This window comes from Strongylocentrotus purpuratus, unplaced genomic scaffold (assembly GCF_000002235.5).
Source record: "Strongylocentrotus purpuratus isolate Spur 01 unplaced genomic scaffold, Spur_5.0 spur5_scaffold_6, whole genome shotgun sequence".
Lineage (NCBI taxonomy): Eukaryota > Metazoa > Echinodermata > Echinoidea > Camarodonta > Strongylocentrotidae > Strongylocentrotus > Strongylocentrotus purpuratus.
In genome coordinates, this window is record NW_022145612.1 from 18,403,508 (window position 1) to 18,475,596 (window position 72,089).

Below are 72,089 nucleotides of genomic sequence, written 5' to 3' on the forward strand. Positions count from 1 at the left end.
AATTTTGAAATAGATTGGGAAAGAGAAATGAACCTAGAAAGGGCTCGTACTTAATAAACCTCCATTGATAAAAATATAGGTGGCATGCGGAATGTTTAGGAAATTGAATTCCTGTTAGCTTTTCTTTTCTTTGAATGGAATTTTATATATGAAAAAATACGTTTTGCCCCCCCCCCCCCCACTTCCGGCGCCTATGGTAATGTCCATAATGCTCTAAATTAGAAAGAAAAATTGAATGGTCAAGTGTGTCAAATGCTTTGCTAAGATCCATAAATACACCAATGACATCATAACATTTCAGTAGCGCAAGATCTGTAGAATGAGACCGCCGAAATCCAAACGGATCAGGATTCAATGATTCCAATTTATCTAAAAAACTGTAGAGCCTGTTATAAACAATTAGTTCTAAAACTTTAGAAAAGCTAGGCAGTATTGAGATCGGCCTATAGTTAGAAACGACCATCACGTCATCTTTTTTAATGAGCTCATGTATTTGAACTTATGTTGGTAGCAAGGGTGGATCCAGCCTGCGGCGAGGGAAGGGGCCTAATTCGTGAGAAAATATTTAGCGGCGACTCATCCGACCGGCCAAAAGGGCGGGGGTATGCACTTTTAATTTTTTTCGTGAAAAAAAATCTTTAGCGGCGGCACAGCAAGCCGGCCGAATAAAAGTGGGGGGGGGGGGGGGGGGGGGGGGGGGGGGGGGGGTGGAGCTCTATTTTTTGTTACTCAACACCCCCCCCCCCCTTCTTCTTCTTTTTGGGTTGAGCAAAACAGAACAAATTATCTTTTTTGTTTTTGTGGGCAGAGGGGCCCGTCTATTTTTTCTTTAAGGTAAAATTAACGATAAAAACCGTGTCGATGTGCTATAGTGCCCTTTTGTGAGGCATTAATCCTCATTACTGTCAGTTATGACTTAAGGACGTAGGTCCCCTAGTTGATACGCATAGTAGCACACACATGCTTTAGCAGTCATGCAAAACAAACACTGGCAAATTATTATTCGACGAAATCTGAGAATGTATACTATTATCTAGATCTATCAGGAATAAATCATTGTCAAAATCATTCCTATTCAAGTATACAGAGGTTGAATGTCACTCCAGTTTAATAAAACATTCACTTTGAAAATAATGAAAGGCTATATGAAATTAGTAAATATTGTTTTGGTTAATCGACCTTTCACATCATCCACTTGTGCAGGAAGGGGGTGAGAGAGTTGCCTCTCACACAAACAGAATTTATTGTTAATACAACAATATTTGTATAAAAGGGAACGCTCCATCCGTTGGTTATTGAATTTTTAGTTTGTATTACTAAACAATTAAATTGCTACCTTACTATCTGTTTACGATACCACTGTCCTTCATAATGAAAAGGCTTCTAATCAAAAGAGACACATGCAAACGTCAATAATTTGACGGGAAATTCATTGATCAGGATTTTACCATACATGAAGTGCCAAGAGTTTGCGGTACGGTATAAATGTACAAGGAAGTAATTGGTGGTAAAGGAATAGTGGGATATACCATTCAACAAATTCAAAAAACAGATTTACAGGTCAACATAAAAAATGTAACTTTGTGATTACTAGTATCATACTTTTTATTTATTTGTAGAAAAAAATTGAGTTTCTGTTTTATATTTTCCTGCTATTTCCCCATTTCATCATCCATAATGGATGTTAGATAGATAGATAGATAAATGGTATTTATTGATTCATTTCCATGTATCGCAGTTACAAGTAACTGAATTGTGCATGAATAAAACATTGATGGTGAAGACAATTATACATTTCAAGAGATATCATAGTAAAAAGTAACTAAATTGCACATGAGTAAATTGCTGAAAAAGCAAGTATACATTTCAAGATGTCACCCTACAATCTACATAATTATGAAGAGCGTGTATATACTATATACCATTAATCTTATACAATATTTCAATTTAAAAATTTGAGTTAAAAAAGAAAGAGAGATGGGAAAGCAGAAGAGAGAGAATGAAAGAGAGAGAAAGAGAGAGAGAGAAAGAGAAAGAGAGAGAGAGAGAGAGAGAGAGGAGAAAGGGGACAGATGGACAGAGAGGGAAAACAATTATGTACATGCTGATAAAATACAAAGATACATTGCAAGACAAATATGAATATTATAAGGTGAACATTAGAGATATTAAAATATAAATATGGATATGCATCGCATTCTTCATGTCATAAAAAATACATAGACTAACTTGGTAAAAAATCAGACCTCAAATTTATGAATTAATTATATACTAAGGAATATGAAATTGTAATTTGACATTCAATTTGTTTCAAAGTATATTAAATACAATCATAAAAAACGTTTGTTATACAAACGGATCAAATCTGGGATTGTGCTATTCTGCATACGTTTAGTTTTGCACCTGGGTTCAGGGATCTTGTTAGTACTTCGCAAAGTTCTATTGTGTGCTCTTTGGGGGTATAAATTGTTTGAACTGGTCTGTGCATGATAGAGTTTTTTAAAGAAGGTAACACATAAGTCATTTCGACGACTTTCCAATGTTTGTAATTTCGATTTAGTAAGAGCGTTTGCGTAACTATGGTAATCCTTTCCAAAGATAATCCTCAATGCACGTTTTGTAATCTTTCTATGCGTTGTTGTTCTTGTGCACTATAGTGAGGCCTCCGCTCCAAACTTGAGGAGCATATTCAAGGATTGGGCGAATATAGCCAATAAAAATAGTAATCAGATCTTGTGAAAGACTGAACTTCCCTAAAGAACGTAGCATATATAGTTTCGCATTCGCTCTTTTTTCAATATCTCTGACATGGGCTTCCCACTTTAAATCGTTTTGTATCGTGACACCAAGTAATTTCACCTGTGAAACAGTTGAAAGAACACAATTTTCGAGAATGATGGAAGACTGATTGACTGGTACTCTAGAAAAGCAAATGTCCATTTTGATACACTTCGCAGGATTCAGTTACATTTTATTAATATCAGCCCACAAAGATAGACATTCTACAGCTTCTTGCATGTTTGAAATTTGGTTTGTTTTACGACACTCAACTAGGGTTAGATCATCGACATATTTAAACATAATTATGTATGCTTTCAAAAGATTTGAAATCATTTATCATCACAAGAAAAATTAGGGGCCCAAGTTTCGTACCCTGGGGCACACCTGCATTTATTTGACACCATTCTGAGAGATCGCTGTGATAGCGAACTCTTTGTTTACGTTCAGAAAGAAAATCAGATATCCAGTAAACTGTCGCTGGTCGTACACCGATTTCAGAAATGGAAATGTGAATGAAAGATATAATACTGGAAGACATAGAGATTATTCACATGTGTCCGTTTGAATTTAAAATGCAACTTTTTATATTGACTCTAAAAGGGCAAGGGTACGTATTCCCTCCAAGCCTGTGTAAATGTTGACCGCCTTCTAGACTATAAAAACTGGTGACCCCCCCCCCCACCCCCTCCCACATGGACTGAGGAACATGCTTATAGCCACTGAATAAACCTGTTACCTTTTAGGTCATATATTATTATATAAATAAGAAAAAATAAACAAAAAATGTGACTCTCCTCCTTCATGGAATGTTTAACTGACAAAGGTGCCATTCAATATCCGATGTAAACAATTAATAAAAGCAAATCATTTTTTTCATACCAATTATTTTTCCAAAGTAGAGTACTGTACTGAACGGTGGCATATTTAGGTAGTACCCCCTCCCTTCAGGCAAACATAAATTTTCCCCGGCCCTCCTTCGTTTACGTAACATAATTATTGACGTATAGCTGTAAAACCGAGTCGAAAGTGAAAGAGTGGTTGATTTTGCATTTTTATTCATGAAAACGCGATTGAGCATTAACCACGGGCATTATCGTTGGGCATATTGTCGTGGGAGGGGATGAGTCCTTCCTATCGAATCCTATGTAAAGGACGACAAAACAGGCTTTCATCTTGGTAAAATATTAATTCGTCATCAAAATACTTCATAAGATATATACCCAAAAAAAATTCCGGGCACCTCGCTTCATAACGCCCGCATATTGGAACATTAAAAATGACCTGCCTTCAAACAGCATTTTCGAATTTCGAACATTGATGGAAGTTGTCTTCTATTCACTTCTTCCTCAATATGGGATGCTAAGCCTGATTAACGAACGGGGGGAATGAAGTTGGGAAATTAGCAATTAGGTTTATACGTTGAACCTTCCATGCATTGTTGTATACACTCCAGTAATATAGGGAGCACGCTACGCAACGTAAATTATATCTTACACTGTTCGTATGCGGGGAAGCAATATAATTTTTGGGGGACTATTTCTGATGCACGTTACCATGTGTATTGGTGGTCCATGAAATCCGGGATGTAATCAGTACGGATAATATCTATTCCCTTTTTTACTCCCCTAATTTCTCTTTCTTTCATTTGCATTTTGGTGTTGCACTGGGCCCGTCTCTTTGTGTAATAAATATTGTTATATTCCTCCCCCCCCCCTCCGGCCCCTCCCTCCCGTTCAAGTTTCATCTGGGGCACTGAAGCCCCCTGTACTATAGGCTAGCTACGCCACTGTCTCCTGCATGCGTTCCTTTTGCTGCTTCTCCTTCATTTCTTCTTTCTCCGAGTCCTCCTGTTTTTCTTCTTCTTCTTTTTCTTCTTCTTATTTCTTCTTCTTTGCCCCTCTTCCTCCCAGATCAGTTTTCTCCTTCTTTCCCCCCGTCCCCTGGGACTGGGCCCTCTAAGTTCCTCCTTCCTCTTCTTCTTTTTCTTTTTTCTTAGGTTCGATCTTCAGATTTGTCTTCTTCATTTTTTCTGCTCTTCTCTGCTCCCCCCTCTCTCTCTCTCTCTCTCTCTCTCTCTCTCTCTCCCTCCCCCTCTCTCTCTCTCTCTCTCTCTCTCTCTCTCTCTCTCTCTCTCTCTCCGGCCTCTTTCTTTATATTGTGTTCGTGCTTAGTCTGCTGTAGATTTCTGTAGATATCTTTCATTTGTCATTCAGAATTTTACCCCCCAAAACTAAATTGTTTTGTTTTGCTTTGATTTGATTTATTTCTGATCTGTTTTTGTTTTGTTTTGTTTTGTTTGTTTGTATTTATATATTCATTTCCACGGAATTGTCCAGAATTTATGGGTGTTTTTTCGGTACCGGTAATGGCCTATAAATACTAGCTACATGTAGCTCATCATATATTTTGCATCGGAGATCCTACATTAGTATGTTAGATCTATAGAAGCGAGGCATTTTGTCATAGCGCCATCTCTCAAGCTATTCAACTTTAGTAATTCCGTCTCGACCCTTGAAGCGCAACATCATCACATATGCAGACGTGTTCACTCTACTAAATCAAGACCAGCTGGTTAAATTACTTTTCTTTTTTCATTCCGGATATCAATAGTATATAACAGATATAGCCTAGGTCTCAATGGGATTGCATCAGAGATAGACGAAACAAAAGTCAGAAAACCTTCCTTTAAACAAAAAATTGTTTTCCTTAGTCCCATGAATTGACTTTTCAAAATGCGATCGTCGAAGTTGGTGTTTGTTGGACTGGCAATAATTATTGTCGTTATTATGTCCATGTATTTGATGTTGGATCAAACCGGATTTCCTCAAGAATTTCCAGGGCAGGCAAGAATGTCAGAGGTGAGTCATCCCTGTTATGGCAGTCAAAATTTCACAAAACATGCAAAATGATAACTTCGCCTTCGGGCCGGGAAGCGTTATTTTTTTCGGCGGCACAGATTGGGGTTAGGTGCGTGTTGAAGTCTTGAAGTCTTCGATAGGAAAAGGGGGTGATTTTTTGTCCTACCCCGACGATTCTTCCATGTTGTTTCGTCGATTCAACCGGCGAAGAGAAAGTACACTAAGTATGCATGCGCTGTAGTGTGTACTTTCTCTTCACCGGTTGAAACAACGAAACAACATTGGAAGAATCATCGGGGTAGGACGAAGAATCACCCCCTTTTCCCATCGAAGACTTCTTCAAATTATAATTTCAAGTTGATGGATAGTTGGCACTATGCTGAGTGTGCGTCACTTATGTGTGAAGTGCATCACCTGTTTAAAGCATGACATGTCAGTGCGTTGTGTAATGTTACGTATTGGCATTGCACGTTATAGAACTTTTGTGTGGGGGCCCTCATTTAAATATGAAACAGCTCGAGCGGCTCCGTCAATCTCATTGGAGAAAGAGAGAGCGAGTGATAGATCATGATCTTAGTGCGCAGCGCTAAATGCGGAAAGTTCTACATGGGGGAAGGGGGGCACACATCAAAGTAGACCGAAAGCTTCAGTCTCTGATATCGACGGTTGTTCCGCTGAGATTACATCTAGACTGAAGTACTTCCTATGCTATGGGCATGGCCCTGGGAAGCTGGGGGTGCTCACACATAGGAGCATCACTATCCTGGCTGTGTAGTAAAAGCTGTGCCTTTGATTCTCAACATTTCAAACACCACTGTACAAAACTCAACTAATTTCACTAAAAATCGGTACTTTAGTGACAATTGATGACAACTAAATAGCAGTAAAATACTTTTTTTTTAACTTACTGATGTTAAAAAGAATAATTTAAAAATTCAAATTGTAAGTCTAGTGTCAATCTTTGCTTACAGCTGCATCAACATAATTGTGTACAGTCTATGCGATTTTGTGTGGTGTGTATATTTGTGTATGGGTATAATAATACCTGTCTCACAGCAAGCATGCAGTGCTAGAGGTCAACACGCATTAGCAATTGACTCTCTATGCTTTGCTGGAGTGGGGGTGCTGGGGGTGCTGCAGCACCACCGGAATTTTTCCAGGGGGGGCATAGCACCCCCTGCAAATTTTTTTGGTATGATATATTTAATGTATATCATTACATGCTTCGTTTACAAAATTGTCACCCAACCGACAGCCACAAATGATGATTAGAATGAAAAAAATTATGTTACTTTCAAACCCTCAAAGAGATTTTTTAATTTGTTTTTAATTTTTAAATATAGGGGTCTAGTCTAATTAAAAAAAATTAAAAAAAATTAAAAAAATGGTGGTTATTGGTGACCCAAAATGACAGACCTTACCCCCCCCAATACCGATCAACCCCCCCCCCCAAAAAAATATGCTCTCTTACCCCCCCCCCCCCCTCCCCCGCTTATTCAGTGGCTAGCTGAGTCGTTGCGAAATTATTGGGACCCCCCCCCCCCCCAAAAAAAAAGGTTCTCTTACCTCCCCCGCTTTATCAATGGCTAGCTCAGTTGTTCGCAAAATTTTTGGGACCAAAAAATCCCCCCCCCCCCCTGCTTATTTAATGGCTGGCTGAGTTGTTCCCAGGGCCCTGGCTATGGAGAATGTGAGGAAGAGATCGTTTGGTTCGGCCGGACCATGATTAATGAGATATGCAACATGTCTTTCACTCTTTACGTCTTCATATATATACTTTGGCTGCAATATTACACTGAATCTTGTTAAAAATAACACAGAAATATTTACTTTGACTTACAATAGCTTGCTCATTTAGATCCTAAATTATAAAGCATGATTTAATGCCAGCCATCTTGGTTAGAGTTGATGAATATTCATTTTTTCTTTTCAAACGTCCATTAGCTACATGTACATGTACGTACGAGTCAGCCCAGCTTGACCCAGTAATATAGGAATGTTCATAAACCTAATATTAAACGAGTGCTCTGATTGGCCATTGGCTATGTTTTGGTAAGTTGACTCGGAAATATATATCGGCCAGGTCATGTCATAGATTACCAGTACGAATGCATGAACGTACCGTTTTTAGGGTTCTGAGATAAATTTGGAAAATTTGTAATTTCGTATTTGGAAATAGGTAATTAATACAAACTTTGATAACTGTACATATGATGTAGGAGAAAAATATACATATTTTTTTTCTATCTGATATATAAATCAGAAAATTAGATCGAAATAAAGAAAATCGGGGGAGAAAAAAGTAGTACATGAGATTGAGATTCACCTGATCAGAATAATAGTATTTCAATAGGCAATAGAATCCAAACTGCAACATTAGTCGTTGCCAGGTTGGACAAACATTATGGATTGCCCTACCTAGCAACACTTCATTTATGCAGTTTGCATTCTGACTGTTGAAAAAATGTTATTCTTATCAGGTGAATGAAATAGTTTGTATTGAGGCACTTCACAACGACGTATGCATAAAATTTGATTACATTACAAATCTATGTTGTGAGGACCCCACGTCACAAAAAAAATGCATTTTGGGGGAGAACCGGCTCGACCATCTAATTTTTATTTGCCCACTAAACAAAATTTTAAAAATGAGTCTGAGCACCATTTTCCAAAACCAAGTTATATTTGGGCTTTTTAGATTTTTGTCTATCTAATCAGCTCAATGTTTCAGTGGAGTGGAGTTGTAAAGGTTAATCCAACCCTAATTTCCAACTGCTCTAAAAGAAAGCAGGCTGGTGCAAGTTTGAATGAAATCGGATGTAAAATATTAAAGAAAGTTATGAAATTTGAAAAATGTTAATCATCAAATGTACATGTATGGGCTCTTCAAAATGGTTGAATTAGTAATGTCAATATAACAAAGTGCTGGACTACTTCACCATTTGTTATTTTGTTCCAAAACACAATATGACTGTATGATGCTGGAGTGTCTTTTCTTTAAATATTAAATCTTTGCATTCCACATTATATTTCCCATAGTGCCCCAAGGGAGAAGACGCTTTTAAAGAGAAAAACTGATATTTATGGTAATTTTGTACACAACGTCAACAATCCGTAGAGTCATCTGCTATGTATGTCACAATCCAATGCAGATCTTAGATTAGCATAGATTTAGTGATCTCATATTTTAAACATTCATAACTCTCTTATCATTGGTTGGACTCAATTTCAAACTTTCTTGGTTCTATTTCTCCTATTTTTCTGCTTTCATACAAATAAATTATTACAAATGTTGGATTGCCTTTCAAGTCGACTTGTTGAATTCTTTTTATGTTTTATCTTATGTCCATGTACATGCACTAAATACTTGTGGGTGATAAACCATTCATTTCAGTGCAATTACCCCACTCATGGTATTCAGTACATAAGACATCTTATGTGCACAGACAGCAAAATGCACAGACAGCCATAAAAGTATCATATGCCACATTCAAATGAATTCCTATGTACCATGCCATTGATGTAGGCCTATGTAGATTCCACAGTTCTACTTGTGTTATGCCCTTATTATGCATATGCTGTATGTCAAGTTGTTTTACACAGGTTTCATAACAAAAAGTCTTTGCTATTCCAGGCATGCTTTTAATAACAGAAAGGTTGTGAGGTGCTTCTTTTGTCTGAAAACTGATTTGTCACTCTTCAGCTATTGTCCGCTTTACAATAGGCACACAGTGTGATATTGAATATGGTCCTGAAAGCAACTATTAAATTAAACGTGCTTTAAAAGACCTGGGGTGTTTCACAAAGATCTTAAGTCAAACTTAACTCTAAGTTGGACTTTACATTATTGAGAGCCATTTGTAGCCTCAAAATAAAATATATTCAAAAGCAAAAATTAAATTATTTAGACTTATCATAAATTCCACATCAAGAACATGAAAGCTCCTTGATAATTGAAAATATGAATGATTTGAATCAACATTTTATACCTTTTAAAATAACTTTTACAAAATATTTTCAAAGATAATATTACGGCTTTCCATAATTGTTAAGTCCAACTTAGAGATAAGTTCAACTTAGGATCTTTGCGAAACAGGCCCCCTGATAAGATAAGAGAGTAAATATACATGATTTCCACTCAAAATTCGCACAGTTTGGTTGCTTCAAGGCCTTTTTAATTCAGGACATCCTTTCATAGGTCAGTGCACCCCCACCCACAAACATACATATATAGGGGTGGTACAGTACACATTTCAATGATTTTGACACTATTCATGCTCACTGTAGGACTAGGTAGTCCATGGTTGTATACTTGTATTAGTACATGTAATTCAATGAGAATCAAACAAATGACAAAATAAGACCTCATTGTTTGAAAAATATATGTAAAAGAATATTAAAATTGTTGTACAGGTGTACCAGTACTTAGTAATGTTCGCTCACAAAGTAATACATGTAGGACTACATTATTTACTCCATATAGATCATTTTATTAATGCATACAAATTTAGGACGTTATTGTCTAGTCCCAGTGTAGACTGACATGCATGTCACATTATTGTTGCTAGGTCAGACAAATATCAAATAAGCTTTGAAGCTTGTTAAGTTGTTCTAAAGTAATTATAGAAAGACATGTACCGGTACATGTAAATGAAAAAAGGAGATAATTAGGATTAGGATGAATTGCATTGTGGAAGGCCAAGACAGAAAATGCATTGATATGATAGTTATGACTCCACAGATATTTGATCCATCATTCAATTCATTTTCATCATTTCAAGATAAAACGGAATAAAGCTATGTATAACCTGGAAGAAAATTTTGACCTGTAAGTTCAAGTACATGTATAATACCTGTGGCCTGTTGTCTGAAGTTGTTTGCTTTATGAAGAAAAAATACCTGTTTTAATAAACTTCAATCAAATTGTGTGAGCTTTGAACCCATAAATTGGTGCAAGATTACTGTACAGTTTATATAGCAAGTTCAAATAGTTAAAAACAGGTACAATTTTTTTTTTAAAGCAAACAGCTGCATTCCAATTTTTTTAAAAACTAATAATTGACAATGGTCATTGATTTTTTATTACTATTTTCAATCCATTCCTGCCAACCAAAGTCAAGTTTACCAAAGATTAAAATTTCATTTTACTCTCTATAACTACTACACATAAACTAAGTACACTGTAATCAAATATTACAAGCATGCTAATATCTGACTAATGATTTCAAGCAATTTATATGCACTGCAGCCTTCATTTACACTAGTCACAAGTTCAGAATGCACTCTGGGTGTTTGACATTTGAGAGGGGATATCCATGCCTGCATGACACATACACGTAGGTCTAGACCATGGGACTCTGCACGTTCAATTAAGTAAGCACTTATTAAAGTGTAGTGTATAATACGTGTATGAATGGATAATTATACTACACAAATCCTGATAAAAGTAGTTTATCTCACTTTTTTATTCCACAGTACCAGGGCCGGTACATGCACTTCATCCTCTCATTATCAATATCACATATCAAATCACTCCTATTACATAGGTACATGTACATAATGATAAAACTGGTTGGAAAACAATACAAAGTACATTGTATTTATGTTGAACCATTTTCTTGGGTTCTCACAGGAATGTTGACACTATTCAGATATTTATTCAATAGGCCTATTTACACATCCCAAACACCATTTTTTTTAATTATTAATTTTTTGGACTACGTACCATTTACACTATTAGTAAAACCCATAAAAACTGTTGAATTTTATTGATCCTGATTATTTTTGCGATTAGTGCGCGTGTGCCACTCGTCGGTGCCCTGCATGTGTCAGCACGGAAGCGCAGACAGTTACATGAGCAAAAAATCAGTATCTTTCCCTATTGCATTTACACTGGAAAAATCTGTGAAACTTCGGCAGGCTTTAAAAAAAAAAACACTTCAGAGGTGGATTTTTTATTGATTGTTTTGCCAGTAGTTGCTATGCAACTGCAACTACTGGCGAAAAAAAGGCATTCCTGTCAACGCAACAACAAAATAGCATTTGAAGGCAAAAGGGGATATCTGTCAATCCTCTTGTCAACTTGCTTGCTGGCAATAGTGTACATGACTAGTCCGGTTAATAATAGCACGTAATGATTTTATTATTTGACACAATACAGTACTTCACATTATCCTATCGATAAGCGTAACAATTTGCTTTAGTATCATATAACAAATATAACAAATGACAAGTATGGTTTTCCTGAAAATTGCATTACCTGTACAATGTATATATATATTCATTATTATGGAAAATGTTGTATAATATACAACAATGGGCAAATAATAAGTTTGTTTCCAGACCAAAGATTTGAGTGAGAAGAACTTACGAGTGATGTTATCGAACAACTTAACAATATCAGTCTTCTATCCTCCTAAATAAACCTGGGAAACTTGAAAATTGCATTACAATGTAAATTCATCATTAGTGAAAATGTAATACAATATACAACAATGGGCAAATAATTGTTTCCAGACCAATAATTTGAGTGAGAAGAACTTGCATTTTATATTGAAACTGTGGCCGTTTGTACATGTATATGTACACACTATGAATATGGCAGACAAAGAAAGCGGACAAAATATACAGTTCCTCAGGTAGACAAAGGAACATCCCTTCACTGCTATTATGTAAAAAATGTGTAGAACAGGTGAATATGCATGTGACACCTGTTCCACACACTTCTACATAATAGCAGGGAAAGGATGTTCCTTTGTCTACCTGAGGAACTGTATATTTTGTCCGCTTTCATTGTCCGTCATGTTAATAGTGACATGAACTTAAAATAATAAGTAGCCTTGAAAGTGTCGCAATATATCATGTATGAGTGAGCTTGAAGTTTAATGGTGTAGGTTTGATTGAGACTGTATAGGCTAGCCTTTACACTGTTTCATTAATGAGACATATCTTCAATCAAATCAGACTGAGTTATGTAAATCCAACAACTTCCCAGTATTAAATTTCCATTTTCCTAAATAAACCATTACACATAATGATATTATTACCGGTAAATATGGTACCTGGCTGGATGGGATCGCACTCTGTTCAAAGACCGGTAGTGGTACAATTGCGGTTCAAGGATTTTGGGTGTAAAATATCCATTAAATATTGTTTAAATATTGCCTTCAGAGGTTTCGATGGCAATACTTCAACCTAAATTCACAAAAAAGCAGACATATGCCCAAATGTGCAATGTTGAAGTGCATTCGCGATATCTATCCAGGCCGGATCGATAATGATAATTTACCATATATACATGTATATCAAATAATAGGCGGTTTCCCAGCAAAATTTGTATCATCACATAATAGTCAAAACATATTCTTTCACAGGATTAGTAATAAGAGCTTCCATTTCATTTTTTGAGAAGGGGTGTTTCCAAAACTGGTCTATACCTTTAATAAGTTCTCTCAGCTTTGTGAATAACACATTATTATTAAAATATGGTAATCTGTACTGTAGGTTCCTCACTGTAGCTTTTGTATTAGTAACAATGTCTTGTCTTCTCATGTCTAGATAATTTGAAATTCCAAGAATCCAACCAATGGAGACAAGATAGATACATGTGTACATACCGTACCTTTTTCCTAAATGCCAAATCACTATCTGGTTTTATCTTTCAATTACAAAAAAAATAATAACAGACATTCCATACTGTTGTACTTCATTTCACTAAAATGGTCATGGATCTCTTTTCACTACCGTATGTACAATACACAAACTACATGTATGCCTTTTTGCATTTCGCAGGCAGAAAACTATTGATGCATGATGTGACAAAAAGCCTAGAGCTGTATAGGAATGATCCATCTAGTCTTCATCCATCTACCCGCTATCACATGCATAATGTATGTTTGATTAGGTAGGATGACAGTAAAGAGTTACACTTCTATCCCCATCAATCTTTCCACTCTTTCATATTGAGGATGAGGAGGAGGAAAGTAGTTGCATGATACCTTTGAAATGCTTCATTTACATTAGCAAAATGATTGTATAACCGTACCTGAACTGTAAGAAAACAGTACAAGTGGATGTGGCTTATCATAAGGGCGGGCTGTTATAATCTGTCCCATTCTAACTTCAATGTACAGTATGTGGGAAATAACACATTCATTCCTGGTTATCTATAACCTTAAAGGGATAGTTGAGTTCTGTTACACAAAATAATTTTTTGTGAGATAATGAAAAACAGAGTGTCAAATATACAATTTAAATGACAAAATCATCTTTGTTTGATCAAAATCGGTTCAGAGACGGCTGAAATATCCATAAATATAACAATTTATAATACTTGTGTACCACCACAAATATTAGATAATTTGAAAAAGCCATTGAAATATTGAAATAGCACCTTTTACGTTGTATTTCAGCCAATGCTGATGTTGGCTTTGTTGTTGGCATTTTCGTGTTGGTTATATTACGCACAACCAACCAGCCCGTGTATTGTTATTTTTAATTAAATAATGAATTAAAGGTCAACGTATTTTTTTGAAAGTGGAACTGAATTAGTATGATCGTATTGGCTAAATTTCATACATTTTGGGGTCTAAAATTAAAATTATCTTCATAGCAATTTTAGTTTCTAAAAGGGCACTAGGAATGTCATAGATAAGAATAAAAGCAATAACCATGCACTTTGAAGGCACTGAAGGCAACTATCCCTTTAAAAAAAGTTTTATCGTTTCTTCTGCCGCCAGTCATGTGAAAAGGAAGGATGGCTCAACATTATTACATTTTTTTTCTTATGCAATTTCTTCATAGCTCTCTGTGCATTGCAGGATGTAAACCTTGAATTTTTTCCTCCTTTCTGTTTGTCATTGAGCATTGTAGCTAGAATTTCATCAGTGGGTTCTTTGAACATTGTTTCATTGGGGGGATGACCAGATAATGTCTATGATTTGAGGTGTTTGATTTCATGCTGATATACTGTGAGAGTATCTAGACACCTAGTGAGAAAAAAAATGTTTGACGTTGGATGTTTTTCACTTTATTGTGAGGGGAAACACAGTATATTTGGGGGTTCATAATCAATGGAGGGAAGCATACGTAGTACATGGCTCTACTAGTATCTTGGTTGTCCTGGGTGCCATAGTGTTTACAAATTCATCAATTAAATTAAGGGCTTAATGGCATTACTGTACTGTACAGTATGTAATGGATGTGAATCCAGGATAATGCAATTTAATTACCGGTACTAGTGATGTGAGTATTTGTCTTAATAGAGCAAATTTCTATTTTATTCAAACATTTTTTAATATTCACCTCCAAAGAGGATTTAGTCTGGACTCAGTTTGGACGCTGTCTGGATCGAACAATCAAAATAAATGTTACATGAATGGTATTTGCAGTGCTTTGCTTTACACTCATTGCCAAGTTTAAGAGGGTCGTTCAAAGGAAATATAATACTCAATGAATATTATAAATATTTCCTTGGAAATGGTATGTAGTAGTGGGAACAAGGAACAACCCTTGTCTGTAATCCTTGGAATTTATTAGCACCGAGTTTGTATGTCACATTTTGTAGTTTTGTAGTGGTACATCGTACATGTATGTTCGAAATTCAAAACTGAGCTCTAAGTTTTAGGAAGTGGTATTCTCCAACTAGTGTGTAATGTGAGGTACAGTTTTACATGTACATGAAGAAACAAAATATTCCATCTATAGTTATACTCTTGATATTCATGTGCTGGAAGATGTTTCAGAAATACTTCAAACGATAATTTCTGGTCATTGAAAGAATTTTTTTTTTGTACATAGGTAGTCTAATAACAATTGCCCTTCCCTCTTTATATTCCTATTCACAGCAAGACATCGCTCTCTTAGAAAGCAAGGTGACGGCTCTAGAAGGAGACCTGTCTAAGAACCACATGGTGATTAGTCAGCTCCGAGATGCAGTCCGTTCCTTAGCCAAGGGTCAGGTACCATCCAACCTGGATGCCCTCGTCAAACCCATTGATTCGGCCCACCATGTCCAGGAACAGGAAGGCTGGTTTGGGTTCGGCAAGAAGAAGGGTCCTGGACCAGGACTGCCCATGGGTGGGGATCCGGCTGCAGGAGGCGTGGCTAATCACAAGGACCAGTTTGTTGTGGCAGAGGGTCAGGTCCATGTGGAGCCAGGGGAGTGTAAATTTGCTAACACGCCCTCCGGAAATACCACAGATGTACAGGTAAAGTTTTTATGTGTTTTTTTATGAATCTGTTACGAAGTAGCCTTGTTAGGTTGTCCGTCCGTCTGTACGTCCCGTTCTTGTGATCGCGTTACCTCAAGAACCGATTGATGGATTACTGCCAAACTTAGATCTTGAAGAGCCAATGGATTGATTGGATTTTGGGGTCATGAGGTCAAAGGTTACAGGGCTCATCATGCAAAAATAGCTTGTGATCGCATTATTATTAACACCGATGGACAGATTACCATCAAACGCAGGACCTTGCTTAGCCAATGAACAGATGAGATTTGGGGGTCATGAGGTCAAAGATGAAAGGGTCACACATGTATATGAAAAACAGCTTGTAATCACGATATTCTGAGAACCTGTTTAAAGGTAAAGACCAGTATTGGAAACGCCCCAATTTCAAAAAATGAAATGGAAGCTCTTTATTACCAATCATGTGAAAGAATATGTTTTGACTAATACATGATGATACAAATTTTGCTGGGAAACCGCCTACTAATTGATATATTTGGTAAATTAGTTTATCTATTGGACTGTGAGAGATAAACGCACATGTCCCGCACGTGTGCATATTCCCATATACATCTTTCTGTGTACAGTGCTTGTAACTTTACGAAGACTGGGCCAAATTTCTTATCATTTTGATGATTCCAGAACCTTGCAGTACACACCAATACTTATATGCTAGATGATCAACCTTTTCTGATAGATTCCACAACGTTTCTTTAATAATGGATTACAATTAAACTTGAATTTCAAAAATTGCTTCTGTTTGGGTTTGTGAAATTGCTCTATGGCGTAGGCATCATTTTCGACTGTGCGCAGTCAAAGTTCCATCTAGATTGTTTGTTTTGTATGTTTGTTTTTCTTAAACGGAAGGTAGGGGATCGATGAAAATAGTCAGAAATTGCCCTCACAGAAATCTCATTCTTGTAGTATATGGAAAAAAAGAGCTCTTAAAAAACCCAGAATGTTTATGCTTCTTGTTACAAAATTAAGATACCAAAGTTTATGAGAGAAGATAAACGATAAAATCAAACATTCTATTAACTTTGATCCTATGATAGCTTAAACGTAACATTCCAAAATGCAGTGAGAATGGACCAGATGTATTGTTAAGTGTTCTGTTCAGGAAACAAATAACCTGTTTCAAAAGAGTATTGATTATTAAACCTTGTATTTTCAAACACGTGCCTTTACATGTTCCAAATATGTTATACACGTACGTGTACATATAGATATTAATCTCAACTCAACATAATGGAAAGGTGTGTTTTTACTTTCCTGATGGAACTATAGCAATTTGATGTTTATTTAGAACAGAAATGTTACACTTTCTAGATAACTTTGGCAAACAGGTGTGTCTGTCTGTGTGTGTGTTTTTCTTTTGTTTTGTTCTGTTTCATTTCCATATAGTGATTGAATTGAGTCTGAATTTTGCCTTTCTTTGATGAAAGGATTCTGCTTACAAACTATTAATTATTAACGTTACGTTTACTGTATTAATACACTTGTCGTGTGTTGATGATCGATTTCTTTATTGAAGCAGTATTGCTGGTAGCATTCTTTTCAGCTTTGAGTGCAGAGTCTGTCGAGGCCTCCACTTTCAGCTGGAGTCTGTGGAAAATGCTTTTTATACCAATATCAATTTTTATCCCAAGTTCATTGAGTCGAGGGAAATGCTTGAACAAAAACAAATGAAGACTGGAGTGTAAGACAATATATTGGGTACCTGGGTAAACCTGCTAGAACATTGATTTAGAATTTAGAATATTGATTTTAAGTAAAGTAATACAATATATGGTGAAGCTGATTGTATGGATTTTAGGGCACTATCATTTTGCTTGTACAGGTGTATGTACAGAATCTACAGGTTTACTTCTTTCCCTGTACACAGTAATATCATTTCTCAGTTATTTTTAATGAAGGGTCAGGCTTGAGCTTGACTAGGTTTTGTACCAATCTAACCAATGTTTTTCTTTTATATGTAAATGTATTTTACTCAACTGCCTTTCTTTTTTCTTTTTTCTTTTTTCTTCCTTCTTCCTGGTTTGGTAATTGTAGTAAATCTTATAGCCTCTTACCATCCTTGTGTGTAATTCTTTTTTTTTTATAAATATTTATTTTTATTTTTTAGATGATGCAAGTTTATGAGAAGCTTCGTTTTGACAATGCGAATGGTGGCGTGTGGAAGCAAGGCTTTGACATCAGCTATGACCATAATAAATGGAACGAGGATCCTCTCAAGATCTTCGTTGTTCCACATTCCCATAATGATCCAGGTACGATGTAATTGGTCTCCAGAATGTCCTGAATTTGAAGAATCATCAAGGATTCTATCATCTGAATGCAATGAAGTGGATGCCTTTTTTTGCTAACTAGCACAAAGGAAAACAATTCAGTTTTATTCTGTGTTTTTTCTTCTTCAAAGTTCAAGTTCATTTGCCGCATAACATTGAAAAGATAACATTGACAAGGCATGAAACATCATACACTTGCAAATAAAAAACAGAATATGTACTGCTCAAATGTAGTAATGTGAGAATGTATTGAAGTAATAAAAGTCCATTTTTTTATTCCATTTATGAATAAGCAAGAAATGTGTGCTATGGATATGGGGATCTCAGTCTCTAAAATAAGAGTTTGAGCATGCTGTACACTGGCTGCACATTGCAGAAAAAATATACTTTGGAGGGTTTCAATTATCATTTAAACAATATTTCATTTTCATATCATTTTTTAAAAGATAGTGAAAGAATACTGTAAATAAATTTTTATTTATTTAACATTAATCTATATATCTATAGCTGATGGATGAGGGTATTCCATAACAGTTTGTGAACTGAACATAAATGTCTTGAATTCATTTATTTTTCCAGGTTGGATCAAGACTTTTACCAAGTATTTTACGGACCAGACCTCAAAAATCTTAGATACTATGGTGAAGAAGATGGAAGAGCATCCGAAGATGACATTCATCTGGGCGGAGATCTCGTATCTCTCCATGTGGTGGGAAAAGGCTGATAATAACAAGAGACAAATTGTGAAAAAGTAAGGAGATGCACTTTTTACAATCATTGTTTTCTTTATCTTTATTGTCTTCAGCATCATCATCACCATCCTTCTCCTCAATGTAATAAGTAACACCACCACCATCACCATGGTTATTAGAATCATTATCATTACCATCAATAGAATTATTATCATCATCAAAACAACAACACCATTATCATCAACATCATCATCAGAACTGCTACATGTATTAACAATGCCATGATCAGAATCAAATGAAAATAATAGATGTTATTCACATTCATCATCAAGAACAGCACCGTCATCATCATCATCAACATCATCGTCGTCATCATTAGCATCGTCATTTAGAAATTGGAACCCCAGCTAATTACTGAATATATTGCATTTTCTTTTTCAATAAAAAATAATAATTTGTAATTGTCCTTATAGGTTAGTACAGAGTGGGCGGCTTGAGATTGTGACAGGAGGATGGGTGATGAGCGATGAGGCAAACACTAACTACTTTGCTATGGTGGATCAGATGATAGAAGGCCATGAATGGCTGGATGCATTCTTGCCAGGTATGCATCCTCATTTATAACATGATCATTTTCATTTATCTGAATCAGCAACCTATTCTTTCAAAACATGTTGGGATTCCTATGCTGTTTTACACAGTGAAAATGCAGATCTTGACAAATTTTTAAACATGAAATTTGATTTGGGTATTTTACTTTTCTGTCAACATGCAAAAGAGCTCCTTTAACACAGAGAGGAAAAGAGAGAGGGAATAAGAGAATAAAAGGGGGAGTATCTTGCTTGGACATCTTGCTCCATATTGAAATGAGCATCTGTTTCATTTGAGAACTGATGTTGAATACAAATGTGTAAGACTTTGATTAAATTTGCACTTTTGACATTCACATATGGCCAAGATGAAATCTGTCATATCCAAGATTTGAAACTGAAAAGGAAAAGTTAAGCCCCATTCAGATATGATGTAGTAAATTGCACTGTTTTTATTCATGATGACGTATGAAGTGTATAGGAGGTATTAAGCGGTTTACCACTTCATATCCGAAGGAGCCTTTAGTGGTCTGCTCCTTTGTATGTTCAGCGAAATGGGTAGATTTTAATTCACTTTGAGCTCATGTCATTAACATATGGCCAAGGTAATGTCTGCCATAACCTAGATTGAAACTCACAAGAAATTGTGCTTACATTTCTAGGAGTGAAGCCTAAGAGTGGATGGGCGATCGATCCGTTTGGTATGTCTCCCACCATGGCTTATGTTCTACAGAGGATGGGCTTGGAAGCCATGATTATCCAGAGGGTTCATTATGAAATCAAGAAGTATTTCGCTCAGCAGAAGACGTTGGAATTCATGTGGAGGCAAAACTGGGGTGAGTTCAAAATCTGTTCATACAGCTATTCTTTTTGGGGGGTGTGAATATGTTTCTGCTATTATTGTAACATGTTCAATACATATGACACTGTTAAAGTAAAGTTTGTGTCATAAAATTAATTGTGACTAGAGCATGAACAATCATGGAAACTTTAGAGAAAATTTCTTTTCATTGACTTTTACAAATGGATCATTCTAATGTAAACTGTGAAGGTGAAATGTGACATTTAACAGCAATTGCAACAGCCCACTACTCACCATTTGTTTTGTATATGAATGACTATTGTAATGTTATGCAGACCTGCCAACCAGTACGATTTAGTCGTATTTAGTACGATTTTTAGAAACAAATACGACAGTACGATTTTCCTCAATAAAATATGATTTTCAAAAAAAAAAAAAAAAAGATTTTTTTTTAAAATAATTTTTGTTGTTGTTGGGTATTTTGTATGTGTGTGTGCCATTTTCAATGGCAAAATGCCCATTCTGTCCTATAAAGCATCTCACATCGGCAATTTGGGGATGTTCATTGGTTCATCGAACACACCAGTCGTGACAAAATCATGCATATATTCAACCAATGATCCATAAAAAAATTCTTCCTGTATGTAGGAACTGTAAGAGGCATTGATCCGCGTAACAGTCCGTGTTTATTTTTAAGAATACAACTTTTGTCAGCAAAATACAACTTTTGGTATTAAAGAATACAGTTTTTGAACTCAGAGGTTGGCAGGTCTGGTTATGTTAGATAAAAATAGTGAATATGAGTGTAGCGAATTGGCCTTTAAATAAAAGTTATGTAACATTATTCATTCATGCACATTCAGTGCACTCCATGATACACAGGTGGAAGTATTCTTTGAAAAGGGGAAACAAAGGCTACTTATATAGCACCTCCACCGCTGTAGGAGTGATTATTTCAAAATGTACAAAGTGGGACCTCTTCATGTTTTTAAGATCTGTGGATATTCGGGGTCATTGCAGTAATGTGCTAACCGTGAACTGGTCTACTGTTCATGTTTGTCCACAGATCATGGGACAAGCACAGATATGTTCTGTCACATGATGCCTTTCTACAGCTATGATGTACCTCATACCTGTGGACCAGACCCTAAGGTCTGTTGTCAGTTTGACTTCAAGAGACTGCCAGGAGGGCGGATCAACTGCCCTTGGAAGATTGCTCCCGTACCCATCACTGATGCTAACGTGGCAAGCAAGTGAGTAGTCAAACCTAGTTAACCGAGTTAAAGATGAGTATGTGGGAAGGATTTGTTTGGTAATATACGGAACAAAAGTTAATAGAAGTACCATCTATCCATTTGTTTACCTCAAAGAGATCATTCTCATTATATCCTGTATTAGAGAAAAACATTTTTGTTTTGTTTAGACCACCTGTATGAAAACTCCTTTTCTGGGTTCCCATGAACAGTCTTTTTATCCTAAATGGACTAATTTTCAACACCTATTGTAAGCACTCCTCTATGGAACTATGTGTGCAGTATAAACACTATCTAAAGTTATTGAATTTGATCACAACAGGCACTGGAGTTAAAAAGGTGAATTAACCACCCCCGCCCCTATCTCACTGAAACAAAAATTATGTTGTGGTGATGTGTTCATAAGGTGATTTTAGCAATTTTGACCAGCCAATGAGTTAAGTGTAGGTAAATGCTATAGAAATGTTGAGTGTAAGTGATTTACTGACTGGTAATTATCAAATCAGTAAAGTGATTGAATTCTATATGGTATCTAAGGGGCCTCCAAACAGACATATAGATGTGAATCCACCCTGTATTATGATTCACAATACATCAAATGTAATTGAGTTCTCTTGTGTTCATCTGCCTTTCAGGGCTGAAATTCTTTTGGACCAGTACAGAAAGAAGTCCGAGCTGTACAAGAGCAACGTTCTGTTGATCCAGCTGGGAGATGATTTTAGGTATGACAAACCGGAAGAATGGGACAACCAGTATAAGAACTACATGAAGCTCTTTGAGTACATGAACAAGAGAACCGACTGGCACGTACAGGTAAGATTGGCAGAATTCTGAATACCGCAATTAACGGTGTATAAACCGCCCTCGTGTATTAACCGCACCCCTCTTTTTCGCCCTCTGTCGGCAGCAAGCCAGGTCCGTGTTAAAAAACCCACGCGGGAAGGCCTTTCATTTAAATGCGAGGTGCAGCTGAATGTGTAAGATCATTAATGTAAATTTAAAAAACAGAAGAGGACCTAGGATAGAACCTTGTGGTACGCCGTGTAATAGAAGAAAAATTGGAGGAATTATTATTATAAACTGCATATTGAGATCTATCAGAAAGATTACTTTCAAACCAAGACGGCAGACAAATTTGAGTATTGTTCTAGTTTCCGAGTGGTGAGTCAACATACCGATTACTGAGCTGGGAGAAATTGCCAGGCATAGCGCCAGGTGGAGGGGAATAAAGTGAAACTTTAGAAAATATTTTTTTTCGGCGGCAAAAAGGTGCGGATTATACACCGTTAATTACGGTAGTAAGATGAGAAATTTTCATGTTACGTTCTTGATCAGTTGGTGTGACAAATGTTTCAAGCTGTTCCTGTCATGGTACATGTACTACAAACCATATGAGAGAAGTATGTATGCTTCAGGTACTAACTGTATTATTGCTATGCAGGTACAGTAAAACCTGTCCATAAAGACCACCCAAGGGAGACAAGAAAAGTGGCCTTTATAGGCAGGTGGTATTTACGAACAGGTTCCTTTAGTACATGTATCAATGAGAAACCATTTTCAAGGGAAACAAAAAATGTGGTCTTTGTAGACAGGTGATCTTTCTATACAGGTGGTCGCTAAAGCAGGTTTGACTGCACTAATTGTATCGCTATATTAGGTGTTTAGAGTTACTTACGCTCACTCTGGTATTTCTGTGCTATATGATACAAAATGGCGTCCACTACAACACAGGTGAACGAGGCTATATATATGCCGATCACCGCTAAAAGCACCAACATGCAATAATAAATGCAAATAATTGATGTGCTAATATTTACCCTAGCCAAATTTTTCACTTTTACAGTCCGCTGTAAAGTGTTGACATAGTGGAGCACATACTACAAGTAGGCCTTTTATTCTGTACATGTGAACTGACTATCGTTCTATTGACTTATAGTATTCCACTCTACCCTTCACTTGTGAGTGATGGGACAGGGGCCAGGGTTATATACCGGAATGGGATTTATAACCTTGTAGAAAACTACCCTTGAAACATGTGTCTTCTCCTTCCCATTCTCTTGCCTATGACTACACTATATACATGTAGCAAGGGGGCACTCTTTCAGTGTGAGTGGGATTTCTGTATTTTTGTAATATATTTTTTAAATCTAGGGGTACCTGCTTGCCAGGAAGTCAACCACCTATGCCTTCAGTGCTTTTCTTGATGTTTTATCCATACAATTATGTGCATCCCTAGGCCCAGTTTGGCACTCTGACTGACTACTTCACCTCCCTGTGGCAGCATACCAACACAATGGCCGGCCAGCAACCTGAGGGCTACCCTACCCTCAGCGGAGACTTCTTTACCTACACTGACCGGGATGACCACTACTGGAGTGGCTACTACACCTCCAGACCGTTCTATAAGAACATGGATAGGGCCCTGGAGGGTCAACTCAGGTACACCCTCTCGTAGCTATCATTATGGACTAGGACTTTTTTCATGGAGGTCTGGGTTATTCAATATGAACACGTCTATTCATTTTACTTTTTTCTAGAAATATTGTTTTGGTTATTAAAGTGTGCAAATAGAAATATGTTCTAGTGGATATTGACAAAGGGACAGTTTGGTGTATATTGTCATAGATGTATATTAATTTTGAATCAGTTACACCACCAAACCGACTCCAGCCAACTCCAAATCAACCGATTCTTGGCCATTCAGGCAGGCCAGGGTAATGTAGTTTTTTCATTGGTCTGTTTTGGGTCAGGTGTTGGTCTCTTTGGTGTGATTAAGGTATAAGGGACAAAGAAGAAAGAAATAATGCCTTCCCCAATGATATGAACTCAAAAACATGTTTTATTTCTTTGTCTCAATTAGACCTAGCCCTCTGTTCTTACTGCTGAATTACATGTATTTTACTTCTAAGCAATGTATTATTACCAAAGGTTACATTACATGACCAATTTTTATGCGTTTAATTTGCAGGGCTGCAGAGATAATGTTCACATATACCAATGCCCAAGCAAAGCAGAGCGGAACCACTAGTTACCCCTCTGAGAGTCTGGTTGGAATGTTAACCAATGCCAGGAGACAGCTAGGATTGTTCCAACATCACGATGGAATCACAGGCACAGCCAAGGATCACGTCGTTGTTGATTATGGAAACAGGTCAGGTTCTTGACTGCTTACCTTTTAAGGCTTGTTCGCATATGCTGTAGTTTACTGTTTTTGTTTGTTAACCCGTTGTTTACTTGAACCAAATGGTTCCTGCCCCGGCCCCCCCCCCACTCAGTGTTATTTAGGGTACGCATATGCATGTTCCCTCCTTTTGAAAACACCCCCTAAGTCCGGTGTGTAAAGTCAATTTTGTGTATGTACAAGCCGGACTTTGGTGCGTGAAAAGTACCCCTTTACTGGACATTTTGGTAACACGCATGCGGTCATTCCGACCCCGGAGTGGGGGGGGGGCCGGGGTTCCTGCATTAGGTCCATGAGAATAGGAGAATTCAGCAGTCAACATGTTAAGGTGCTGCGCTCCACATTTTTGTATCTAATTGCACGTAGATACATGTAAGTGACTATTCCTCGGATCTCAAAAAAAATTGATCTTTGAACAGAAATATTCCAAAAGCTTCATATTGATGTAGTGCCATTGTGGAAAGCCATGAAATAATTACACATACCAGTATATGGTAAGTGAGTATTTCTAGGACCTATGTTGTAGGCAGCTACGTTTTTCGTCCCTCTAGCCATTCGTTTAGTACACAAAAAACATGGCCTATGTGAATGAGTCTTAAGAATCACATTCACCTAACAATCTAAAAAGAATTATAAATGATAAACTTGCCACCTGTGAACTGAAATTTAAAACTACAGAAGTGACAATGATACTCTTATGAGATAAATTATGAAAGAATTTTAATACAGCCGGCCTCTTGCAGCTTTTTTGCCACCACTAGCAAAACTGACCTAATCAGCATTCAATTCAGAAAATCCCTACCCAGATTGATACACCTGGGAAAAGTCCTGAATGAAGAAGAAGTTCGGAATTCTGTATTACACTTGACACTTATCTGTATATCTTTACCCTTATATAATTCTTTGTTTTCTCTTTCTCTTTTTAGAATGCTTAATGCGATTAATGAGATGCGTAAAGTTATGATGACTAGCATTCATTATCTACTGAGTCCAGACAAAAAGAGCTATCACCCACAGGCTTCATACTTCGATGTGGTAAGTAAGAAAAACTTGATCTGTGAACCGAAATTTTCCAAGCTTCATATTGATGTAGTGCCTTTAGAAAGCTATGATATAATTACACATCATTCTGTTTGAACTTCTTGATATTTTTAACAGAAAGATGTGTATGTAGAACTGGGCTTAAAGGCAGGGTATTTTGCAGACATCGCTACTACTTCTGTAATGTATTTTCAATTGTGCCATGTTACGGTGAAGGCGTACATGGAGCAATCTGCAGTTTCTGTATGCAAGCATCCTCACGCTTGCACCATCAGTTGGTGATGCATTGTGAGCAGCAGATGGCAGTATACGTAAATCTGAAGTAGTGTCAATAGAATACCCTGTCTTTAAAGAAGTATGATACAGGCCTGATAATTACGCAATTTAAATCAATTTTCCAGGTTTTTGATTTTTTAAATTTTGATTCCTCCCCCCCCCCCCCCCCCCCCCCCCCCCCCCCGATTTTTACCCCTATTTTCCAAATTGTCCCCTATTTTTTCCCAATTTTCTTACTCAAAAGGGTGAAATGTTCTAAGATGCCCTTTTTTTTTTTTTACTCAAGGGGGGGGGGGGGGGGGGGTGGTTGCTCACTATCACCCCTGAAGATAATTTGATGCCATCAAAAAAATGTTATTATCTTATTGTGATCAGAACTAGGTACATAACCAATGTAAGTAGATATTTGGCTATGTTTACTGGGCTGGAAACTTTATAATATTATTCTTGTATTATTTTATTTTCAGGATGAAGAAAGGCAGTCACATGACGCAATGCCCACAAAGAAAGTACTCAAGCTTTCAAGTGAAGCTCACAGGTATAGAACTAAAATGTTAAATTATTGATGTATTTGTAAAGTGAATCTGTCATACCGGTATATATGGGATCTTGAACATAGACACCATGTGCATGTGCAATTGAGTGTACATTCAGTAAATGGTGTCAACAGGTGTAATATAAGGGGACTACTAATTTTCCTATTCAAGACATTCAAGGTTAGAAAACTTCTCTTATAGTAATTAATACAAACAATAAGTAAATTTGAATTGGAGCATTAAAGGTAATACAAAGTTTTGGGAAATTTTGATAATTGGGTGAATAGTGATTCTTTACAATTTCAATATATTTGGATGACCCTGTGGTCGTATTATAAGCACTAGAAAATTTAGCCCCTAAAACACTACTGCTTTCGAGAAAAATTGAATATAAAAATTTACCGGTGCTCCCTGTAAATTTTGATAAATTTCAAATAGCGCCTACGGCCGTACAATGGTAGCTGCGACCATGAAAATTTCAGAATATGTAGTTGTGATATATAATTTTCAAACGGGAATAGCTAATTGGTTGAGTCTACTCGAGAAACATTGTTGTATAGCTTAATTAATATCTTGACCTTGAGATGGAGCTATACAACATAAAGAGCTTATTATTTACAATTTCATGACTTTAGACCCAATTTCAACCGCGACAACGATCAATGAATATTGTAGGATGGCATATGCTTCCATTATATTCATTTGAACCAAATTCATGACCCCATACCAAAACTTTGTATTACCTTTAACGAATGTCTAACACTTGACTGGAGAAATATGGTGTGTAATGGTTAATGTAGCATGTGATTTTAAATACACATTAGATCAATGAGAAATGAACAGATCCTTGAGAAAGGTATAGAATTGTAAGTGATGAAATCATAAATGTGCATTCTTTTATTATCTATGTTTCTGTAGTGTTGTAGTGTTCTACAACTCGTTAGCTCAGCATAGGAAAGAACTGGTCAGGCTGCATGTATCATCACCAAACGTTGTAGTCACAGACTCGGATGGAAATGCCATTGAAAGTCAGGCTAACATCCTGTGGGAGACTGCAGAGCATAGCTTCTCAGGAACATATGAGGTAAGGAAAATATAGTTACCTTGCAAATTTGAAAAAGAAAACAATAACAAACAAACAAACAAATTATAAAACCTAATTATGTAAATTGTTTTTGTTCAGTCATTATTGAGAATTAAGGGTTAGGGATGGGAATCAGTACAGGCATTGAAAAGGGGGAAGCCAACAGGGAAGTCTAATCAAAGAACCAGAATCCCAAGAGCATTCTAAAGAGAAAATATAAAAATGTGAAAAAGAGCAATGAATTTTTGTTGTTGAAAAGGCTGCAATGGAGCCAGGATACAATTAGAAAACAACAACAACTACAACAATAACACCAAATACAGGGGGCTGATGATATAGACATGATGGATTTAGGAAACATAAGATTCAAAGTTGATTTTAATGCAATACTGGTATTTCTGAAGTAATTTGAAAATGGTTTAAGACATTCACAGGCAATAGATGATACACTGTGCAATATTTTCTTCAAAACAATACCTTTCTAGTGTAAAAGTCAATCTTCTTCCTCTCTCTTTCTCAGCTTGTATTTGTTGTAGAGATAGGCCCATTGACTGTGAGTAAATACCTGATTCGTGATATGGGTTCTAGCTTCTCTCAGCATCATCATTTATCTACAACAGAGCTTTATCATGGTTCGAAGGAAGAGGATGGTAACAAGTAAGTTTACAAACCTAGATTCATCCTCTATAAGGACTATCATGAACTCACAAACTACTTTTAGCCCAGCCGAATGCATCGTATATCAACTTCATTCTAATACTAATTGGCTAACAGAAAGACAATAGAAGACGCAATCGCTTTCTTATTGGTACATATGTTTGATTGCAACGTGATGCAGTATTCACTGGAATTGTGGACACTGATTTACATTTTGTTCAATTTAATCTATCCATAGTCATTCATTTTTTAGGCTTGTTTAAATCCCAAGTATTTCCAAATTGTTTTATTTTGAGCGTCTCAAATTTCTTTGGGTGGTATTCTCGAAAGCGGCCTAAGTTAAATCAGTGGCCTAAACCTGGTTTAAACCATGGACTATCTTTTTTGCTATTCTCGAAGGTGGCCTAAAGATAAGCCAGGCTTAAATACGTCATAGTTCGGCCTAACTTTAGGCCGCTCAGAGGGCAGGTTTAAATACGTCATAGTTCGGCCTAACTTCGCGTGACGTCACTTTTTAGTTAAATCGACTGTCCGCGGAGAGTGAACGGTAAGTTTTGCATTTGAATTTCTATATTTGAAAACAATTTACACTCTTTTGTATGGATAAGCGCTCATGAAAGTTACACCAGCTAATAAAGTATTGTTGTTACTTTCATGTTGCTGTACTGGTGATAATCTAAAATGCTTTTAACTGAATAAATTTGGGGAAAACTTGGTAAATGTTCACAGTGTTGCAGACCAGTCCCATACGTGCAAATAATTGTCGGTTAACATTTTCGTTTCCTGAGATTGAGCAATTTCTTACCGGGTAATTTTTTTCTTGGCACTATTGTACTTTCGTACGCATATACCACCTTAACACCAACTTAAAACTATCATTGCTAGACGTAGAAACTACTGTTATAGTGAATTTTCGAGACGCTGTTGCCTAAAAGTGGACTAGCACTAAGCCTAAATTTAGATCTAGCTGTCTCTTTCGTTCGTTAGCCTCTGAGTCTGATTTGGGTAGGGTCGGCTCCTCTTTTTCAGCCGACCCTACCCAAATCAGAGGCTAACGAACGAAAGAGACAGACATTTCGGTCTGGTATCACCTCTGCCTGAGCTGCAGTGCTAGTTGTGGCTGTTGGTGTGATAATTTTCTACAGGATGATGATGATTTTCATAACCAAACACCCCCCCCCCCTCCCCCAAGAAAAACATTTTTTTAAACAATATTACTAGACCTAGATCTAAATTTCATCAATAAGAGTCTAGTCTAGACAGGTCTATTAATAGAAATTGAAAGGAAATGGACAGAAGCTTCCTTTTTTGACATACATTTGCTGATAATGTTACAGTAGTTTAGTCTAATAATACTATTAGGCCCAGTTAGTAAACTACAGAGAAAGAGAAATTGTAATTTCTTATCAAATATCAACATAATTAATTAATTTTCATCTTGATTTTCTGCTATTTCAGGTTCTTTTCAATTGATGCATGGGGATGAAAAAAGAAGGCCTCTCCCAAGCTACGGTGTCCCGCCTTGTGAAGTCCATTTCAATAGCCATTGCCAGGAGATCGGACCAATACATCTCAATTCCTTCAACAAGAGAGGCAGTCCTGCAGAGTGCAGACCCAACATGAATTTTATAATTACTGCCATTTCCCTGGCGTTAATATGGTCGGTGCTATTGATTGCACCCACATAGGCGTCTTCAAGCCAGTTGGCCCAACACCAGTTATTTCCTGAACAGGAAAAATAGATACTCCATTTTTCTTGGAAAGTCTGCTGGTGAGTAAAGCTGTAATTACTCCTAAATTTTGTAAATTAAATCATGTTTATACAATTTTTATTAAAAAGATCTGCTGATTTCATGAATCTGCAGATGTGTCTACAGGTACATTATGAAGTGATTTAAAATTGTTTTGTCTGATGAATGTAGGTGCAAACTACACTCAAACTTTTATTCATTTTACATCGGCACGAGCTAATATTTTCAGCTCGATTGCCATGGCTACCAGTCACTCCTGACAATGACAGCTTGGCCTAGACTTTTGGGCGGATATATCTCTGAAAATAAGACACAAATAATCAACAGTTGATTAACTACTTTCAAATTTGGGCCAGAAGAAAATTCAAACCTACCACTAACAATTCTAGACCATATAAGACTTAACGACCTACAGACTGCAGTACAGTACAGTGCAGTAAATTTTCATTTTACTTTTTCCCCTTTCACGAAGCTCATTTTGGGAGATAACATAAACAATAAGACAATCTTTGGTCTAATGTTAGATTGAACTAAAATGAAAAAGTTGGGCTCTAACGATTAGGGCCTTGTAAAATCTACAACCCAGGCTGCGTTTACATCTAGGTTAGGTCAACTGTCCGCTGGTTATCTAAAGTATTAAAGATGTAGACCTCTAGACTTGATTTTAGGAAAGGGACTAACTTGGCTATAGACTTTAACTACTTAGGGCTTTCTTAGGCCATGACATGGCAAGTACAACTGGGTGCAAGCACATTTATGAGATAGTACTGCAAGAATGTGTATGTTTGTTCTTGACTTTAAAAGAGATACCTGTAGTCATTCTGTAAATCAATGATTACTAGTAACTGAGTGGGGAGGGGGTGCCTAGTCACTGCCTACATGAAAGGCGCCTTATTTATTTTTTTAAAGTTAGAATATGATTGACACTATAACTAAGACCAATTATCAATGGAGTAGATCTTTGATATTTTAATGAGGTCTAAACCTTTTTATTTTTGTTTCAGGATGATGTTCTTCTTCAGTAAACTAAATGAAGGCAAATTCCCTGATAATTGAGACAAATTCAGAGAGAGGAAGGAGAACTACTGAGCTGCTGAATTTCTGACAGGTAGGCTGTACGAATAAGTTGTTGTTTGTATGCCCAGGTACTTTAAGGAGGGCATTTGTTCATTCACATTTTTCCATCAATACTTTCAAGTAAATGATTATGCACTCCACTTTTACCACAATGTGCATGTAAGTCCACTTTGGTCACAATGTACATGCAAGACCTTTTTAATGTTTAACAGAAATAGGTTTCAATGTGCTTCCTTTCATTTTGTTTCTCTTTTTATTCAACAGACATACTTGCAAGGACTATGAAGTTCTACTTAGCCTCTTCAATGAACCAGACTCTATCTGCTGTAACTGTGACTGCATGGAGATCAAAACCTTTGTATTATGATCTTCATAACATGAAGCTATGGTAACAAACAAGCAACCATTGATAAAAAGCCTGATATGTCCTTGTTGTGTGTGTGAACCCCAAAGCAACCATCACTCATAAGGATGTTTTTATGTACATCAGATGTTCATTGTTTCACTGGAAAAATTGTGATTTTTGAGTCATTTAAGAAATCATGTTTTATAATGTGTTTTATAATATAGTGCAAGTCATGATATAACAGATTCCCTGCAAAAGAAAGACGGCTCAAAAGTAGACTATGCTTTGTTTTTAAAAAATGGGAAAAAGTAATGTAACAAATACATAACTTTGAATTCTAATAATTTCAAGTAGCATATTATGAGGCTATTGGAGCTTAATATTTGACCTTCAATTTTATAATCGTATTCATCTTGAATTACAATCTTTTCTGTTTTAAGAAAAATAAATAAATTGAACATAATTGTTGATATGTTATATACAATATTTCTTTCATATCTTTTGATTTTAAGTGTGCATACTGATGGGTTCATTGAATTATACATGGAAAAAGTCTTGAAATAGAACAGTGAGAGAACACAGAGCGAGCGAGAGAGAGAGATAGAGTAAAAGAAAAAGGGAACCAAATGAGAAAGAACAATTTAATGGTGAGAGAAATAAAACAATGATGTGAGATAGTGTGTGTGTGAAAGAGAGAGAGAGAGAGAGAGAGAGATGGAGATAGGAAGAAAGAGTTGGGGGGGGGGGGGGTACAGTGCCCCTTTTTCAAATGCCCCTTTTTTTATATAGCAAAGTTCCCTTTTAACTTTGTAAGAAGTGCCCCTTTTTCCATAGGAAAAGTGCCCCTTCCCCTTTTCAGCTCTGATAAGTGCCCCTTTAATTTTGACATACCCCTTTTCCTTTGACAAGTTTCCATTTTCCTTTGCAATAAGTGCCCCTTTTCACTTTTGAGAAGTGCCCTTCACCTCTGATAATTGCCCTATTTAAATTTGAGAGGTGCCCCTATTAACACAATTATCGGTGCCCCTTTTCCTTCAACAAATGCACATTTCCTTTATTATAAGTGCCTCTTTTTCATTATCATAAGTGCCCCTATTAAAATATGTTCAATGCCCCTTTTCAGGTGTGATATGTGACCCTTTTCACCTCTGATAATTGTCCTTTTAACTACGATACAATTCCAGCAAGTGCCCTTTTTGTTATTGCTGCCCCCCCCGCTTTGGAAGTCGCTCCGCGCCCCTGGACGTCATATTGCTCAAGTTGTCAAGGTGATGCATCCTCTCCATACTGCGCGCATCCATTGTCTTAGCCCATTGTCTTAGTGCATTGTGACGTCATATTGCTCAAGTTGTCGAGGTGATGCATCCTCTCCACACTGCGCGCATCCATTGTCTTAGTGCATTGTGACGTCGCAGCTCTGGTACTGAGCATGTGCAGAATCCGTAACCATGGTGAATAATCCATGGACTAAGTTAGGCCAGGTTTAAACCATGGATCAGTTAGGCCACCTTTCGAGAAATGAAAATGACTTAGGTCAGCGGCCTAAGTTAAGCCTGGCCTAACTAAACCACGGTTTAACTTAGGCCAGGTTTAACTTAGGCCGCTTTCGAGAATACCACCCTTTAAGTTGAAAGGGAATTGATTAATTCAGCAAACATTTTGTTTTACTAAAAAGGTTAAAATTGCTGTTGGTAAATGAGAAGTGATAGCACCATAAAAATATGATCCTATATACAGTGAAATGCATTTATTTATATGTAAGTCATGAATCGTTTTGTACATTCGTTATGTGACTAAGTGATACTTATTTGAATAACGTCTGTTTATCATTTGCAGTGGTCCATTTAAAGTGAGAACCACGACTGACGACCTGGAAGAGATCAAACTTGAGAATTCTCATATGGATGTTTTATTTGATGGAAAAAAGGGCATGTTGAAGGTAAGATCTTCTTCTCTCTTTCTATGCATGTACAATGACTGTAGGTGAAACCTGCTTTCGCAACCATCAGTCTGTGAAGATCACATTTTGTATTTCCTTTGAAGTGTTTCTCATTTAAACATGTAAATGAACCTGTACATAAGGAACATCTGCCTATAAAGATTGTGTTCTTTAAGCAGTCTTTGTATACAGGTTTCACTTTATTAAGATTTGTAGGACAATATATTACTTTAAATATCTAGTCATTTAATAAATGTAACTTATAATGGATTGTGAGCTTGTAACTAAGTTGTAAGATATATAACCTTTAGAGGGCAAAGTTGTAGATATTTGCATTTATTGCAATTATGTACAATTTGTTTCTTAAATTCAGCTCATTACAAGATTTGGCTTGAGTATAACGAGATGGGGTAAGATAGTTTCCACACTGAATGCTGGAAGGAAAGAAAATAAGAATGATTTTGAGAAGAAAATAATTTTGAACTCCTTCATCAATCACTTTAGTCACTCTACTAACTTGCCATGTCAACTTTGTGATCTTCCCACAGTCAATCTTAACGAAAACAGACAACCACAACATCAGGACAAACGTAGAAATTGAATTTGTGACGTACGGCACAGGGAGAGATAAGACGAAGAGTGGTGCCTATCTATTCATGCCAGATGGTGATGCTCATGTAAGTTACAGAATTATAAGCCCTCCGCACATTGTACGATCCTCCTTTCTGATTTTCGAAAAATGGCAATTGTATTTTGGAAATCTAAAGAAATATAATCTTCCTAATTTAGGCTCTAAAGAATGATAAGAATACTAACAATTGAAATTTTAGTGCATTTAATTCTTATAGTCAGAAGAAAGCTCAATCAACAATCAGCTTCAAATTGTAGACATTTGTACTACTGGTCTGACGTCACTACAATTCTTTTCCTCCAGGGAAATATGAAATCCCATGAACTTTATATTTCATTATTATCAAATAACTAATTCAGACCCTTGGTTATTCATATTTTATATTTTTGAATGTACCTATTAAATGCTATCGCAAATTCTTCTGAAAATGGATTGTAATCAGATCATTTAGTCTGCAGTGGGCTGTACTCCTAGATGAATGATCACAAGTACATCAAAGTACAAAAATCAAATGAGAAAAAGAAATATGTGATCTGATTGGTTGAAAGTTCATTTGTGTTTAATTTGGGGATTTTCTCTTTAAATGAGAACTTGCTATGCAAGAGGTCATAGAGCATTAACAATGGAGTTGTCTGCCTAACTTACTGTCTGTTTGTGATTATTCAAGACTTTCTATTACATTATTAACAGCAAAGGGTGTTGTGAAAGAACTTAATATGGATATATTCAGGCATCAAATATACCTTGCCGGCTTGAATGTTGTGTCATAGGGTTATGTATGTGGACACTTGTCCACATACTTATACCTTTCACTGTTTTTAAATTAATTTTGTGAAATTAATGCAAGGTGAATTTGTGGAAAACAAACATTAATTGTTTTATTATACATTTGTGTTTTTGGCTTTGATGTTGCAATTATCAATATCCTATTTAAACTTCAATCTGAAAATTGTTTCACATCAAAAATTCAGCACAGTGCATATTATTGTTATTGTGAATACAAACATCAAAAGATTAAAGCTGCAAGCCAGTGAATTCATCTTTTGTAATTGTTGAGTTTGTTTGATTTTGTTTGTATCTGTTTAAAAAAAAAAAACTTTTGTAGCCTCTTGACCCGCCATCCCAAATTCCTATCCGAGTGACGAGAGGCCCTCTAGAGTCCCACGTAGATGTCATACTCTACTGTGTCAGGCATACAGTTATTTTATCAAATACACCAGGTAGGTATACTGCCTTAAAGGTACTATGTCCCTTTTGCAGCCAACCTCAAATGCTGTAGAACTTTGCAGGAATTATGAATATGTCATGTATGTCCTATCTGTGAAATTTAAACGTTAGCAGTGTCCTCGTATTCAAATTATGCAAGGAAACCCGTTTACTTGCTAGACTTCACTGTCAGACACTATTGGGTGACTGACTGGCTTTTTTTCTTCTTTGGTTTGGTAACATACATGAAAAGAGTTGTAAAGGGTACATGAGCATTTGTCTATACATCAATAACCAACTTCTTGGCCAAGATTAAACTGATTGAATCTTTGCGCAGCATAAAACGTATGACCATTCGGTACAAATGTCTGAAAATCAAGACTATTACTTTTGGGCTCTATAGCCCTAAAGTCGATTTGACAACTAATAGTCATTATTTTCCCACTTGAAGACATTTTCAAGCCCCACCTTTTTTAGGGAAGTTCTAAATCAGTATTATCTTTCAAATGCAGTTGGAATTTAAATTTTTCATTTTTTTGGCCTGCAAATGGGACATAGTACCTTTAAGTAATTTCTATATTTTTAATATTACTTGTTATATACCTCTCTTTACAAATCTAGCCATCTGATTGGTCGAAATTGGAGTCATGATTTTAGCCATTCCCGTAAAGAAACAAACAATGCCAGTAACGGTAGATAGTTCATGAGTGAGATTCCCGAAAGATTCCGGGTACCGGGAAAATAGTAAACTCTTGATAAGATCCCCATTGGTTTACATGTTAAAACTTACTTTGTGCGAGCGCGGATACCATACAGTGCTTTTTGTCTGTGATTCCCAAATGATTGCAACATTCAGTCATATTTCCAGCGAAGACTAACAGACAGTGTCTCAGATTTTCTGTGATGTTTTAACCAGTCCTTACTTCAGAAAAAGATAAGGTAAGAATTTTTTGTAGATATTTTTGTTAATTCGGTATATAAAAGATAAAAAAGACTGCTCATTACCTATATCTATAATATTGTTTGTAGGAAAAAAGTTTTATTGACTAAGGGTAATTTATTGCTCTCTGTAGGATTTAATACTTATAACTGATGTAAACTTGTCATTTCATTGTTGCCTGACATCACATGTGTCCATAAAAATCTTGTGCTTTTCATATAAATATTCTTCTTGGTGTTGGCTATTCATTACATATATCAATACATGTGGATTCATATTACAGTTGACACAGGTACTATTTCAGCATCATGGAATTCTGATTGGTTTAGAGAGATGTAGGTCATGGCACAAGTGAGGTATCTCTGATTGACAGGTTGTAAATTACACAGGACATAGGTTTGTGAAATTTACATCTCGGCTATGTATCAACTGTGAAATTTACACCTGGGATATGTATCACCTGTGAAATTTACACTTAAGCTATGTATAAACTGAAATTTACACCTGGGATATGTATCAACTGTGAAATGTACACTTCAGCTATGTATAAACTGAAATTACACCTTGGCTATGTATCAACTGCTAAATTTACAACATGGAGTTTCTGGAATGCACATGTGCATGGTGCGAGGGGGGGGGGGGTGAACTTTGCCAAAATTGGTAAACAAGGAGGAATGTGCAATTTACATAGTAAAGGGTAAGCCAAGAAAATAACATGTTGCAGACTTTTGCACTGGGGATGCTAAAGCAGGATGGTAGGTCAATTTAAATTTGACTGCCATTTTGTATACAGTATAAACATTAATGCATGCTGGAGAAAAGGGCACATTCATCTGGTAGAGTTGCAGTTTGATAGTTCAATAGCATTTTATCTGATGCTATTTTCAATAGAGATGTTTGGTTGAAGGTAATTTTATAGAGTTTTAAAAGGAGATAAAAAATAAAAAAGAATTTGCATGTTGAATGTAAGACCCCTGTTACAGTGAGCAAAAGGCCGGGCCAGGCCGCGGCCTGACCTCGCACTGTAACAGGGCAAAAGGCCAAATGCGAGGTCAAACTGGCCGCGCATTTGGCCCTGCTCTGGAGGTAGTCTCGGCCGCGACCTGGCCCTGCAATTTCTCACTGTAAACGCAAATGAAATGTTGATATTTTTCTATCTGCAGGTGCTGATGGAACAGCTCTATCCATTAAAAATATCTTGGATATCAGGAATATGCAGAATAAAGAGCTGGTGATGAGAATAAAATCAGACGTGAGAAACTCTGATCGTGTCTTTTACACAGATCTCAATGGATTTCAGGTTAGTTTTCTCAATATTGATCTGAGAGTTTTAAAGTGTACCAATCACCAAAAATGTTTTGCTCTTGATACAAGGGACTCCTTGTCCCTATACTGTAGGCAAACTATGAGCTTCAAATATTACTTTTATAAAGACATATTGCAATTTAGAAACATTATCAGTGAACAGTTAAATGTCTTGTTGGATAGACTGGTTTGGTTAACGCCCTCACATAGACTAAATTAATAAAATGGTTATCAATGAAATTTTCCTTTTTTTTCTCCTTCTTTTTCTTACTTGTAATGTATGGAGCAATGAATGGCATGCAACTGTTTATGACCTATTAGCGCATCATTATATAGCTGTATCAAATGTAAATCATGACTACTGTACATATTCTTCTCTTCCTATCTTTTACAATCATCATAGATGCAAAAAAGGAAAATCTTAGACAAGCTACCTCTTCAAGCCCATTTTTACCCCATGCCAGCTATGGCTTATATAGAAGATAGCTCAACAAGGCTTACCTTACATTCAGCACAGCCTCTAGGAGTGAGTGGTTTGAAAGAAGGTAAGAAAAAAAAGAGGTTTATTGCGGGGGAGGGGGGTGTTGAGTTAATTTTTTGATATTTTGTTAACGATTTTATTTTTAGTGCTCACTAACCCCTTCCTCCCCCCCCCCCCTTGAGAAAAGCAAAAAGGTGGTGGTGTGAGACACTCTCCAAATGAGGGTTGATAGCACTGTGTTATGCAATTTTGATTCTGAATAATTAAAGCATATTTGTTCATTGATTATTTATCTCATCACTTCATGTTTTTTTTTCATTCACTGCACTTTGAATCACATTATCAAATTAAACTGGCTCTTTATTTAAAAACAAATGTCCTATTTTGGCTTACTATTTTATTGAATATGAAAAATAGCAAATCCACTTTTTGGAATAATTTGATAATGTAGATGCTGGATTGAATCTCAATAACACCTCTATGTAGGCATGCATGTGACTATGTAAGCAACTTAAATCACATTTTGCATTGATTTCACCTAATTCCATTCTTTCTTTGCGCAGGGTGGCTTGAGGTAGTGCTTGACCGTCGACTCATGCAGGATGACTCAAGGGGACTCCAGCAAGGGGTCACAGACAACAAGCTGACCCCGGACTACTTCCTCTTACAGGTAGAGAGGAGACACATGGGCAATACTCAGGTTAGGAATATACCATTCTCACTCTGGGGAATGCTGGGAGGATATAAGGTGAGGGGATGTTTGCTTGTGTCCATTGTGGAAGCACCATGACCCCTACTAATAATGGAATGCACCGCTGCAAGTTTCCCTTATTGAAGGTGGTTTTGCATGATTTCCCTTCAACTCACCTGTTGTTCCTCATTGGTTTACCATTTTTTTTTTTCTTCCATTTTTTTTTTTTTTGTGTGTGTGTGCATATTCTTTTGTCCTTCCTTTGTTTTTAATCTCCGAAATTTCAATTTATATTTTTATCTCTTGATCAATACCAATTTATACACCATTTATGCACAGGCATGAGATGTAGCTTGCTGATTGATGCCTGCAGAGAGAAAAATGAAGATTAAATTGCCGTTTTAGAGCAGAATTTTTGTTTGACATGTGGAGACCAAAATTTATTTGCCACAGATTTATTGATTATTTTCTAGATGTTTGATGCCTGTAAAAATCTTTTGCATGTTATCATAGCATGTTTTATCATTAAAAATGCTTAGAATTTTCCTCATAGTGTGCAGTTGTGCTGACTGAATTGCAACTTGCATTAGAGTTCACTACTCACTGTAACATAAAGGCCTGTCCCTGATTTGAATTTATATAGATGTCTTGATCAAATTCTGGATGTCTCATACATGTATGTGTCTGTCTAGATTCCATACATGTACTGTAATCGTAGACTTCTTTAGTAAGACTTGGAATTTCTCTTGGTATTAGCACATTTTGAAGTAGGCACTTAAGTTTATGATCTTTAAAAAAAAAGAAAATCATCTTTGTTGTTTATTCTTTGTATGGTAGTTTATCTCAGTATGCGTACATGAGAGAAGAGAACTGTTTTGTCTTCATGTTCCATTTTGCGTACTTGAATTAGTTATTATTTAATGAGATGATACCAGCCGTGCTAGTTCTCAGATAATCAGGACTCAATAGACTTTTCTTTGGGTGTAGGAAGATATTCATTGTTTGCTATTTAGCATTGCTGGTAAACGATGTGCATGCAACAGGAGAAGCAACTCAATGATTGTAGACTGACGTAAAGAAAGGGTGGTCTGTGTGATCACTGTGGTATATTGCCCAGTGCTTGCAGCCTGGGTCAAGATATTTTACCTACATTTGTGCCCCTCAACCCAGATATATGAAATGGATACCTGAAAATTGTGATAATGGTAGTAATTGCAGGGCATTCAGGAAGAGGAATATTGATTCTGATGAGGCTACCCTGGATGAAGAACACCACAATATTACTATTATTAATCTGCCATGTAAAATGCATAGTACAAAGTAACTTGGTGGTTGAATTGTTTGTTTTTACCTGACTGCTATTAAAGAAAGCATGCTTGTAAGTAAGCAATCATGGGACCGATAGCTTTAAGTTTTTACTAAGGGAATTGGTAATGGGGATTAATGCCTTTATACCAAAGGGCACTAGCTAGCACATCTACTTAGTTTCGAACGTGGGACCTCCTGGTACCATACTTCTGCATTACCACTGAGCCATCTTGCTTCATTCTTACACCAATGCACTTTTGTCTGTGTTTTCATGCAATAGGCATCCAGCATTCCAATCAGCTATCCTTCTCTTCAGAGTCATCATCATGCTGCCAGTCTAAATAATCCTATTTACATCCACCATGGAACTGTTCCAGAGGTTGGAGAAAACTCACAGAATAAGCTCCTAGCAGGGCATAGTTTTATAGATACAACATTACCATGTGATGTTCATTTATTAAATTTCAGGTGGGTACTGTGTGTACGCTAGATTTATATTTGACCTTGATGGAAGTATTTTCCGAATGATAGAGATGATTAATTTTGCTGATGGTGGTCACTATGATGATATTGATGGTAGAGTCATAATAATGAGCTTCAGAAAATGATGATGATGTTGACAATGATGATGGTGGTGGTGGTGGTGATGATGTTGACGTTGATGGTGGTGGTGGTGGTGATGATGTTGACGATGATGGTGGTGGTGGTGATGATGGCAATGCTGTTGATGATGATGTGACGATGATGACGACGACGACGATGATAATGATGATGCTGACGATGATAATAATGGGATGATGATGATGATGGCAATGTGATGGTGATGATGTCAATGATGATGTCAATGATGCTGATGATAATGGGATGATGATGATGATAATGATGAGATGAAGATGGTGATGAGGGGGAAGAAATAATGATGGTTAAATGGTAATGATATTCTTATGGTGGTGGATGTCATGACAATGCTGAGGATGATAATTGTCATGATAGTCATATATGATTACGGTCAGTATATTGCTAAAAATCTTAAGGATAATTATCCTTGAGGTATTAGAATGTTGATGAATATGATGATAAAGAGTTTAATTTACATATACCGGTAGATATGGAGGAATATTTCAGTGTTGTACTTTTTGATAATCATATTTCCATTTACTGCTATAATAATATATGCTAAAAAAAGTCAATAATAATTAACCTTTATATTGCCTTTATGAAATACCAGATTTAAAGCCTTGTTTATCTTTTTGTAGGACAAGAGTTTCACAAGAAACTACTCCACTCAAGCCCAAGCGTGAAGCCTTGTTGATATTGCATAGGAAAGGCTTCGATTGCGGTTTTCCAACTGCCGGCATTCAATGTGCAACAAATGAGGGACGGGTAAGTTCTTCTTTCATTTAAAGTTAAACAGTTCGTCCCAGAAAAAACGAAACCGAGAATTATCAATGTTTAATCATAACCTAGTCACATTTATAATTACTAAATGACACATATTTGGAAAGCTTAGATCCTCCTCTTTCATTTGATGCAACTCATATGATGCATATTTCATGCATGAGTGATTAAAATCAATTTGAAGAGAGGGAACCAAAAAGTCATTTGGCGGACGGTATCTGAATTTCAAGGAGAAAATCACATTTCTAGAAAGTTGAGATTCTGCCCTTTCATATGACAATCAGGAAAAATTAGCAAGGAATGACAAAGTTCTGTTTGTTTAAAGTAGTGCTTGCATTTCCATAATTTTATCAAACGAATTCGTTTTTACTGGTCGCCTGCCATAACAACATGCAGAATTGACAACAGACTTAACTCTGTTTCGTTGACAATCAGCCATGCATGAAATCTTTTGTTTTAAATTGAATGTAGGATTTGCATTTTTTGTTGTCAGATGTCAAATTGCCCAACATAAATTTGAGAAATATCATAATATTCATCTTTGTGAGGCTGGTACATGTGGCTAAAATTATTACAGTTAGTGATTTTGTAATCAAATGCCGTGACACGAGCATTTCATACGTTTAGTTCTTGTGCTTGATCTATCAATTCTGGTGGACTTCCATGCTTTTAATTGTATCTAAATTGTATCATAAACTCTGTTCCCTCCTTTCTAACTCAGATTGATCCGTCATCATTACTGAGCTCTGTGAGTACCCGAGGCGTCGTTGCCACTTCACTGTCTGCTATGTACGATGGACAAGAGGTCTCCAAAACAGCCCAGCTTGAAGTAGAGCCTATGGAACTTAAAACATATAAGGTTCAATTCCAATAATCAAATGAAATGCTGAGAGGACTGTTAATGCTTCTGTTTTAGTTCTTTACGATGAAATATAGGCAATCTGGAATATGACATTGAATCGCATGGCAAATCTCATGTACGGTATTCTATCATGAATAGGATATTGTGCATTAATGTATTCAGTGCCACTGCGCATTCAATAGATGCCGTACTTTTTTAACAATAGAATATATTATATTTTTGTTTGCTGCCTCATAGTCAATCATGTTCCATGACATGTTAAGCGTAAATATCATAACAAAAGTTAGAAGCTTTTGTGTGTTAAATGAGCTAGGTGAGGGAGGAGGAGGAGGGGGGGGGGGTAGAATATACACTCCCATGTTTTGTGAACGTGTAGTTGCAATCAAACAAAATTTGCTGAGTTTGTGAACATCAAATTTCAAGTATGTTGGTTATCAATGAATAATTGTTGTTGTTGTAGTAATCACTCTGCTCTATTGGATTGAATTTTGGGTTACATACTTATCAGTGTGCATTACTTCTATACCTATACCATGTGCACATGTTGAAGAAGCGATATGAGCGCAGTCAGCATTAAAGATTTCAGCAAGGGCAGTAATGAGTTGCAAATGCAAGATGAATTGTGTGTGAATGTGAGACAAGCCACAAATATTCAAATATGGCTCTGATTTCCATGTTTGTTTATCAAAGAAATCAATGAAATAATTTATCATAATTTTGTTGTTATCAAATTGGGATTCAGGAGTTGTTGCAAAAAGAATTAATTAATCTAACGACTTACTTCATCTTAATGTAGCAAATAGTTGTGATTTTCCAGCCTGTAAATGATTACTTAACTATACACTTTATCAATGAACTTCTCTAGTTAGATATTTATTATGAATTCTCTATAATTATGTAATTGAAATTATCATTAGTGATGTAAAGGAGGAGTAACAGCATATAAATGCTCTCCTCTTCAATGTCTGACCAGGATGCCAATTTGATGTTAAATTTTAAACTTTCTCTGAGGCAGCTGAAGATACCAAGTTTTGTCTGCTCCTGGTTTAAAAAAATTGTTTTCCTATACTGGACATCATTCCTTTCATGTGATTAGATGAATCTGATATGGAGAAGGTTTGGGAAGGTTAGCTGACTGTATATAACGTTTTACTCTTAGAAATGCAATAGTTTGAAAAATATACTTTGATCAATGGTTGTCTTCGATCTATCTATGGTACTGCATACTCCATAAAACTTTTTGTATGCCAACTGCATGGAACATGTGTCAAAAGATGATAGAAATGATTTTAGTTTGTAGTATACATGTCAATTTGCTCATGAACTTGAACTGGCAAATTTTTTCTTTTCTTTCTTTCTAAAGAAGAAATTGAGCTCAAAGGTATAAATATATTTTATTTAGGTTATAGTGGAATTGGAAAAAACAAAGGACAACCTGTCTCTATTTTTGTGTCTTCTCTGTTTTATGCCTGTGTGTTAAATAGAATTTAAGAATGTGATTGCTATGAATTGAATAGGTAGCTAGAATTTCTGTTTTTGAATTGCATGCATTGTACATTGATCATTTATTAAGCAAATCCGGAAAATGCCTGAAAAAGTCAAAATGAATCATGTAGGAAGGACTGTGTTTAGCTTTGTATCTATGCCTTTTATAAAGCTTTACAGTTAGTTCAAGGTAATAGTGATGTGCCTTAATTCTGATACTTTGTAACATTCTAGATCATCTGTCTGTTAATAGGTGAACACCTTTTGATAATAAAACCAAATTTCAGTCATACTGCTTTTTGTTATGTATGTGCACTTTATGGATCTGAAAATGTTTATTTTCAACCAATCATCATTCAAATCAATTAGGTTATTCTTTCTATTATGATTTTGTGAGAAAAACATTCCTAGTCTTCTTAATTGCAGAATCATTTCTACTGTTTTCATTCAATCGATTTGAGTATGATGCACTCTGCTTTAACCCTATTTAGCCCGGGCTATTTTGAAACTGCATAGCCCGGGGGGGGGGGCTTCTCAGGCCCCCCCCCCCCCTATGATCTCGGCCGTGAAACGCCCGATCGCCGCGAAAATTTGCATACATGTCAAGTGAAGTGTATAGAATACTATGGTAATTTCAATTTTTTTGAAAAATTCACTCATTTGCATATTTATGGTAATTTATGCAAATAAGGTCATTAAATTCACATTTTTGCCCATAAATCAGACATTATTCATATTTAAGCATTCTTTCTCACTACATATATTTGTTAGACCATTTGGAATAATAATACAGCACAAAAATTTGAAAAACCAGGGTTATTCCTTATGTTATCTATTGTTTTGATAATTTCTTATGTATTTCTTTGTTTTTTTAACTTATGTATTTTATTGTTTTTGTTGTTTTATTTCATTTCCAACTATAATTCAACTATTTTGACCCCAAAATAAACACCTAAAATCTAAACAAGACCAAATAACCAATGTTTTACCTCTTTATTTGAAAAATGAGATTTCCATATGTTTTGTACACAAATCACAAAAATGAGCGATTTTCGGGCTGACATGCGAAGACAAAAGGACACGTGACTTTGTAATGGTAGGTCCGATTTTCGAAAAATTTCTTTCAAAAGTTGCGCAAGACTCGAAAGAAAAAAGTCACAAAATTTCAGTGCAAGATTTTCTTGCGTTAAAAAATTATCGTGAAAAATGTCGAGGGGGGGGCTTCTCAAGCCCCCCCCCCCCCCCCCCCGGGCTAAATAGGGTTAAGTTGAATTTAGCTTACATGTTTCTTCATATCAGTATGGTTCACATATGTTGTGATTGATTTCCAAAAGGAAATAGTTTCATCCAGTAGTACTTGTGCCATCATTGGAAGAAAGGGAGTGATTTAGATTCAAAACTTCTCACAAGAAAGATGGCACAATAATTATATCAAGAATTTGTATTTTTATTCCTTTACAGATATAAAAGTGTGAATCTTCATAAAGCAATATTTAATTGATTTTAGAATTATTTGAGTATCGAGGCTTCTGCAAATTGTGCAATAAAGCCATCCATGAATGCTTGAATCTATGGAAGAGTGAATTTTGATACAATCTTGTCGTTTTGAATCGGATATCACAATTAGTGGGCTATATATATATATATATGATGATATCCAGTAGCATTAACATTTCAATATGTTAACCCCTTATCTATCTCAAAAAGATTGTAGTGAAACTTGTAGTGAATCTTTGTTTGTGCAAACCTAACATTTTGCGGATAAATGCATAATTCAAGAAATCTCAAAAGAAACAATATATAATTTTTTTCTCTCCACATTTGTTCATTGTAGATCATGACATTTATGTGAAAATTGTTACATCTTGCAAGTTTCTAAAATTGGTTAATTTTATGTAAAGAAGTAATCCCCAGACTCTCTTTAAAATTACATTCTAAGTCCATTTCTTCAGGAATCTCTTACTGAAAATATTTAGGATCTTGAATATACTGGACATAAAGAATGTAGCAATTGGTTGTGATGCAAAATGTTGTCATGCATACATCGATGTACTCCACGTGAAGTGCCAAGAGTTTTCGGTAAGGTATAAATATACAAGGAAGTAATTGGTGGTAAAGGAATAGTGGGATATACCATTCAACAAATTCAACAAGACCTTAATATGTCAAGGCAAAACAATGGAACAGTATTTACAGGCCAACATAAAAAATGTAACTTTGTGATTACTAGTATCACTTTATTTTATTTTTAGAAAAATGGTGTTTATGTTTTATACTTTCCTGCTATTTCCCTTTTTTACTAAAGATGTTCCTTTGTTACATATATGTTACATGTATTTTGTCATTTTTGTGATATCTGTTATTTCAATTTACTTTTGTTTGATATGCTATATACCTTGTTCTAGAAACAAAAACGATAATATAAACAAATTATGGTGTCTAGTAATATATGGCTTCTTACTGAGGTCTTAAATTGCAATTACTTGATATAATGAATTGATGTATATAAAGGAATTAAATTCAGATACGTTTTAAGTTTGAAAACTATTTTGTGTATTTCCCAGTTCGAGTAATGGACCAACAAGTTTATTTAAGAATGTCGGAAACTGTAAACATTTAGAATCAGTTTTGGATATATAAGTGGAAGCACGTATGTTTGGACACACAGGATAGAAATTTCCTTGTATTCTACAAAACATGGATTCACTGTGATGCCCAATCAATGAAAAGTTCAACAAAATCAACAAAAGTGCTTGTAATATTTACACTCCTGGGGCTGTATTCCGAAAAAACTGTCATCTTTTACGTTAGTAAGAAGTATGTCAACTGTCATAACCAACCAAAAGTATGCAGAATAAACATCAGAGCCATTGTGCTTGTGCAAATGCCCCTTTACACTGTATGCATGAACAGCAAGCGTTGCACGGAAATTAAGCAATGATTTGCCCTAATTTATATCTATTATGATGATTAACACCGTTTTACAAACATAAAAGATGACATCGTTTCCAGAATACCATCCCTGATGACAATTTTAGAAATCATACACATAAATAGGAAATGCAATAAACACTTCTTTTATATTTTGTGTTTTATTTAGACTTTGTTTCACAATAGGTACAACATAGTCCATGAAAGGAAACCAAGAGGTATTTCTACCTCATATCAAGCAACATCTAAGTGTATCACATCCTCCTTTGAGTCATCACAACATACATGTATATGCATTACTAGTGGCTATATCATCTGTTAAAATGCACAAGAACCAAAAGACAAATACATTCCAAAACTGAGTGCAAAGAAAGTTTTAGGTAAAAGTGGATACTACCGGGTACATGTATTAGACATGTAAGTTTCATAGTTTTCAAAATAACAGAAAACATTACTTCAGAATCGGATTTCAAATATTCTTGTACTCATTTTTTATTGAATATTCTACATTGAATCTAGGGCATTTTTTCACGAGTTGTTTTAGTTGAGTTATTACGCAATAAGCTCACATGGGTACGTAGTTGATTTCAAAATGGACAAGAAAATTGGCTCTCGTTTTAAAAAAAAACTTTAAAAAACAGATCAGTATAAATTGAGAAAGAATCAGAGGCAAGGTAGATGGAATACAAGTTATCGAAAAATGTAAATAATAATTAAAAAGTTATTTCAGCTCCATATTTCAATCATAATAATCAGTTTAGAATACCGGTACATCAAGCTCTATTGACTACATCAAATATAAAAAATTGACAAAGGAAAGAAAAATCAATACAGTTCAAAAATATAACTGGAGATAGGGTAGTTAAAAATATTTTCTCACTGTCAAAAAAGCGAACGATACAACCGCCAAGAATATTATTTCAATATTTCATTCACCCCTTGCCAATCTGAAAAGGATAATCTCCACATGAGATTTGAAATAATCATTTGAATTGGTAAAACATCTACATGAATATGCTCTTCCAATGGTATAAATAAAAGCACAAGAACATCCAAGACTTATCTAAGGCTTTTAAATCTTGTTTATAAACAGCAATGTGCACACAGGTAGTCATTTTTAAAAAGATATGCAATAACAATGTTGGGGGCTTTTGTTCAATTCTTAGAAATCCACACAATCCAATTAAAGACATTTGTGAAAATAAACATGTTTGGTATTTAACTGAATATATCTTTTTTTGCATATTGAAGTACATCTTTAAAATTTGAAGTCGTTCATCAAGAATTCATAATTTTCTAAAACAACACAAATATTATTAGTCTTTTCACAAACTTGTACTTTAAAAAATGCTAAAAATTACCAAAATATTTTCGAAAACAAATCATTTCTTTTATCACAGCAGAGAAATAGTGTTTTATGATTGCAGCATTGAGTAATGTTTTTCATTTGGCACGTACTGTACTTATCACATAATAAAATGAGCAAAAAGAAAACTTCTTTAGTTCTGCTTGAGATTGTCATGACAGATAAATGACTTTGGCCTTACATTAATATTGCAGGTTTTTAAATATAATATGATAGCAGCATGTTTCAAGTTCAACATTTCAGTGATTTCATGTGGCACATACTAATCACATAATAAACTGGGCAAAAAGCAAACTTCTGTAGTGCTGCTGGAGATTGTCGTGACAGATAAATGACTTTGGCATTACATTAATATTGCAGCTTTTAAAATATAATATGATAGCATTATGTTTAAATTTCAACATTTCAGTGATTGACTGATTTGAAGTTCTTTATATAAGAATACATACGGTATTTAAGGTACTGCCTTATATAAATCATGCATTAAGGTATGAATATTTCTATGCTAAAATTACAAATGTTCCAAGTAATGTCTATAGAATCAAGTTTCTTCTCCAAATCTGTGTGGTAACATTGATTAATTGATGAAATTCTACAGCTGAGTTGTTGCTTGGTATATATCCATCAGCAGTGACCTTTAATCAACCTCCTCAATGGTGGGGCCACCACCGGTACCACTGTCTCCACCACTGGGACCACCGGGCATACCACCAGGCATACCACCGGGCATACCACCTGGCATACCACCTGGCATGCCACCGGGGGCACCACCAGCAGCTTGGTACATCTTGGTGATGATGGGGGTGCAGATACCTTCCAATTCTTTCTGTTGGTGCTCATACTCCTCCTTCTCAGCAGTCTGTGATTTGAAATGGTAACATAGAATATAGAGTTTCTTGTAAGGTTTTTATCCCTTAGAATGACCCCTGTGACCTTAGACCAGGGGGGCATTTCACAAAGCATGTTTTCAATGACAAATGACAAAAATCAGTGACAAATCTGCTGATGACCAATCAGAAGCAAGGATTTCAGTAGCTTATAACAAAAACTGTCATTTGTCACTGATGACAAGTTTTGTGAAACGCCACCCAGATTAAGCCCAGATGAAAATGTCACGACCCTATAGTCCTGTAATCAATACCTTAATTTTCTGAAATCTTAATTGAGTGCTGATGACACGTGGCATGAGTACTGTATGGAAGAAGAACACTAAAACTAAGAATGCCTTTCTATGACGGAGAACCAATTATGTCACTATTTTTCATTTGAAAAAACATCATACTGACCTGGTTGGCGTCCAGCCAATCCAAGACTTCCTTGCACTTGTCCATGATCTTAGTCTTGTCGTCCTCTGCGATCTTATCCTTGATCTTCTCATCTTCCATGGTGCTCTTCATGTTGTAGGCATAGCTCTCAAGGGCATTCTTGGCCGAGATCCTGTCCTTTTCCTTGTCATCTTCCTCCTTGTACTTCTCGGCATCGGCAACCATCTTCTCAATCTCCTCCTTGCTGAGACGTCCTGATCACGAGGAAGGAATAGGAAAAGCAGAGGTTAGGAAACTCTTGTAATGTTGATCAGTTTCCCTGCCAAGGGAACAATCATATTCATATCAAAGCCCATCAGGCCTAATGTAAAACCATAAACTTTCTTGTGCATGAAATGTTTGCAACTCTTTGCAAGTGGTTCAGATTTGAGTTTCACGTTTCAAATTTTCATGCCACAAAGTAACTGAATTCAAACTGAGACAACACTCAATTTCTGCCATTTTTTATATTTACAAGAAAATCACCCTCCTTCAGAAACCATGTTCTATCTTGCAAACATTTCATATTTTGGAATACACAAGTTGGTATCTAATGATGTCCACAAAACATGTTATTTTGCAAACGCCTCTATGATGTCAAAGTTTCTTGAGTCATCAGTACATAAATAAAACAGCCTGGATGTACCTGCAAAGCCAAATTAAGAGGCTCTTGACAGCAAAGTTTATACTCTGTAACGTACCCTTGTCGTTGGTGATGGTAATTTTGTTCTCCTTGCCAGTACTCTTATCCACTGCAGATACGTTGAGGATACCATTGGCATCAATGTCAAATGACACATCGATCTGGGGGACTCCCCTTGGTGCTGGTGGAATACCGGACAGCTCAAACTTCCCAAGGAGGTTCTGAGAAACGAGAGAGCCATAATGAGAATTCATTACATGTGTAATTCAGTTAATTCAAAAAAGCAATTGAAATAAGCAAATGGTGCACTGACTTTACTTTGATTTCTGCAAACGAAACTACCAACTGGAATATTAACTCTATATAAAATATAATTTTGATATTTCACAAGAAAAATCCACATAGGATACCATTTTCTTTTGTAGGCCTTTGAAACAATTAGAGCCATGCAAAGAAAAACAGAAATAAGCTTTTCCAAACACATCCTATGACCAGCACAATTTAATTCCATTCCACAGAGTCAGCCACTTACGTTGTTCTTGGTCATGGTACGCTCTCCCTCGTAGACTTGAATGAGCACACCTGGTTGATTGTCAGCATAGGTTGTAAAGGTGTTGGTCTGCTTGGTTGGGATGGTTGTGTTCCTCTTGATAAGAGGGGTCATGACACCACCAGCCGTCTCGATACCCATGGACAGTGGGGCAACATCCAGAAGGAGCAGGTCTTGGACTTCACTGGACTTGTCCCCAGACAGGATGGCAGCTTGAACAGCTATTGTGTATAGACAATGATACTCATTCAAATCAATACAACAAAATGGTGAACGTGCACATTCTTCCTGCCTTGTTCATTGTTACAGACATTTGATTAAAACTGCCCTGTAGAAACTGGCCACAGACATTTGGATGTCACAGTTACCTTTCAAATGAGGTCTACATGAATTCATAATACATTTGTTGTTGCTGCTGCATAGAATATTATCACTCCCATGATATATTTTTTTTCTTCTTCTCATTTCCACGATATTCATTTCTTCACTTAAATAAAAGCAAAGGAAAGGGAGAACTGATCATGATTCCAGAATACTGAAAAAGGTCTATACATAGGGAATATCAGGATTATGGCCTAAATGTAAGATGCATACCTGCTCCATAAGCGACAGCCTCATCAGGGTTGATGCTCTTGTTGAGTTCTTTGCCATTGAAGAAGTCCTGCAGGAGCTTCTGGATCTTGGGGATCCTGGTGGAGCCACCAACCAAGACAATCTCATGGATCTTATCCTTATCCAATTTGGCATCACGAAGGGCATTTTCAACAGGCTCCAGGGTGCCACGGAAAAGGTCAGAGTTGAGTTCCTCAAATCGAGCACGGGTGATGGAGGTGTAGTAGTCGATACCCTCAAACAGGGAATCGATCTCAATGCTGTAAGGATTCAAAGAAAAATCATAACTTCGCTACAGCAATAATCTTTTATCATAAAAGAAATGTTGTTTCATAATCTCATTTGACTTTCCTCATCCACTTAGATACATACTGAAGATCTCAAGTCAAGAGCTGTGCTAAGTAATCTTCTCTTTCCTAGAACAGCACCCTAAAAACTAGTTTAATACACAAGATTTACAATAACACCATACATTTTAGTACTTAATTCAAAAGGACTGTTGTTGATTACTAGTTTTAGGACAAGTTTTAAGGACTAACTCCAATTGTAAATCATGTACATTATCTTCTCACCGTAAAAACGTACATAGAACACCTAAAAACTAGTTTAATTGTGAATGGTAACGAGGGAACTTGTCATGAAGAAAACCAAATTCAAAGGTGGACCTACTTGGCCTGTGTGCTTGATGAGAGTGTCCTCTTGGCCCTTTCACAAGCCGTCCTCAGTCTCCTCACTGCCCTCTTGTTGGGGGTGATGTCTTTCTTGTGCTTCCTCTTGAACTCTGTGATGAAGTGGTTGACCATGCGGTTGTCAAAGTCCTCACCACCCAAGTGAGTGTCGCCGGAGGTCGACTTCACTTCAAAGATACCCTCTTCGATTGTGAGCACAGACACATCGAAGGTTCCACCTCCCAGGTCAAAGATCAGGACGTTGCGTTCAGCACCGACCTGGTGAAAGAGTTTTTCACACAAAGCCATGCAATTCAGAACATCATGATCCAATAAGAAAGTGGTTTATTATTAACCCTTCAAGCATAATGGCCAGAGTGACAGTAAAATAATCAAAAGATGCAGATTTGTGAAAGCTTTTAATATCCTGACAAAGAATAATTAAGTTGTAAACTTTGGAAGGTTGAGATCAATAATGATACACATATTTAGAATTTTCCATCCATTGGCAAATCTCCCATGATGCCTGATAATAACTACTCTTTCGTTGTATATTTAAAATTACTCCAAACATAATTTTTCTCAATTTCATAATTACCTTCTTGTCAAGACCATAAGCAATAGCAGCTGCAGTAGGTTCATTGATGATACGCAAGATGTTCATACCAGAGATAACACCAGCATCCTTCGTTGCCTGTCTCTGGGAGTCATTGAAGTAGGCTGGTACAGTAACAACAGCATCTGTTACTTTCTGTAACACCAAGCACATAAGGAATTATTGGGTATCTATACTAATGATAATTAAAAGCTTAAATGAGAAATAAAATATCAGACCATCTGAAAAGCTTTTTGTGATAGTAAAAGGTTTCATATAAGTTGTTCTAAAATGAACATGTTACCGTTCTTCGCAGATGATATTCACAACAGTGATCAGCATGGGATAATTTCTGGTTGTAAAGATCTCTTTTAAAAATGATGTTTACCGGTAAGAGAAATCCTACTCCTATTCTGTATGACTGAGGTAGCTATCATATTAAAGATGTAATAAAGTGAACAAGGTCAGACTGATGAAACCATTCAGGGCAGCATTTTGGATAAAATGAGAAAACTACAAGTACTCTTTCTACATCTAAGTGGATTGCAACATTGTCTTGTTAGTATTGACCATGGACAGGAAGAAATAATGTGCAACCTCAAACACCAACCTTTCCTAGGTATGCCTCTGCAGTATCTTTCATCTTCAGCAGCACCATGGAACTGATCTCCTCAGCATAGAACGTCTTGGTTTCTCCCTTGAACTCGATCTGTATCTTGGGTCTGCCACCCTCCTCAATCACATCGAATGGCCAATGCTTCATATCAGCCTTCACACATGCGTCTCCGAAGTTTCGACCAATGAGGCGCTTAGCATCTGTAGAAGTAAGGGAAAGATTTAATAGACTATGACATTCATTCGAGAGCCTAAGTATTTATGAGTACACAAGGGTAAGGGGTAACAAAATGCATATATTTCATTTCCTTTCTTTCTATTTAATGAGTAAAATCCCTAAAACAAAAGGAAGCATGCAGAGATGCATGGTGTTAAACAATATAAGCTTAGTGAAGTGGCACGAAAAGACGTGTCTGGAACACAAAAATCTGTTATTGTTCAAAAGTCATATTTCAATGCCATTGAGGTTATGTAGAACCATATCATTAGGACACAGAGCTAGTAACTCTCTACTACCTTGATTAGACTTAATTTCACACAAAAATATCAAAACGTGTCAAATTAAAAGTTTTTATTCACCAATGTCATCAACTATTATGCCTTTTTGCAATACAGACACTTCTTTTTGTGACCATGACATTTTGTCCACTGTTTTGCAATTTTTTTCGTTTTACTGTAGTGCCCTGTGTGGGCAAATTAACCCATATCTCAGATACGGTAATCTGATTATAATTCATGTTTACAGCCCATATCTGATATAAACAATGAAAGATAGCTAGAAATATTCATTAAACATTAAAGAAAGAGTGAAATAGAATCAACATATTTACAAAGTCTGCACATACCAAAGACGGTGTTGTTTGGATTCATGGCGGTCTGGTTCTTTGCTGCATCTCCGATCAGACGCTCTGTATCAGTGAAGGCTACATAGCTTGGGGTTGTCCTGTTTCCTTGGTCGTTAGCAATGATTTCAACTTTCCCATGCTGAAATACTCCAACACACGAGTATGTTGTTCCAAGATCAATTCCTACTGCTGGTGCTTTGGCCATATTGCTTTACCTTCAATATATAAAAACAAAATAAATTATAGGCCTACACACAGCAAGGCTCATCTACACAAACTCTTTATATTAAAGGGATAGTCAAGTTCTGCTGCAGAGGGCGCTGCACAAAGTAATTTTTTGTGAGATAATGAAAAACTGACTGTCAAATATGAAGGAACATATAATTTAAATGACAAAATCATCTTTGTTTGATCAAAATCGGTTCAGAGACGGCTGAAATATCCATTAATATAACAATTTCTAATACTTTGAACCAGCCGTTGAAAGCCATTGAAAAAACGAAATAGCGCCTTTTACGTTGTATTTCAGCCAATGCCGATGTTGGCTTTTTTGTGTGGCTTTTTCGTGTTGGATATTATTACAATCAGCCGGCCCATGTATTGTTATTATTAATTAATTAATAAATTAACAGTCATTGTATGTTTTTGAAAATGGAGCTGAATTGGTATGATCGTATTGGCTAAATTTCACTCATTTGGGGGTCTAAAATTACCTTCAAATTTTAAAAATTTGGGGGTCTAAAATTAGTAAATTACCTTCATTGAAGGTAATTTTAGACCCCCAAATGAGTGAAATTTAGCCAATACGATCATACCAATTCAGCTCCATGCACTGTCAAAAAAATATGGTGACCGTTAATTAATCAATTAATTAAAAGTAGCAATACATGGGCCAGCTGGTTGTGGTAATATAACCAACACGAAAATGCCAAAAAAGCCAGCATTGGCTGAAAACAGACGTAAAAGGCGCTATTTTGTTTTTTCAACAGCTTTTTCAAATCATCTAATTTTTGTGGTGGTAGTTATAATACTAATTTAGAACTTCCCTAAAAAAGGTGGGGCTTGAAAATGTCTTCAAGTGGGAAAATAACAACTATTAGTTGTCAAATCGACTTCGGAGCTATATAGAGCCAATAAGTAATAGGTCTAGTCTTGATTATCAGACCATTGTACTGAATGGTCATACTTTTTATGCTGCGCAAAGATTCAATCAGTTTAATTTTGGCCATTACAAGATGTTGGTTATTGATGTAGACAAATGCTCATTTACCCTTTACAGCTCATTTTAAGTATCTTATTATCAAAGAAGAAAAAAGCCAGTCAGTCACTCAATAGTGTCTGACAGTGAAGTCTAGCAGGTAAACGGGTTTCCTTGCATAATTTGAATATTAAGACACTGCTAACTTTTAAATTTCACAGATACATGTAGAGTAAAGGAGGGGGTAATCGACCAGCTTCAGTTTTCGGCCGATTGGTTGGATGCATGGTAAAATCCCTTTAAAATACATAGCATAATAGCATATCACATATCCCACACATATACCACACATATAGCCAGAGTCACTGAAGAACCACATTTGCAATGAAAAATATATCCTAAAATATCACATTTTAGCGATGTAATCGGTGGTCCCGCTACCCGAATCTGAAAAATCAAGTATCTTACGCATGTCTGTAAGAAATATGGGTACCATAAAATGAGCTTTATTTCAAGTATTTCTCAGATTAAAGGTACTATGTCCCTTTTGCAGCCGACCTCAAATGCTGTAGAACTTTGCAGGAATTATGAATATGTCATGTATGTCCTATCTGTGAAATTTAAACGTTAGCAGTGTCCTCGTATTCAAATTATGCAAGGAAACCCGTTTACTTGCTAGACTTCACTGTCAGACACTATTGAGTGACTGACTGGCTTTTTTTCGTCTTTGGTTTGGTAACATACATGAAAAGAGTTGTAAAGGGTACATGAGCATTTGTCTACATCAATAACCCACTTCTTGGCCAAGATTAAACTGATTGAATCTTTGCGCAGCATAAAACGTATGACCATTCGGTACAAATGTCTGAAAATCAAGACTATTACTTTTGGGCTCTATAGCCCTAAAGTCGATTTGACAACTAATAGTCATTATTTTCCCACCTGAAGACATTTTCAAGCCCCACCTTTTTTAGGGAAGTTCTAAATTAGTATTATCTTTCAAATGCAGTTGGAATTTAAATTTTTCATTTTTTTGGCCGGCAAGTGGGACATAGTACCTTTAAGAGCCTGATTAATTCAGATTCCAATTTTCGATCACTGCAGTACTATAGTTTTCGGCCTGGTGAGCTCCGGCGGGGGATACCTGCTCCGCCCGCTAGTATATAGATCAGCGCGGAAACGCACGGCGCACGCACGCTTCCTATTGACTTTGTATATGCGGCCGAAAACTGGTTCGCTATGCCGATAACTGTCTCCTAAACAGTGAAAATTGAAATGAATATTGTCATATGGCAATTCATGATTTTTTTCTGGGATTCTTTTTTTGTTTAAATGATATTTGCTTCATGATTTGAACAAGAAATGATAATAAATAGGAAGTAAAGGGTCCAAAAAATAGGATTTTGTCTTAAGTGGCCGAAAACCCCCTCCTTTACTCTAGAACATACATGACATATTCATAATTCCTGCAAAGTTCTACAGAATTTGAGTTTGGCTGCAAAAGGGACATAGCTGTATTAGAAATTGCTACATTTAATTATGGATATTTCAGCAGTCTCTGAACCGATTTTGTCATTTAAATTGTATGTTCTTGCAAATTGACACTCGTTTTTTTATTATCTCACAAAAATTATTTTGTGTAGCGCCCTCTGCAACAGAACTCAACTATCCCTTTAAGTAGGCCCTCTGCTCTCACTTAAATTTGAAGCCACTATACGGATCGGCCAATGGGAGCGCGTAAACTCACTGTAGAACGCTCAGTGCGTAAAGTTCTACGTGCAGTGTTAGTATAGTGCACCAGGGGCACGTCCCTCCACCCATCCCCCCCCCCCCCCTCCCCCCAGCCAACTACAATTAAAAAATAAAATAATATGTGGGGGAAATGGAGGAAGAAAAAAATCATGGGCACACCAAAATCCATAAGAACTAACAGATTAAATCAGAATATTACAAAACAAGTCAAAGACAAGGAATTAGAATTGTCAAAAAAAATGTCACCCAATTAGTCTAGACCTCTAGACCCTAAAGTCTTTAAAGATAGAGACGATTCTAGTCTAGGGTGGGGTTAGACCGAATTTTCCGTCTCTTTCGTTCGTTAGCCTCTTAGGTCTATTGGGGTAGGGTCGGCTCATCCCGTCTAGTCTACGCCGAAGGCAAAATGATTATGAAGGAAAAACTGTGCGCCATCTGCACGTTCGTAATGGCGTTATCACAGTTTTTCCTTCATAATCATTTTGCCTTCGGCGTAGACTAAAAGGGATGAGATTGATTTAGATGACTCCGGCAGCGAAAGTTTAACACGGCTTGCAAGATTTTCAACATGGATGTCGATTTTGACCCATAATTTCCTTAAAAGGGACCATTAAACGGATTATTTCAATCAAGTTAGTAAGTGGAACCGATGTACTATTAGCCTAGGCCTAATTTACATTTGGATATAGGCCTAGATCTAGATCTACACGAGGTAAAATGACATTTTGGGGGATTTTGGGGGCAAAACGCTACGACCTGAAATGGCCGTGGCGTTATCAAGGGAATGTGTATAGACCTAGACGGTTTCCGTCTCTAAAGAGAGAGCCGGCCGACCCTACCCCAATAGGAGGCTAACGAACGAAAGAGACGGAAAATTCGGTCTAGACTAGGGTGGGGTAAGTGAAAATTATGTTTGTGTTAGGTCTAGATCTAGACTATACCTTGAATGAAGAAGGACATGGTATAATAACAATCGAATAATACTAGAGGTGCTCTCGTATTAACAACCGTTTTCTTTTTCTTTCTTTTTTCTTGTGAAACAGGCCAGGAGCAAAGCATGCATCGCATGCGGTTACTGTACCGGTATGTAACCTTCATACAAACAATGCACACGACACGACAATGACCATGCTGCCAGCAATACCGGCGTTATCCACAATCGTTAATCTTGGAACAAAAGAGAGACAAAAAGAATGGGGCGCGTTTATGGATCTTTCTTACCTTGCTTATGTTGATGATGAAAACGCAAATATATCTTTTCAAATTGCAATCAATCAGTCTTGTTTCTTTGACATGGGAGGTGGTAGATCTAGCTGTTGTTCACACCATGCAATGGCCAATGCGGAAGCTAAGAGGCGGATTTAGCAATGATTTTGCAAGCGCGCGATCCGACCGTCGACCTAGTCCATCCAAAGTTCAATATCATATGACGTCATTCGTCGGTACGTGAAATATTATTACCATTCGAACATTCTGGATGGCGCGGAGCGAACAATGCATTACCAATGTCAATGACTATGGGGAAAACCGAAAAAGGCTTTATCTGAAATATAGGTATGATGCATGAATTACCAATGTCAGTGACTATGGGGAAAACCACAAAAGGCTTTATCTGAAATACAGGTATAAAGCATGAATCACGAGGACAAAATGAAGAAGACAAGGAAGAGACAAAAATGGGGTTGGGGTCCGGCTCTCTGGCTCTGTAACACAAAGCTTTACAACATGCCATACCATTTTTGTAATGTAACCAAATTTAATATACACCTGTGTGAAGTGCCTCAAATCAATACAAATATTAGCATTCACCTAGCAGTATTGGGGCAGTATTATGAATAATCGTATTTTAATAGCCGAGTGCGCAAGATGCACACATTACCTGTTGTTAAAGGTATAGGCAATTAAGCCATATTTGTTCTACCTGGCAACAACTAATGTATGCAGTTCGCACATTCTGAATATTGAAATACGTTTACATGTATTGAAATTTGAATGAAATCATTTGAATTGAGGCACTCCACAAAGACATGCATTAGATTTGGTATCACGTTAGGAAAATGGTCTTTTGACTTATTATTTGAGTTTTGTTATTCATTGCACAGTATATTGCATCAATATGCTACAATGTATTTCCCCAAAAAATACATGCAATGTGTTAACCAAACTTCAAGTTGGGCATGCGATTTTTTGTTCACAAATAGTGCAGTTAGCTCCAATCTGTTTTTTTTTTTTTTTTTGCCTTATATTCCAATATGTCTACTTGTTCCCCCTTTAAAACAGCACTTGATTGCATACTAATAACCCATCTCGAAATCTCTTTTCACAAAATCGTTCAGTGGAACCTCTTTACAACAGAGCCTTTAGAACCAACGAAATTAGCTTGATACAGTGTGTACAGTGTATAGAAATCTATTTTTTAAATCAAATTTATAAGAAATGGTACCAGTACAATATAATTGAATCATAACCAGCGTTGGTTGCAATTGTTCTTTCTAATGTTACACTGTATCAACTCACATTCCACTTATATACTTGACTCAATAGGCCATCTTCAGGATAGCCTAATTCATACACACATGCCTCGATACGAATTATTTCATTCACCTGTTGCAATTAATCACATTTCAATAGTCAGAATGCAAATTGCATACACAACATGTATTATTCTTGTTGTTAGGTGGGGCAAACCATGCCTGTCCTACCTAGCAACAACTAATGTATGTAATTTGAATTCTATTGAGATCAATTATTTGTCATGGGTGAATGAAATCATTTGTACTAATTAGCGCTACACAAAGGCATATATGCATAAATTAGGTTACACTACGAAAACTGCTCATTCAACTCTCTCCCCAATTCGTATCCTTGAATATTCCTCGCTCCTTTCGCTCCTCATTTCAATCAGGCCAATGAACAATGGATTATATTTTTATTATTTTGTTTTTATCATTGATTGTGTACATCACTAGACTTAAAATTGCAAATTTTGAAAACAAAGAGGGAAATAACTCTCACATTGGCAATGTCACTCTTTTCACAAAGTCACTGCCTTTACAAAAACAAAATCAAAATATGTTATCTCTAAAATTAATTAAATAGAATGCGAGTTTACTCTTTGAGTTTTAGAAATGGGTCATCACAGACATTTTATTCAGAACAGTTTTACACCAATAAATTTTAGGTTTGAGAACAATAAATACAGATACAGTATATCTATTGTGAAACAGATAGGTCTTCTATTTTGGTACATACACCAACATGGACTTGACATACGGTAGCTTGTAAATCTCAAAATAGGCAATATGATTTGTATACATGTACATAAGTTAACATATACACAACAACCTACATCACATACCCTGATACTGGAATAAGCAACTGAAGACTCAATTAATAACTTGCATCTTTTTCACAATATAGGCACAGTGATTTGTATAAATAAGTTACTGTATACAAAAAATGAATCACACACTTTGAGATTAGAAAGAAAAACTCACAAGGGAAAAACAATAAATATGGGAACAAAATAGCACAAGCATCTTGGATACGTCAACAAAAACTCACATGTAACAAGAAATATTTATCAGTCATACCATAAAATACCCGAGGAGAATATCCAATGCAGAAATGTTCATTCATCATGCTGTTTTTTTCCATACAAGCAGGTAATTTTTTTGGTGGTTATTTTGGTATTATCGGCATTTCATTTCTTTTGAGAATATTTCTCTTCAAGTATGTTTTAAAATAAGTTTTCTATTGAATTTGTGATCAAATCACCATTTAAGGGCAGTTGCTTGACGTGTGGTATGTTAAAAAAAAAAAAAAAAATTATTAAAAAACGTATTTTATGAAGAAAAAACGTAGTACCGTAATTTGGAGGAAAAAACTGAGTAATTCCGGAATGGTTGGCAGCTCTGAAGTATGTATGCAAATAACATGAATGTACATGTATAAGATAAAATTCATGACTATTGTTTCACATGACACCAGCTTGATGTCAGGCCTGATGTCTCAAGTCTCCCAAATCCCTGATTTACAATATCTTTGGCAATATTTTGAGAAGTGAAAAGTGTGAACTCATCAAATACATGATGAAAGGCAGGCAATAAAGAGCCTGAAGAATTGAAATGTTTTTCAGTTGAAACTGCAATTTTGAATTTAATGCAATAAATATTCTCTACCAAACATTTCCTGAAAAAATAGAGCTTTACCGTATCAACATAACCAACAACAAAACATTAAGGAAACATACTACTTCTGTGGGGTTCTATCCGAGTCCCATTTCATGATGGGCAAGTTTCATGTCTGTTCAATTTTTTTTCAGTCCAGTATTTAATCAACCTCCTCGATGGTGGGGCCACCACCGGTACCACTGTCTCCACCGCTGGGACCACCGGGCATACCACCAGGCATACCACCGGGCATACCACCTGGCATACCACCTGGCATGCCACCGGCACCACCAGCAGCTTGGTACATCTTGGTGATGATGGGTGCACAGACACCTTCCAATTCTTTGTGTTGGTGCTCAAACTCGTCCTTCTCGGCAGTCTGGTTATGATCTAGCCAGTCAACGGTCTCCTTACACTTTTCCAAGATCTTAGCCTTATCTTCCTCTGCGATTTTGTCCTTGATCTGTGGATCTTCCACGGTGCCCTTCATGCTGTAGGCATAGCTCTCAAGGGAATTCTTGGCTGCGATCGTTTCTTTGGCTTTATCATCTTCTTCCTTGTACTTCTCGGCTTCAGAAACCATCCTATCAATCTCCTCTTTGGAGAGACGACCTGCAGAATGAGGGGAGGGTGAAATCAAATACATGAAATAGACAAGGACTGCTCTTCTTACTATTTTCATTCAAATCCAAGCAAACAAATCATAAAGTGATACAAATACACGTAAGACTGGCTTTAAACAAATCTTTCAACTCTTAAATGTCTGGAATGGTATATAGAGCCAATTCATTGCTTTGTGATGATTTACATTCACCTAAACTTTTAATTAAATTGTAATAATATAGTTGGGAGAATTAAAAAATCGATCAGATCAGTTTTTCCCAATTTATATCATTTCACTCCAAATTTCAGATTATCTTTAATTGTACATCTAGCATTTAAGTCACTAACTTAGCACCATTTTCTCTCATCATTTGCAATTGCCCTGATTCTACGGATACACATACAGATTAAAAATCTGATAACTTATGATGTGCATACCTCTGTCGTTGGTGATGGTGATTTTGTTCTCCTTGCCAGTGCTCTTCTCTAAAGCCGATACGTTGAGGATACCGTTGGCATCAATGTCAAATGACACATCGATCTGGGGGACTCCCCTTGGTGCTGGGGGGATTCCAGCAAGTTCAAACTTCCCAAGAATGTTCTGATAGTAAGGGGAAACAAATCAGAAAGAGTAACCATCTATGTTCCTTAACAAACAAGCTGCTGTTTAAAGTAAACTTTATAAACAGAATTGGTATTCTCTGTCCAATGAGATCTCTGAATATAATCACACAATGAAGATAGCTGTGTATTTGTACCTCAATTTTGAGGCTTATCGCAGTAATCATCATTTCAACATGTCTTGTAATAATTCTATAGCAGAGCTGCCAACCTTTGGAAGTACAAATTAGTACTCAGCACCTCCAAAATTAGTATTTTACCATCAAAATTAGTATTTTTCAACCGGCCTTCCTTTCACCTATTAAAAACCTATTTCTTTCAATAAAATTTAATGAGAAAATTGTAAAGCAAAGTTTTTGTTGGGGTTGCGGGGGTTTACTTGTACATGTTTCTATGCAATTCCGCTGTTTTTAAGATCGTATTTCACTCTTATTATCGTACTGGTTGGCACCTCTGCAATAATATATAAGGGCATCCAAGCCATTATTTTTTTTGATTTGTTACTTGAATAGGTGACACCCCATTGGTACGACACTACATAGAATCATAGGAATTAGGGCCACAGTTACCAAATTCTAAACCTCCAACAATGCATGGTACAGAAATAACAAGGTTAGCAGATGATCAATGGGGTTAACTGTTAAACCAAGCCTTTTTCTAAAATGTTTATTCCCTACAGACCCCACGCTGTCCTCACAAAGTCCACCAGGTTGGTGACTAAGTGCACAGTCCGTGTAAGGCAATGTGGCTATGACTTACGTTGTCCTTGGTCATGGTACGCTCTCCCTCAAAGATTTGAATGAGCACACCGGGTTGATTGTCAGCATAGGTTGTGAAGGTTTTGGCCTGTTTGGTTGGGATGGTAGAGTTCCTCTTGATAAGAGCGGTCATGACACCACCGGCTGTCTCGATACCCATGGACAGTGGGGCAACATCCAGAAGGAGCAGGTCCTGCACTGCTTCAGACTTGTCTCCAGACAGGATAGCAGCTTGGACAGCTGTAGTCAACAAGAAACAAGATATTCATGAACATGAAGAAAAAGCTAAGCTGTTCCAACAACAAAGAGACACTGTAACTGATATTTGAACTTTCACTTACTTAGCCCAAAATTTAACCAGATCATCTTCCAATGGCGACACCAACCAGCACTAAGCTTAAAGCTCATACATTGATAGGGGTATCTATTCATTGTATTGTGATATCAAGGAAGTGGGGCAGATAGACATACCTGTCCGGGTAGGCATGAAAACCAAAAATTGCTCTTTATATAAAATAACAAAAAAAAAGGTACCATTTGGTATTAACTCTTCATATATTTGAACAGATCACCTTACACACAAACATACCTGCACCGTAGGCGACAGCCTCATCAGGGTTGATGCTCTTGTTGAGTTCTTTCCCTTTGAAGAAGTCCTGCAGGAGCTTCTGGACCTTGGGGATCCTGGTGGAGCCACCAACCAAGACAAGGTCGTGGATGTCCTTCTTATCCATTTTGGAGTCCAGGATAGCCGTCTCAACAGGCTCGAGTGTTCCACGGAAGAGGTCACCACACAATTCTTCAAACCTGGCACGTGTGATGGACGTATAGTAGTCGACTCCTTCAAAGAGCGAGTCAATCTCGATGCTTCAAGGAAACGGGAGAGAACAAAACATTATTTTTTCAAACCGATACCAACAAACCATCTTAGAGGCGGACAACAAAAACTGCATCTCGCCATTTAAGACCCAAGATCCTTAGAAGAGTTCGGAATAATCCAAACACAAAAACAAGCCGACATTGCCACATACATATTACATACAGTACAGAAACAAGTATTAAATTTTAATTTGGTGACAGGTCTCAAACAATTGAGTTAATAAGCAACCTACTCAATACAAAATACATATGTAAGGTTATGAATAATGCTTTAAGAGGCAGCTTTGCATGTAGAAAGATGAAAGGACAATATTCTGTTAGCTAAAAACCTACTTAGCCTGTGTGCTTGATGAGAGTGTCCTCTTGGCCCTTTCGCAAGCTGTCCTCAGCCTCCTCACTGACCTCTTGTTGACGGCGAGATCTTTCTTGTGCTTTCTCTTGAACTCTTTCTTGAAGTGGTCGACCAAACGGTTGTCAAAGTCTTCTCCACCCAAGTGAGTGTTGCCATGGGTCGACTTGACTTCAAAGATGCCCTCATCTATCGTAAGCACAGACACATCAAAGGTTCCGCCTCCCAGGTCAAAGATCAGAACGTTGCGCTCCTCACCAACCTAGAAATCAATTCAAATGACGATGAAAATACACTTCATCAGATATTGCTCGATTTCATTCAATCTGTTCATGCTTGTACTCGAGCCCAGTATTAAATACAAACATATTTTGTTTTGTTGCAGACATTTTAATGCCAACAACTTTCTGCTTAATGCAAAAGTACTTGTCCTCTTGGACTCATCTTCACGACAATAGATTCCAACTATTAAGTACCAACCAAAGGAATTGCTTATATAAAAATGTAGCCATACATGTAAAGACCCTCCCACATTTGTCTAGGATTGAGTCTGATAACAGTTGACTACATGATGTTGGCAAACTGATCATAACCACCGAGAAGAGGTCTCTGACAATGGCAATTTTCGATTTGCCTCAAAAGAGAAAAGCAGGATGAGGAAAGGTTTTAAACTTTGCAATTATAAGCAATGTAGCAATGTAATGAACTGCTGGATCATACCTAATTTACCATGAACACCCATTTCAACAGATAAAATCTAAGTGCATATACACATACTATTGTATTCGAGGGAATGAGCAATGAATATAACCAGAAATAATCTCTTGATCTAAAGCTAGAACTTAGTAGTCCTGATACAAACCAGAACTGAATGTTGAAAACCTAACTAGAATTTGTAAAATGGACAGAGGTGTCGTATGTCACCGTACTATAAATCCAAGGTTTGCGGTTTGAGTCCCAATGTGGCACTACTAATGCCCTTTGGCACGACATTAATCTACATTTACCACTCTCCACCCAGGTGTTAAATGGGTACCCGGTAGGATGCCAATGTGAATGTAGTTGGATTGGCATGAGAGTTTGTAAAATGGCGCCAGGCCGAAATACTCCCAAGGGAGTGGAGCATGTGTACTTCTCAAGTTGAGTGCATTTGTGCTCTAACTCATTGAATATTTAAAATTACTCAAAACATAATGTTTCTTAATTTCACAATTACCTTCTTGTCAAGACCATAAGCAATAGCAGCTGCAGTAGGTTCATTGATGATACGCAAGATGTTTAGGCCAGAGATAACACCAGCATCCTTTGTTGCATGTCTCTGGGAATCATTGAAGTAGGCTGGTACAGTAACAACGGCATCTGTCACTTTCTGTTTATTAAAAAAAAGGGTTTAAAAATCATTATACCTGCCACATGTAAGTCAGGTATGAAAGCACTTAAAGGCAGGGGTGATAGTGAGCACTAAAAAAAAAAAGGTTTTTTGTTTTCCTCTCAACCACGCCCCCCTTGAGTTAAAAAAAAAAAAAGAGGATTCGCGGGGAAAAACGGCATCTAACAACATTCCCCCTTTCGAGAAAGAAAATTGGGAAAAAATAGGGCAAAATAGGGAAGAATAGAGAAAATAAGAGGGAAATCAGGAAAATCAGGATAACATAGGGAAGAAAAAAAATTGGGAAAAAATTGGGAAAAAATTGGGAAAAATAAAAAATCTGGAAACAGATTTTAATCGGGTTTTTATCAGGCCTGTAAAGATGAAGTTGAGTTCTGGTCATGCCATTGCATTGTGAAAGAAATGGTGTGGAATCGACCAAAAAAGGTTGATCATCTAGCATATAAGAATTTGTGTGTATTGCAAGGTTCTGGAATCATCAAAATGATAAGAAATTTGGCCAAGTCTTGGTAAAGTTACAAACACTGTACACAGAAAGATATATATGGGACTACATGAACACGTGGCATAAAAATCCTACCCTGGAGTTTTACGATGTTAAATGACATATTTAGAATATAAAGGCATTTGAAGAGCCATGCTTTTCAGGGGAACATATCTTATCTGATGTTCGTCCACACTTGCATAATAAGAATGATAACACTCACAAATTATTTTTCACCTCTTCCCAGAACTCTACCTTCTCTTTAACTGCCACTAAATGCATTAACAGGGTGCAGGGTGGATTCCATCCATAGAGATGCCATAGCAAGTGAATGTAAAAAGCTTGTAACCAAAGATAAGCCTAGGGAGAGAAACACCCATAAATAGAAAAAACAGGTCTATTCTGTCTAGTAGATCTTTATTTACCAGTCCCAAGTATGCCTCTGCAGTCTCTTTCATCTTCAGCAGCACCATGGAACTGATCTCCTCAGCATAGAAAGTCTTGGTTTCTCCCTTGAACTCTACTTCAAGCCTTGGTCTTTTAGTGCTGTTCTCTTCGATGACTTTGAAAGGCCAATGCTTCATGTCTGACTGAACAGTTTCGTCAGCAAATTGACGACCAATGAGACGTTTGGCATCTGTAAATGCAAGGAGAAGGTAACAATGTTAATCATCTACACCTACATGTAACATCAGGAATTGCTAAAAGATAGATAATATGAAGCCCAACTGGTCCTCAGACATTGTAGATGGGTGAACTGGTTCCCACATATACTTATTTATTTAATCCCATGAAACATGAGTAAACCTACAATTCTCTTTCGTATGTGCAATACTCGTTAAAAATTAAAAATAAATCAATACAATTTCTGATTTTGAGACTTTTAATACAATGCACAAAAGCCCAAATAAATTTGCTCAAAATGACATATTGAAATCAAATTTTTCATTTACTCTTTGATTAAGTCACATTTGAATGCAACTCCCTCAACAAAAATTACATGCCTATAGTCTATACTCTGTACGATATATAATTGTCAGTGCCCTTCTTTTGTTACTTCAGCGATGCACCTACCAAAGATAGTGTTGGTTGGATTCATGGCAGTCTGGTTCTTTGCTGCATCTCCAATCAGACGCTCGGTATCACTGAAGGCTACATAGCTCGGGGTTGTCCTGTTTCCTTGGTCGTTAGCAATGATTTCAACTTTCCCATGCTGAAATACTCCAACACACGAGTATGTTGTTCCGAGATCAATTCCTACTGCTGGTGCCTTGGCCATATTGCTTTGACTTCAGGAAGAAAAAAATGGACAAAATAAAACTATAAATTCTCAACAGGCTGATTTAGTGCTTTTAATACTAGGGTCTAGATCTAGACCCTATAATACTTTGATCTAGATCATTTTCGTAATACAATCAAATTTAATGCATAAATCTTTGTTCAGAACTTCAGTTCAGACAAGTGCCATGTTACAAAATATTTCATTCAATGATTCACCAGTTGGCAGTTACAATTCAATTGTCAGAATTCAAATTGCATACATAAATCGTTGCTGGGTTGTACAAACATTTAAAGGGACTTGGTAACATTGTTCAGATGATAGATAGATGTAGTGATGCTAAGGTAGTGACTTCGATGCTAGATGTACAATTAAAGATAATCTGAAAATTTGAGTGAAAACGAATTATTAATCATTCATGGTACAAATTGAGAAAAACTGATCTGATAGATTCCTTAATTCTCCCAACTATTTTATTAGAGGTCTACAATTTAATTACATTTTAGGTGAATGGAAATCGTCACAAAACAATAAAATGGCTCTTAAAGAGGAATCTACATTCCATTCCAGACATTTAAGCCATGTTGACAGATATTTTATAGTCTAGCCCGTTTATTTATTTTATGTCTTTTTTTCATGGAAAAACGGTTGGGAAAATTCAAAAATGGTTGGGAGGATTTACTGTTATAGAATCTAGTGTTAATCACTGTGTTAGAGGGTGTCATACATCGACTCCTTCAAACAAAGATCTAGATATCTTCGTGGTTTGAGAATTTTTTCAGAATTGTTTGCATGTCATTGTCAGCATGGTCAGCATGGTCAGAGGGTTTTTTTTTTATACAAAAATTAAGCAATTTTTTCATCATGCCTTCAACGATGTTACCAAGTGTCACCTAACAAAAGTAAGGCAACTAAGTTAGATCAAGATTAGATTGGACAAGCACTGGTCCTCTCAGCACCAAATGCTTCCATAAAATTTATTTGTGCGTCCACCCGCCATGCGAGCAAAAATAGTTAAGGTTCTTTTTCGAACGAAGCACCACTCAATGAAACGACCGGAAGTTTCAACAGGATCACCTCACACTTCCGTATACTGATGCTGATGCTGATGCTGATGCTGATGCTGAATGTCCCGACTCCTCTTCTTCTTCTTAAACTTTAAATATCAGATTAGGGTAGGCCTATGGATAATCTGCCTCATTTTTAATTTTGTTACCCATTCCAGACACATGACACGCACATAATGATCAACATCCACTGAACAAAATCTTGACTCTAGAAATAGGAATCTAGACTAGACCCTAGATCTAGAATAATCTAGACTTATAGATCAGTAAAAATTGCTACAACTTACCTTCAAACTTTGGCTTTGGTCTGACAAATAATGTTGCTGATGGAATTCGAAATGTTCTGAACCGGGCGGTGTCCTTTGTGTGCTGTCCTGTACGTGCTATGCAGCCGGCGTGTTCCAGTTCGAATGAATGAGGAATGATCAGTGAACGTCCACCCACGCGGCCACGATATACCGGTAATTACGTAACCAATTCCGATCACGCGATTCATACCTTTAAAGACAGTTGACTCTACCAGCATATATTTCAGCTCCCATAAAAACTCGCACCCATATCGCTTTGCAGGTCATACGAAAAGGCTAGCCATCAAACTAAGGGGGCTATAGATTAGATCTAGACCCAGTCTGTTCATTTTAATATATGAGTGACAATTGATCTACTGATTGAATATGAATAAAAGAACTTTAATCTACCAAATCTGGATCATCATACAGTAACAATTTGAAAATTAATACAATTCTTTGGCAATTTAACAGGACATGCTTATGCTGCCAAGGATAGAAAATTATTTTGTTCGGGTATGTTAAAAGGATAAATATGTTTTCAAAACTAAAAAATACGCAGACAGATTTTTTGTTAAAATGTTTTAAAATGTCTTGAGTAATAATGCACCCTGCGAGTGCGGTCCCTGCCCTAAACCACCAGTAAGGAATTCATTTATTCATTTTTAATCCCTCACCCTCGAGTAAGGCAAGTGGGAAAACGGCTTCGATCGATTCAACAAATGTGGCTTTAATTGACATTTTAGTCCATGCATGCATGCAGTAGCCGATATATACAAAACAATTAAAAAAAATGTTTAAGTTGATTTTTTCCCCCTTTTTTTTCATGTGCAATATGTTTTAAATGTACTCATGTCACACTGATTACTGATTACCACACTGCCAAAACAAAACAAACCTCTAATTTCAATACTTGTTATATATTTATGATTACACCATCTGAATGGAATTTGTATTGCATTTTATCACAGTTTTTCCTATTTTACAGTTTATTGAATTATATATCTGTACACATTTTATTTTATTTGTTTTTATTTAAACATTTATTCATTTTTGCTAGCAATATTTTATATCTAGATGCACGATAAACTTTGGAGGACCGGAAGTTAATTGAGCGAATCAAAGTAGGGCGAGGAGTAACTTGATACGTCATACGTCATCGGGTAAGGAATGTACTGTACCCACGGATACGCGATGAACGTGCTCCGAACACAAAGCTTTTGAAAAGGAACGTTCTCGAACAGAACTTCACGTGACTATTTTATAATCCGTGGCGGGAATCTCCCACACATTTGTATCAGCATGACATATCACAATTCATGCATGGCGTAGGTCCATTTCTCGCTCTCTCTCTTTCCCTCTCTCTCTCTTTCCCTCTCTCTCTCTCTTCTCTTCCTTTACAGGTGGGTAGCCATGGAGGGGGGGGGGGGGGGGGCGGTGAGGGGTGGTACGGCGCCCCCCCCCCCCCCCCCCCCAAAAAAAAAAAAAAAAAAAAAAAAAGAGAGAGAGAGAGAGAGAGAGATAAGAGGAAAAAAAGACGTTAAGAGGACGTAGCCTACGTAGGAACAAAACGGAGCAGACAAAGAAACATGACAATTAAGAAACAGCAGATTTTATTATCGTGAAATGAGCTTTGAATGCTATAGGCCATGTATATATCAGCCCAGTCCAGCACAGTTCACCTTGCGTCCACTGACCTCTACCAATGTAGAGGTCAGTGCTTTCGTCCCTTTCGTCCAGTCCGACATAACTTTATACTAAGCTCTGCGGATATTATGTGTGCAGCGGGTCGGGTGTGATACCAAAGTGATCTGTACGTGCCACCTTTTGTGATACACAGGGCAAGACTCGTCCCAGACTCCTGTCGATATTACTTCTGGCCAATCATATACCTGTATGATTGTTTAGTGATTGGTTGATTAAATGTCAATATATTTATCACATGCAATTGAAGATGCTCATTTCTGAAGATATCCTTTTAAAAAAGATTGAAATCTTTGTAGGCCTATAATACAACAATGAATCAAATAATATATTTTGTTAATTCAGACAAGGTTGAGAACGGAACAACGTCGGAATCGTCTTCTTTTTCTAATAATTTAATAAACGTCATATAGCTCCCGGAAGGGGGGACTCAAAGGGGAACTCCCCCCTTTCGCGCGAAGCGCGGAAGCACCCAGGGGTTCAGCCCCGCGGCAGGGGAAGGGGCCAAAGAGCTGGCCCAAATCGTGAGAAAATATTAAGCGGCGAAACAGCTAGCCTATAATCTAGGCGGAGTGCCGAGCTTTTTTCTTTGCTGCTAGACTAACCCTAAGCAGAACGTCTGATACGGCGAGACTACGAACCGTGAGTCGCGAACATCGAAATCCAAGTAAGTAGAAGGATTTTCCGAGACCGCTGAATTGCACCGCCGTGCGCCATCTTGGATAGAACGAGCGTTGTGAAAGCGAACTGCGACTACGTGCTATGTGTATGCTCAACTTTCGTCTGCAAAATGCCATATTGTGCAGCTTTCAACTGCACCAGTCGCCTTAAAAGAGGCTCTGGAATAACCTTTCATAGTTAAGTGATCACTTCATTAAAAACATGGCAAAAATAAAAAGTTTTGCATGATAATCCGAACGCAGAAAGCCACAGACTAAAGCGTGTATTTGTACATAGGTCCCATCTATTCATTTCCATGTTTGTGAACTGTTTTCGCTCGAGTTCAATGACATCGGCTATGAACTATCAAAAATATTGAATTCCACAGAGCTGCAAAGTATTATAAACCGATAATATCGAATACATGATATCCAGAGAATACTGTACTGTTTTGTGTGTTTTTTTTTTTTTTGGGGGGGGGGGGGAATCATTGGGGCATAAGCAGGTCACTTTCTTTCTTTGACTTGGTGAAACTTGGTTCAAGTTAATTTGAAGATTAACTTGAACTTATGAACATGTTGCATCGCGGCGCTGGTATTAATAGTGACACAATTTCCCCTGAATCGTCAGACTTTCAAGCATTATTGTAAGAAATTTACTGGAATTTACTCAAAATTTACACCTTAATTTTGGACATTTAAATTGTTGTAAAACACAAGAAATTTTACTCATCAAAGTTGGTCATTGTGAAAGTTACGACCTGTCAGTCATGGCAGTTAAAGAAGCTATCTGCATGAACCTTCCTACGTCCTCTAAAACTTACTCCTCAGATGAATATGTGTAGATTATGTAGTGATTTCATATGGCCTAGTAAAGCACAGCACTTGAAATACAAATCAAGACAAAAAAACACCAGGCAATATTTTGCGAAGCTCCCATTATTCTGGTACATGTATATCTTTAAAGACATAAATATACATTTTGAAATATTTGGGGATTTCTGCTGTAAAAGGGTAAAAAATTGGTCAATCTTATTTATGTGTATTTTTTTACATAATATTTCACCATT

At 36.6% G+C, this 72,089-nt stretch overlaps 3 protein-coding genes and 1 long non-coding RNA gene across 5 annotated transcripts; 2 read left to right on the forward strand and 2 right to left on the reverse strand.

Annotated features, from left to right (window-relative positions):
* Positions 1 to 5,261: 5,261 nt before the first annotated feature.
* Positions 5,262 to 43,980, forward strand: LOC594620 (alpha-mannosidase 2x). Of its 2 annotated transcripts, none has more exons than XM_030972511.1 (23): positions 5,262 to 5,639; positions 15,485 to 15,847; positions 17,994 to 18,138; positions 18,736 to 18,907; positions 19,322 to 19,452; positions 20,101 to 20,274; positions 21,307 to 21,493; positions 22,129 to 22,306; positions 23,730 to 23,932; positions 24,462 to 24,644; positions 25,601 to 25,709; positions 26,459 to 26,529; positions 27,446 to 27,611; positions 28,132 to 28,268; positions 33,279 to 33,381; positions 33,930 to 34,058; positions 35,118 to 35,232; positions 37,322 to 37,458; positions 37,867 to 38,008; positions 38,508 to 38,692; positions 40,224 to 40,411; positions 41,200 to 41,326; positions 42,063 to 43,980. In XM_030972511.1, the coding sequence occupies exons 1-23, from the start codon at positions 5,514 to 5,516 to the stop codon at positions 42,213 to 42,215; spliced, it is 3,624 nt and encodes a 1,207-aa protein (XP_030828371.1). In that variant the 5' UTR covers positions 5,262 to 5,513; the 3' UTR covers positions 42,216 to 43,980. The 2 variants fall into 2 exon arrangements, with proteins under 2 accessions (XP_030828371.1, XP_030828372.1); XM_030972512.1 differs by having other exon boundaries at positions 38,508 to 38,644.
* On the forward strand, positions 28,585 to 31,757 carry LOC115919234. The gene is made up of 4 exons (XR_004061756.1): positions 28,585 to 28,815; positions 29,727 to 30,039; positions 31,024 to 31,127; positions 31,361 to 31,757. It is a non-coding gene; the product is annotated as an uncharacterized LOC115919234 (long non-coding RNA).
* A 2,778-nt stretch (positions 43,981 to 46,758) lies between the features above and the next one.
* On the reverse strand, positions 46,759 to 58,414 carry LOC576276 (heat shock cognate 71 kDa protein). Its single transcript, XM_797036.5, has 10 exons — positions 57,989 to 58,414; positions 53,818 to 54,032; positions 52,968 to 53,173; positions 52,361 to 52,513; positions 51,764 to 52,041; positions 51,077 to 51,354; positions 50,465 to 50,703; positions 49,991 to 50,153; positions 49,272 to 49,504; positions 46,759 to 48,844 (listed from the first exon to the last, which is right to left on the reverse strand). Exons 2-10 carry the CDS (start codon positions 54,020 to 54,022, stop codon positions 48,623 to 48,625), a joined length of 1,977 nt encoding a protein of 658 aa, XP_802129.1. The 5' UTR covers positions 54,023 to 54,032; positions 57,989 to 58,414; the 3' UTR covers positions 46,759 to 48,622.
* Positions 58,415 to 59,881: 1,467 nt separating this feature from the next.
* LOC576208 (heat shock cognate 71 kDa protein) lies at positions 59,882 to 68,800 on the reverse strand. Its single transcript, XM_796964.5, has 9 exons — positions 68,657 to 68,800; positions 67,098 to 67,312; positions 66,449 to 66,660; positions 65,366 to 65,518; positions 64,134 to 64,411; positions 63,511 to 63,788; positions 62,923 to 63,161; positions 61,981 to 62,143; positions 59,882 to 61,551 (listed from the first exon to the last, which is right to left on the reverse strand). The coding sequence occupies exons 2-9, from the start codon at positions 67,300 to 67,302 to the stop codon at positions 61,100 to 61,102; spliced, it is 1,980 nt and encodes a 659-aa protein (XP_802057.2). The 5' UTR covers positions 67,303 to 67,312; positions 68,657 to 68,800; the 3' UTR covers positions 59,882 to 61,099.
* Between the last annotated feature and the right edge of the window lie 3,289 nt (positions 68,801 to 72,089).

What these genes read in the sequence shown, in the direction of transcription:
- LOC576276 (XM_797036.5), bottom strand. Translation starts at nt 54,022, where the DNA reads ATGGCCAAAGCACCAGCAGTAGGAATTGATCTTGGAACAACATACTCG. An exon ending in TCATCAAGCACACAGGCCAA is followed by an intron (nt 51,355 to 51,763) that starts GTAGGTCCACCT and finishes GAATCCTTACAG; the next exon opens with CATTGAGATCGATTCCCTGT. An exon ending in GTACCATGACCAAGAACAAC is followed by an intron (nt 50,154 to 50,464) that starts GTAAGTGGCTGA and finishes CTCGTTTCTCAG; the next exon opens with AACCTCCTTGGGAAGTTTGA.
- LOC594620 (XM_030972511.1), top strand. Translation starts at nt 5,514, where the DNA reads ATGCGATCGTCGAAGTTGGTGTTTGTTGGACTGGCAATAATTATTGTC. An exon ending in GATGCTAACGTGGCAAGCAA is followed by an intron (nt 21,494 to 22,128) that starts GTGAGTAGTCAA and finishes TCTGCCTTTCAG; the next exon opens with GGCTGAAATTCTTTTGGACC. An exon ending in AAGGAAGAGGATGGTAACAA is followed by an intron (nt 28,269 to 33,278) that starts GTAAGTTTACAA and finishes TATCATTTGCAG; the next exon opens with TGGTCCATTTAAAGTGAGAA.
- LOC576208 (XM_796964.5), bottom strand. Translation starts at nt 67,302, where the DNA reads ATGGCCAAGGCACCAGCAGTAGGAATTGATCTCGGAACAACATACTCG. An exon ending in CAGAGGCATACTTGGGACTG is followed by an intron (nt 65,519 to 66,448) that starts GTAAATAAAGAT and finishes TTTAATAAACAG; the next exon opens with AAAGTGACAGATGCCGTTGT. An exon ending in GTACCATGACCAAGGACAAC is followed by an intron (nt 62,144 to 62,922) that starts GTAAGTCATAGC and finishes CCTTACTATCAG; the next exon opens with AACATTCTTGGGAAGTTTGA.